The sequence below is a fragment of the Babylonia areolata genome, chromosome 1, assembly GCF_041734735.1.
Source record: "Babylonia areolata isolate BAREFJ2019XMU chromosome 1, ASM4173473v1, whole genome shotgun sequence".
NCBI lineage: Eukaryota > Metazoa > Mollusca > Gastropoda > Neogastropoda > Buccinidae > Babylonia > Babylonia areolata.
The window spans coordinates 66,817,912-66,886,808 of NC_134876.1; the positions used below are offsets into that span (position 1 = coordinate 66,817,912).

A 68,897-nucleotide genomic window follows, 5' to 3' on the forward strand; every position below is an offset into this window, starting at 1 on the left:
ATTAAAATCACACACACACACACACACACACACACAAATCGCATAAGCAGAATAACGCTAGCTGTGAGGTATGTGACTGGTCATAAGATAAGCAAGGCACAAACTGCCCGGCCAAGCAGCCAGTTCGTACTGGCACACACTCAGTCGTAATTCTGATGTGGTGCCCACTCATGTGGCAGAATGATGAGTACTGTTGTGCTATTTTACATCCTGTCTTCACACTGAAGAGGGTCTGCATGGCACAGGCAGCTAATAAAAGTCAAGGGCATAGACATGCCAGGAATGAAGACACCAGAACATATAAAAACACCAGAACATATAACAGTCATGCTGTTGGAGAGACAGGCACAGACAGTCTGTCGGACAAACTGACTGAGAGTGAGATATAACGGCTAGTCAACAGACGATACAAGAGACAGAAGTGCACATGAAATGAAAAAAATGCAGTAAATGCTAAAGTATTCACTGGGACGAAAGGGGAGACAGACAGAATGGCACAAACACTGACCCGAAAACGTCACATCAGCGGACATGAATATACAAGGGAAGTAATTTCTTAAAATATTCCTCATCAATTTCCTGATTTATATCCTTATCTCCCTTTGAACCAGACGCTCTGGTGGTATTATTGTTTTCGTTGTCCGTGCGCGTGTGTGCGTTAGTGCATGCGTGTGTGTGTGTGTGTGTGGTGTGTGTGTGTGTGTGTGTGTGGTTTCCGACATGCCCCTCTATTCTGAATCTCTTGAGTAATATATGAATAGTGAGTAATGCAAAGAATCGAAGCCACGGTCAGTATGAAATAATGTGCATCCACACGGCCATGTTGATTAATACTCTCCTCAATACATGTCTTTCTTTTTATAACATGAAATCAGCCGCATGCTTGGTTTCTCTGATTTTAACAAAAAAGGTGGTAAATTATGCAGAAATTATTTTGAATGGCTTTTAACACACACACACACACATTTTCAAGGGAAGTGAGAAGATACACACACATACACACACATATATATATATATAATTGCACTTCGAAAGTGTGAGGAGTGGTGAGAGGAGGGCAGGGAAGGGTCCTGGATTCGCCAAGGTCGCTGACGTCATCATCTACAGCAGCTGGATCTGTTAATTTATTTTCCAGTGAGACATTCGCGCTCATGAGCTATTTTAAGCAACATTGACTGTCCTTTTCTCATTGGCCAGAGACACTGCAGAAGCGGGTTCGCCTCGGTTCCTATTTTGAGGATTTCCGGTGTCTGCTCCTCAACGGTATCTCGCAAGCCCACTTCTAGTGTGTGTGTGTGTGTGTGTGTGTGTGTGTGTGACAATACAAGACAAGACAAGGCAAGACAAGAGAAATTCTTTATTTCGAGGATAATAGATAAGCACTGGTGTGCTTTTTTACGAACAGTCCCCGCCCTGAATGGGCTCTTCAATACACAGTACTAAATATAATGAAAGCATGGTGTCAGTAGAGATACATAACAGAGGGAAAAAATATATATCAATCAAAAACAAAACAACAACCACACACACACACACACACACACGCACACACACACACACACACAGGGCATACAGGCACTAGCATGGTGTTAGTAAAATGCATAGGAAAAAAATGAACGAACACACACACAACACACACCGCACGACAGATTAGAGGGCGAGGAAGGTTCTCAGGAGAGAGAGAGAGAGAGAGAGAGAGAGAGTTTCTTAGTTTTGTACAAATAATTATGTATGCGCAGTATTGACCTGCATACAAACCATGTTTAGCCCTCAGTTCTGCACACACAGAAAAGGGGTTGCCTGGATTTGATAACAGATGGAAAGGGGGTCAAGGCCAGCACAGCCAGCTTCCAGTTTGACCTTTGACCTGTTATCAAACCCACGCTCGCTATTTGTGGGAACAACTACCTCCCTCTTCCGCCACTTAACCCCCCTCCCCTTCCCCCGCCCCTTTCTCCCCTCTTCTCCCCTCTACTCCCACCATGAAAGGGGTGCTTCAGCGAATGAATGAACGAAATGTCCTTGAAGCGGTTCCGGCATGTGAGCTGCTTGACAGCTTTCAATCAGGATACTACTACTATACGTTACATATTAGTACTTCCACATGAGGCCCACTGCCGGTTTGGTATGTGCTGGCAGCAGCAGTCAGTAGCAGCGATACCATCTCCAGCACAAAGAACAGCAACAACAGCGACAAAGTAGTAGTGATATTAGTCAAAGTCGGTAGTTGTAGTACGTAGTAGTAGTAGTAGTAGTAGTAGTAGTGGCGGTGGTGGTGGTGGAAGTGGTAGTTTAGTTCAGTTCAGTTCAGTCCGTTACTCAAAGAGGCGACACAGCGTTCGGACAAATCCGTATACGCTACACCAGATCTGCTGAGCAGTGGCGACGTCAAACGACTGGTTGAATGTGTTCTCTTAACCTATCAAGGGAAAAACATCTTTGTATGGTTATATTAATATTTAATCTGTCGTAAATCGTTCATCATTCAGATGCTTATGGAGCCCACATTGTCATCTAACAAATATATAGCTGCTGCAGCAAAAACAAACAAGAACGAACTGTAGCAGCAGCAGCAGCAGCAGCAGTAGTAGTAGTAGTAGTAGTAGCAGTTGTCAGCCGGTTTTTGTTGCTGTTATGGGAGTCATAACTGAGGTTTACTACTACTTTTGACGGAGTGTCAAAGGTTAAGCACATTACTTAATCCCATCACCAGTCCAGGATGACCTTGGTATTTTTCAATCTTTGCATGCAATGAAACCAATTTGTGCATTGGTCACTTAGTGGCAGCGTGAGGCTTGAAAATCCTTTTCGGAGTCCTCTTTAATATATATTTTTGTTTTCTCTATCTTCTTCGAGTCTTGAGGCATTTCCTTTCGTGAGCTGAAAAAAAAAACAACAAAAAAAACAAACAAAAAAACTACTGAAAAAAATGCAGTGAGTTGTGCAAAAAAAGAAAATAACTCGAAAGAAAGACAGAAAACTAAACAAACAAAAACAAACAAACAACAACAACAACATACACGTTCGCATTGTTTAAGCACGTACACTGCCGTGTTATCGTCAGTCGCCCTGCACATCATCATTATCACTTTAAATTGCTGCCTACCTGAACTGATGCGGAGCTGGGGAATGGCTAGGTGTCAGTGTGTGTTGGATACAATTTCCGACCTCTTCACTGCCAAGTTTTTTTCTGGCACTGAATTTATCTCTGTCGGCTATTTCGATCATCTGTGAACGACTTCTTCCTATCTTGTTTTGCCCCATCATTTGGTGTATCGTACACTGTGTTCACAAAGTGATGAGCACGAATGCTGGATTGACAAGCACGAGCTTTTCCTAGTGAGTCTCCACCAAAGACTTTTGCTCAGTTCAGACAGATTCAGGATACCGGCTTTTCATCGGGGATTGATGTGAAGTTCTTCATCTGTCTTTGATTAGAACCGGCCTAGTTTACGAAGATTATTTGACATAGTGACCTAAGTCGGCAGCCAGTTGGGTATACATTGATTCATAAACGTGGAACGACACTTGTGTGTGTGTGTGTGTGTGTGTGTGTGTGTGTGTTTGTGTTCAGTTACTACACGATTCGTTCCCTTCAAGGTCAGTGAGAAAAGGTTATATAGTTAACTGATAGTAACACACAGTGCATACTTTCCCCTCTCAGTCCACTCCCAGAAAACAAAACAAAACAAACATCAACGTCAAGAGCAACAACAAAAACTCCTCTTTCACATCTCCGCGGGTCCAGCCTTCTTTCTCGTTGACGCAATTTCCTTTCACAATGTTCCGGTCCATCTCTCTCACACACACACACACATGCGCACACAACAACAACACACACGTGTACACACATGTGCCAAATGGGTAAACGTGGCAGCTGAATGCTGGACTGACAATGTTTTCCTTGAATGTCATTCGTCTTCTTTGGTTGAAACCTTATCTGCGCCTGTTGTCGGTCGTGAGCAGGCTTCGCCGTTTCTTTGTTTCTAACTTGCCATTATGATGTGAAGCATAAGTGAATCAGACGTGCACGTTGCCGTTGTAAATTTATCAATGAAGTGAACTAATAAATATTCATGTGAACGTCATTTTCGCGCGAAATTGTAAGGAGCATGCGCAGTGAGTACATTAGTTCCCGCGGAAATGATCACATGACAGGTCACGGGAGAAATCACTGGCGATTGATTGGTTAAAATCTGCGTGTCATCAGAGAAACGCGGTGCGAACAAACGTCTGCTTCTGTTTACATCAAAGTTCTCCAAAAAGTTTTCGGAGACCAAAACAGCTGATTGCTGACCAAAACAGTCGACACAATGGATACCGAAAGTCATCCAAGACCACGAAGAGCTCGTCATGATTCTTCCAAACTCTATGATAGGGAGAGAAAGGACCTGGAATTGGCCGAAGTGCTGGATGTACTGCAGCGTTATGTGGATTATGGAGGTGGAATCAACTGCTGCGTGTGTGGTGAGCGAACTTATTTTCCGAACTCGTGCTTTGCTTGAGAGTTACCATGATACTGTAGCAATATTCTTGACAGGCTATAGGATTCCTTTCATGAACAGATTTTTGGTAGTCTGTATATATTTTGATAATATGCCTACAGCTGCAAAACTACAGCTTATCATCTCTGAATCCTCTTGCCTCGACAGCGGGCACACTCGCACAGTTATACGCACACATGTCTGATGCAGGGTTTACCGTTGATTTCCAGACCATTGAGTCCGGTGATGTTGTTGTAACCGTTTTATATGGCACACTTTGTTTCAGACATGTTATTAACTGTCCGAACTGTTTTCACAATGTTTTCAAAACCGGGACCAGGTAAGATAAATCCATCCTTGGCATTGACTTTGTGATCAACAGGTTGCTGAATTTTCATGTCACGTGGTGGAGTCAGCCGTAGCTTTTACCATTTTGTCCGTATCTCACCAACCGTTCCCATCCTCAGTCCGACTCAGAGCCCGTGAGAGCGTCTTTCTATTTTGGCTGATTTGATTGAATGATTATTATTTAGATAAAAACCAAGTAATGAAGATGATTGTCAGACTTGTTCATTTAGCTTTTATTTGTAGATTCGGAAGCCAAGCGTGTTACTGCAGGATTATGAAATTGTTTTGATTGGTTCATTTTTCATACATTGTTCCTTTGTTGTCGTGGATGCTGCCGCTGGAATGAAAATTTATTGAAATAATGATTGCAGGAAAATGGTCATGTAATGACCTGTTGGAAGGATGTTGTTTTTACAAGTTTGCACAGTTTGATACAAACTTATTTATTTAAAAAAAAAAAAAAAGTAAACAAAGTTGATTAACACAATAACAGAGTGTAATATTGGCTTATTTATTCTTCATCATTTTTAGATTTAGGGTCTTAATTCAAAAGTTATTGTTGTGCACAGTTAAAATTACTCACATCTTTTATTGAATGGGAAAATAAAACATAAAAGCTAAGCCCATTTAATCAGAAGTTTTTTTTCTTTTGATCGTGACCCCAAACCCTTTTCTCTCTCTCTCTCTCTCTCTCTCTCTCTCTCTCTCTCTCTGCCACCAATCCTTCATAAATTCAAAATGATTATGACTGAATAGTGTTTTGAAGATCATGCACTACATTTGCGTGCAGTGTAACTAGTGTATATATTTGATCGTGACCCCAAACCCTTTTCTCTCTCTCTCTCTGCCACCAATCCTTCATAAATTCTATATGATTATGACTGAATAGTGTTTTGAAGATCATGCACAACATTTGCGTACAGTGTAACTAGTGTATATATTTGTTTCGGGCGGTCAATGCTTGTTTGCTTTTCTGTTAAAACTGACCTGTGTTAAACTATAAGTATTGTGATTCCCAAAAGTATTTATCATTACATGTGTGTGTGTGTGTATGTATGTGTATATATATATATGTATATATACATATATATATATATATATAAGTCTATGTGTGTGTGTGTACACATCAGTCATTATCATTAGATTATTTAGGTACAGGTCAGTATGTCTTGATTTGCTTGCATGAGATATCTGTGTGCAAGAAAAATATTTGTATCAAAACCCGATTTCTTTTTCACTTGATTGGCTGACAGAGACTCTCTGTCTAAGTGTGTGACAGAAGTTTTTGCTTTAAATGTAAGAAATTAAGAATAGTAAACTATATTTAGTATAAAGCAGTACTCCCAATATTATGAAACTATTATATATTTTGATTATATTCAGTATTGATGATTCGATTCTATGCATTTATTGATTTTGAAATGGACAGTAAGCAAAAGTTTGGAAGAGCATGCAGATTATAACTTATGTCTTTCTGTTGATTTCTTTGACAACCTGATATTAGTAATCAAATTGTGAAGGACACACAAGTTGGCCAGCTTTGTGTCTGACACCGGTGAAAGTAGTCACAACACTGCCCAGTTTTAAAATATTTTAAACCATGGCATGACCAGTAATCATGTATTACAAATTTAACTATTTGTTCTCCCTACAGGGCCATTCAGTCAAGAGATATCAGTTGTAGCATAAATCATGTAGTCTCTTAATTGAAAAGGTTTGTGGTTGTTTTGTTTGTTTCAGGAAAGCTGTACAAGAGTCGTGTGTGTTTCATCAAACACCTTTGGGAGCACACCATCTACTGGGACCTCTTTGCTGGAGACAAGAATCATATGCGAGTGCTGTCCATTCAGGCAGCTTTGATCCTGTATGCAACCTGCCAGCAGCCATTCCATCACATTCCTGTTGACAACCTGCTGGTTACAAGTCCACACACCACAGACAGTGGCAATGACACTAAGCCACCAGTTCATTCTGCAGACCTGTCCTCACCCACAATGACAGATGTGGCTTCTGAAGGTTTAGAGAAAGGACCTTGCCCATTGTTCAGGCAGCCTGTGGGTATTTCGACTGCTTGTGATACCAGCAAACTGCTGCCAACCACACCAGTCAAGCAGAATACCTCCCCTAGAATTCCCAGCACACCAAAGAAAAAAATGAGAGGGAACATCAATGCTTCAGTGAAGAGGAGGCCCCCCCCAAAGTTGGAGCTGAAAATGCCAGAAAAGAGGAAAGTTCCTGTTGCTCCACAGTCCTCTGCACAAGGTGACACCAGTCCCAACACACTGTTCCACCCGGACTCCATCTTCCGCACCCCAGTAAAGCAGAGAATTCCACTTCTTGTGCCCAGTGCTCCACAGAAGAGCAAGAAGTTTGCAGAGTCAAAAGCTCGTCAGAATCGTCAAGTCAGACGTTGTCTTCTGCCAACTGCTGATGATCCTGACCTTCATCACTGGAAAGATACAGACTCATCTGCTTGTAAGAGAAAGAGATCAGAATGAATAAAACTGCAGTGTTGCATCTGTTGAAATATCCCGAGTGAACATATAAACAACAATAAAAGCTTTTAAAAGATTTTGATGGTTAGCTCTGTGTCTGTCATGTGGACAGAAAACTTTACAGACATACTTTTATGTTTTAAAAATGAAAAAAAAAAAAGGCAGATCTGATTGAATTTGAAACGCTGTATATAGACAAAGTGACTTGTGGGGGAAATGGACATGTATTTGACCGAGTACAAATGAACTGTCTTAATGGGGAGGGGGGAGTGCCAGGTTGCAGACAGGTCAACAGATGCCTCACTCCAGAGACATCATCTGACAATAAAAAAAAAAAAAAAAATTCACATGATTTAGTTTCTGTGTTTTTATTATATATGAAAAAGAAGCAATGATGATGCATACACTGCTGTCAGTTGAATAGAAAATGATATAGTTTTAAACAAAGGATTAAAAAAAGCCCAAACTTTTCAAACAAAATATGAATATTTGCATCAAGACACTTAAGTTGGAAGTTCTTCATTGATATAAGCAGGTAGATTTAAGTCATGACTTAAGCAACATCAGCAAATTATATGATTGAAACTAAAGAGAATTTTAAAGCTAGGTTACCAAAAATATCAAGGTAATAAGACCTTTATATTGGCCAAAAGACTGGTCAGTAAATCTTAAGTTTATAGCTACTTCCATTGAATGATTGAATGGCTCAGTCAAATTATTCACTTTAGTTAAATCATAAATGTTGTAATTTGAACTTCACTTTTCTCCACTTCAGTTGCGCCTTACGGAAATCCTGTGATACTTGTGGTTTGTTCAGTTATTGCAAATAATATGTTTATGTTTTTGATGAATTTTAATTTCTTTGTTTCCTGTTCAGCATGATCCCTTTTCAGCTTTTGTTACGTTAGTTCATAAGCATTGACCATAATAAGAACTAAGATGACAGGTGGAGGGGGTGTGTGTGAGAAGGGGATGGGTTGGGGTCTGCCATTGAATCTGTATTCATAGGCTTGAAACTATCTGCCATTGATTATTTTGCCATACACTGATAAGTGATTATTGGATATATATACATGTATACTGCTTTCTGCAAGGCGCAGTGTCTTCGGAATTGTTTCTCACTTTCTGCTCAGTCCTTTTAATTTCTATGATTATAGTACTAGTACTAATGAGAAAGAAACAAAAGGACAAGCAGCCAGTATAATCCCCAAAAGGGAAGACATTTTAAAGTTTTTAAAACAATGATAATAAATAAAGTAGCATTACAAAGCAGGACTGCTGTGAAAAGAGCAGCCTAAAATTTTTAGTAATTTTACCCATTAACTCTTGTGTTGGGTGTTCTTAGTGTGTGTGCAGTTTGCAAAGCAACTGGTCACCCTAAGAAACACGCAACAGAAGCACATTTTTAGGAGGTGCTATGGCAGAATCGGTTAGGGTTTGGACTTCTGATCTAGTGTTCACCAGTGATCAGGGTTTGAGGCCCCGTTTTGGCATGGTGTTGTGTCCTTGGGAAAGGCACTTTACTCTGATTTTCCTCTCTCCACTCAGATGTAAGTGTTAAACGATGGAAGGATAGGACTGGGGCCTGCCTTCCTATGCTGATCTTTAGACACAGTGGATATGATTTCACTGCCCTGATGGCCATAAAAAGCTATGGGACTTTTAACCTTAATTTTTAGAAGTTATTCAAAGCCAACTTTTAGAAGTTATCCAAGCCTTTTAGTGATTTTAATCCTGTCTTTGAGAATGATCATTGGGTTTAAATTGTTCTGTCTTTATCGCTCATTTGCTGTCACTGATGTTTGAAGATGACATATTCAGTGTTGATGTTATCTCACTCTCAGTACCACTTTGGTACATAAATCAGCCGACATGATGAGAAAGTGAGACTTGGCCTCAGTTTGAGGTATTATGTGATGGAGATTATCTGGAAGAGGACGGACTGTGATTGACATAATTGTTTTGACTGTAATAAGTGTATACATATTTGAATAACCTTTGTAAATATTGTAAATATTCTGTCATCAGATTTTGTGTATGATAAATGAAAGAAAAACTTATTATGAACCAGTCATAGTAAATCCAAATTAGAGCCTCAAAGGTCACACTGTGTATCTGAAAATATTGTTGGAAAAAGCATCAACAGTAACAGTAAATGCTTTTATGCAAGAATACACAAATTCAGACATTCATTTGTTACAATAACAAAATGGAACCTCCTGGATGAGAAACTACTGAAGCATCAGCTAGGGCAGATTATTCTGATTGCAGGTCAGTTCACTCACTCACTTGCAGCTTCATGTGCACTCCCCTTGTCAGTTTGACAAAAACCTAAAATTAAAATGATAACGTAACATAAAAATATTGATCCAGATGATTTTTACAAAAGTTTGTTTTTTTGTTCTAAAGATAGGGATCAAGTTGATAAAAGTTGTACTAAAAGTTGTACTGATAATATTGATTCAACAGAATAACAAATAACGTTAATGATTGTGGGGTTGGAGTTACACAAATTGTGAAATAGCAAAGATGCAATCAGGTATTATCATTTTTATGTTTCCTTCATGCTTTGACAATAGATCAGTTCATCTTCTCTTTGTAGCAGTTGTAGACAGTAGATACACAGATCTTAACATGTGAAATTTTTTGTTTGAAATGGTATCTAGACTAGTAGTAGTACAAATAGTTGTGGGAAATGGGTGAACAAAGAAGAAGTTTTGGAAAAGGTATTTAATACAAATATTAGTGGGACAGAGGTCAACTTTGTACTAAATTCTTCAAAGACAAGAAGGGGTGAGTATAGCACTAAGATCTGTTGAGTTGTTTTTTGTTGAAGAAAGCTTCTTCTGTTATCATGCAAGTATGTTACATCAGTTGCTCTGTTTATATCGGAGAATGAGAGGACATAAACTTGCGCTTTCACGGTTACAGTTGGCGAACAGCAAAGTGAGACCTTTATCAGTTTATGATCAGTGGTTTCTCCACTGCAGTGGGATGAGAATTCTTTTGGAGCTGAGTCTTGTGAAGGACTATGTGGCTGTGACTATCAAACTGGGAGGCAAGATTGCACTGGTTTTTAGTGCTGCAGCCTTAAAGGCTAGTTGGCCTTTGGGGATCATCCCAACACCAACTGACTTAAAGCGCTCTTGGCTGAGATAGTGGAGATGAAACTTGGGCAAGACACTCTCCGCTATTATAATCAAATTCTAGCTGAGAGAGTTTCGACAGCAGTTGCCTTCTCTGCTGTTTTGATCGTAATAGTCAGACATGACTATCATACATGAATGTGTGTGTGTGTTTGGGATTAAAGTCTGCAACATTTCTTTCTGTAACTTGAATAAGCATTATGCAAAAAATGCATAACCCCGGTTTGGTGCAGGAATCAAACCTGGTACACTTGGTTCTTAGGTGTTCCACCACCAGGCCTCTGGCATCAGATGAAACTGAGGTTGCTAAAACACTACCACCAGGAACTAAACTGAGCATGAACTGCAGCATGGTAGGGCAATATATGAAGAACCTTTTTTTTTTTTTCTTTTTTGTTGTTAAAAGAAAAATCATAAACCCTCTTGACACTTTTTCAGTAACATTATTTGGTAGAAAATGATATTGGATTTATTTTTATTTATGTAGAAAAAAAGGGGGGCGGGGGTGTTGGGAATAGTCTGGATAAGAGATTTTAACTGGGTTTTACATTTAAATATTGTTGTTTACTTTTGCTAAAGGTATATTACGATATGAGATTTTTATTCTAAGAGGTGTGTTGAAACTCTTGATTTTGATTCATGTGAAATCTAAGAAAATAAGCAGTTTAATTTCCGTAACAATGTTCACTTTAAAACTTGTCATGTACTGCTGATATGTCTTCACCGAATGATTTAAATAAAAAAGAACAACATATACGTTAACATTTTTACTTATGAATTATGTGCTTTTTTTCTCTCCTGTTAAATCTCTCTCTCTCTCTGTATCTGTCAGTGCATATGTGCATTAAAATTATGAATACTTGAGATTATTTTAGAGTGGCATTTGTCAGTCTACTCTTGTCATTGTTTCAGGGTTCAGGTAGTGTATGTGTGCTTGCTTTCTCATGAGATGAAGAACACTAAAAAGGTGCTTTTAAAGTTTTTTGTTCTTTGTGTGGATCATTCAGTTTTTTTCTGATGCAGAGACCAAATCATGTTGTCCATATATAGCTGTAAAAATTTGTTGTGTTAGACCACGTGGATGCATCTGTTGAAACGAAATAGTGTTTTTCAATTTTTTTGTTATGATTGAACATGAAGTATGTTCAAATGGTGGTTTTATATATATAACTGTTTCCATGAATGTTTACAAACATTGCCATATATATATGTATAGAATAATTATGTTCAAATACAGAAAGTGCTATATTGTTAATTTGTTTGTGATGAATTGATGAATATTTTGTTCCCTGAAAACTTGTTCATTTGTTGTATACTTTTTTAAAACTACAAAAACTGATAAAAATCCGAATGAAAAAAAAAAGTTTCATTCACATTTGTAGCTAGCTTCAGATGATATTCTGGTCAAATCAGTATGTCATATTACAAAAAACAACAATTTTTCATTTTGACTTTGAGGATTCATGTCAAGTGTTAGGAATCTTGAACAGAACTGACTTGTTCTTGTGTGTCAGCCAGAGCCAAAATGATGGTAATGGAGATCTGATCAGTTCCAATGGGCTAATGAAGTTCTGAATTGGGCATGCTATATGCATTATGTCCATGTTGAGAGTTTAAAAAGAATCAATGTGTAAATGAGTAAACAAATAGTATTACTAATAGTTTGTTCTGTCAGTTTCAGTGCACCACATTTTGTGTTCATGAATGATACAATTTGTGTTCAAGAATAAGCATGTGTTCAACTTTTACACTGAATTTATTTCGTAGGTTACAGGTTGATTACACAGTTTATTTTATGAAATGTAGGTTGATGTATTCAGTCTAATCATTTTCAAATGTTTATTCAACCATGAGATGTGTTCTGAATGATCTGTGTTCAAAAGGTTTTTTCATGTTCAAACATGCAAGATGTGTGTTACTTAAAGTCTCTCTCTCTCTCTCTCTCTCTCTCTCTTCCACCTGTCCATCCTTCTGCTCTGACATGCTACTTTTTTCTGTGTCTCTCAAATTCAAGAAAGTCCTTTCTGAATTATTCCTCTCTTTCTTTCTTATCTCTTCCCATGTTTTATTTTCTGATATTTGTGATGTCAGAATTTAATTTTTCAAGTTTTGTTTGATTTTGATGTGCTTAAGTGTACCAACATGACCTTAATTGTTTGGCCTGTGAAATACATATCTGGTGATTTCCTTCTCCTACCCTTGAAAATGTGTGTATTGCCAACTTGTATTTAGCACCACAATGTTTCATCTTGTTTAAAGACTGTAAATGAGTGGCATGTATATCATTACATATATACCATTCACAATGATAATACAAATTCAAGTTCAATGTAGAAGCTGAGCTGCATAGCCTTTCAAGTTCTAAAATTGAATCCCTTTTTAGAATGATCTGCTTCAGTGCTTCATATCAGCACTGTTCCCCCATGCACATGTGGGGATGCTGGGTGTCTTTCAGTATAAATAGCATCCCCACCTCCTGGAAATTCTGTGCTAGAAATTTCCTATTTTCTGTTGTTCTCTTTATTTGGGCTTTTTTGTGTCTGTTTCTTCCTTTTCTGTTTGCTTTTTTGCCTTCCAGTCCATTCCCCTTTCTTTTTTTGAACAAGCCTTGACACTTTTTTAATTTATTTATTTTTTTTTAATCTTTTCCGCAGTCCATGATGTACTATATGTGCTGTTATGCTCTGGCTATTAGGTAGTGACATTGTAAACACTGGAATAGGCATTGGCTGTCCATTCTGCTGTGTTATTTGCATATATGGTCTTTTTATGTATTTTTATTTTGCATAGTAGTATTGTCTTTTTACAGTTTTTTTGTAATCAGGGGATGATAAATTAAGTGGAAGGGCTGATGTTCGCAGCACGGCCTAGTTTTATTTGTCCTGAGGAGCTAAATGGTTAGGATAATGTGTCATGAAGTGTATGTTGTGGCTTTGTCTTGGTTTATTTTGTAGATGTGACAGTTCCGTGTTGATGTGGTTGAGCATTTGTGTGGTTTGAAGGTCCTGATATGGCCCTGAGCAGTCAGCTGGACTGTAAGCAAGAATAAACATTAAACAATGCTGCACTGCCTTTCTGAAGTCATCATGGAAGAGCTGCATTTAATTTCCACAAAGTTGAGTGCTTAACACTGCATTTGAATAGATAGTTATTCTCGAGGTAATGATGGATGCAACACTTTGATTTTTTTTTTAATCAATCACAATTGGATGGAGTAAGATGGTTTGTCTAATTGATTTTGCTACAGAATCTGAATGAAAATTTTTAAAGTTCAGATCTAATGAGTTCATTAGAAAGCAAGCTCTGATCTAATGAGCTTATTAGAAAGCAAACAAACAAAAATAGTGCCACCCCCCATAATCAGTGCTGTTCCAAGAACATAAGAGCTCTCATTATATTCTGACTTGGAACTGAATTGAAGGAGAGTTAAAGGTGAAAATCTTGGATTTTCAATGTCTTTCTATGATAGAAAATTATGAACATCCCACCCAGCACTGTTAGGAATACGATCAGAAACTGGCTCTTAGTTCCCAGCTCTACAGTTTGTGAATGTGCCATGTACAAATGAGAATAAAATGCATCATCATGCTGAACATTTCAGCTAATGGTATTGTAAAATCATGTCAAATCGATAATTCTAATTTTATCTTTTAATAATGAGTATTTTGTGTAGACTAGAATAGTGCATTTTGTTGTTGAACTGTTATCATCTTCTGGATGTTTTCATTTATCATTAAGTTAGTGTTGTGTATTGATTAAAAAAAAAAAATCAATATTCCTCATTTTTTGGATTTTGTGCTGCTGTTTCTTTTGTGCATGTTAGCTTCAAGGAAATCCTTGTGAGCATGGAAAGCAAAATATGTTGTTACGCCTGCATAACAGGTTAGTTAATGAGGTTGGAAGATACCAGAATAAGTGCTTATTTCCCCAGTCTTTTCTGTCCAGGTAAGGGCAAAAAAAAAAAAAAAGAAGGTAGTTTTGATTCCAGTCTTACAGAATGGCTTGAAGATAAATTTGTGATACAGCCAGACTTTTTTTGTTTTGTTAGAGTGTGTTCTGCTGTTGATTGTTCATTTATAGCTATTTGTGCAGCTGCAAGACAAGTAACTTGCAATAAACTTGATTTTGGACAAGAATATGCTTTGTGCCACAAATGGTCTGGATGATGTATGAAGTGATACAATGAACACATATGCATATTACATTAAACCTACCCAAACACACTTGAATGTGTATGTGCACATACAAACAACCAACCTCTGTCACGCTACAATGTCATTTTGATAATGGCAGATTCTGAGTGAATGGCAGCGAATTCTGGCTTATGAAATGCTGAAAGAGCATGTCTGAGACACAAGATTATTTTAGCATTATTGAATTGCAGGATGTTATGTTGTATCTGTCTCTGTTTTGAGCAAAGCAACAAAAAGCAAACCAAGACTGTTCTATCCTGAAACTTGGCAACATCTGCAACTAACATATGCAGGCAAGCAAGTTGGCCACTGTGATGTGACCCTGAAAGAGTGCATGAAAATTCTAAGAAGAGCATGAAAAATGTGGAGACTTTGTGGACAATGTGAGCAGTGATGAAGAAGCATGAAAATAATATGACCAATGTCATATGACTGGCTATGAAATCATATGCCCCATCCCAGTTGGATGAAAGAAAAGAACAGCATTTGAGCCATCAGATCCTACCTGCTAACCTAGTGGTGACTTTATTTTCTGTCTGTTGTTCTTAAAAATGCATTTTGCAAAATGCCTGGTTGGGAAAGCCATTTGTGTAGACCAAGGCTTCTGACCTACAAGTTACAACAGACCTGAAGTAATCTGGAGAACAGTTGTGTGCCGCACCAGTAACTTCACAGAGCTAATGGAGAAGAAAAAAAAAAGCTTATTTTGACCCACCACTTAGGGCCCACCTCTCATGATCATTCTCCACTTTTTGTGGAACAACATGATGGCTAGCCTTCATTTGACATCCATTTCTCTGTTTACACTCTGTTTACAGTCTTCACACACACAATCTCAGTCATCAGATTATTCTGGTATTATCTCTGGGTCTTTGAAAAACAACAAATAAACAACAAAACAAAAATATATATAAATAAGATATAAAGATGTGGGACTCTTTCTAAGGCATGTGGAATGTCCAAGTTGTTTTGTCACTGAACAGTTTTTACCTGCAGTTTGTTTCAAGGAGGTATCAAAGCATGCAGATACACCAAACCACTTACTCTCTTTTTTGCTTATGGCAGATTGCCTCACTTCATAAATGATAAAATCTCAGCATGATAAGTCTAGCCTTCAGTGCCAGCTCAAGACTCTCAATAAGAGGTAATATTTTGTTGGTGAATGTAACTTCTGAGTTACCTGCGAATGTCACCTTGTGTGTCATTTGTAGTGTTGCTCAGTTAAAGAATTCTGCAAACAACAAATGATACAAAGCAAAATTAATGGATATGTTGGTATTTCATCTTCCATCAGAGACTTCATATATCTGTATAAATATATATGAAATAAAGCAGTCATTATTAGATCAGCTGTGATAGAACCAAAACACAGAAACACACACACGTAAGGCCTGTGTCTGAGCCCCAAGTCTGGATCACACACATTCACACATGCATAGATTGGAGAAGAGAGAGAGAGAGAAGTCAGGACATATTTTATGTGGATGAAAGCAATTAGATTATTGAAAACATTGGAAACTTATATGTGACCGGGGGTGGAGGTAGGGGGAGGTTGTATACAAAAAAGCCTGTGGATGGAGTTGCCATGGCAGAGTTGTTAGGCATTGGACTTCTGGTCCAGAGTTGAGTTTGAGGCCCATCATGTTATGTCCTTGCTAAAGACATTCCTCCAAATTTCCTCACCCTACCCTGATTGGGGAAAGTTAAGAGTTGTTGGAGGAGAGGACTGCCTCACATTCCAATGCTGAGCCCTGTGCAAAGTGAATATGAATTCAAGGCTATGATAAGCTGTATCTTTCATCTTGCCCCCCCTTACCCTCCCCAGTTTTAGGTGCCAGTATAATCTATTTGTATGATTATGTGCCCTCAACAACAAAGATGAATGTCAGTCTTCATGAATCTTGTGATATTGGAGATTTTGGCATGACTTCATTACAGATGTGGAAGAAAACTGGAAGCTTAGGTCACCATGATATGAAAGGCCACAGATAGTGAATGGATGCTGCCGCTGTGGGATCACACTGGTTTGTAACTGTGCAACGAGGCTGCATTCTACAATTTAACTTTCATAATATACTGCAGCGTCAAGCAGCAATGTGTGACAAGACATTTGCAGGGTTAACCAAGAATTCGAGCAACAAGCCCAAAAACGTATCCGTGAAGTGGATGACACTGGACAAAGTTTGTGTTCGCATTGAAAAGGTACAAAGGAGAGCAACTTTGAAGGTCAAGAAGTGTAGCGATAACGAAAGGTATACCCAGAAAGATTGAGAAGGCCTTGTGACTGTGTGAAATTAAAACTGCTCGGTGTTATAGAAGACACTTCAGTCAGGTTCTGAGACAGACATTAATTGATATCTGGAATTCTTGTGTTTATGTTCCGAGACAATATAAGGTTACCGACAGTATTTAGACTATCCACAAACTGAAATAATAAAGGAGAAAGAAATCATTCGGATGGGGTATTTAACCCGCGAGACACATCAGACCCTCTCCCAATGCAATGAACTTCTTATCCGAAACATTGCCCATCTGGAGAATCTTAGTTCCGGAACCAAATTGTTTAAGCTTACCTCCCTTTATTGATGGCGGACGCAAGTTCGCGCGAAAGATAACTTGGGTTTGGAATCTGGTTGCGGTGATCGTTGAAAATTAACAGTAAAAAATGGATGAGGATCCGTTTGATTTAGAGTATGCCGATGAACTCGAGGCAATGGAAGACTTCGGTAAGTCAAAAGTTAGATGTATCGGCAGTAGTTCTCTCTCTCTCTCTCTCTCTCTCTCTCTCGTCTGTCTGTCTGAGTCTCTCTTTGCACGTAACAACCGTCTTCGGCAAATACCATCCAAGAGATGTGACACGCATTCATACTGACCACAAGACACACACGCACACACACACATAGACACACACGCACACACACACACACACACACACACACACACACACACACAACCCCCCCACACAATCCCCCCCCCACACACACACAACCCCCCCCCCCCAACCCCCCTAATATACATTAGGGAATATAAATAACACAATTTCCTAAATGTTTGTACACTTTCCAAGTTTATATCACTCTTTGAATCTCACAGTCTCTGATAGTGTGAATTTGTTTTTGTTTTGTACTCGTCTTTATTATTTGTGTATTGTATATAATATATGCTGACACTGTAACAGTTACACAAATAACATTGTAACTGATGTATGAATGAACGGACACACACACACACACACACACACACACACACTGACACAGATCTATGCACATGTTATATACTCATAAACATACACTGCACACTCCCACTTACTCCAGTTATGGTAAATAGATCAAAGAATTTATTCATCATCACACATACTATCACTGTCAATATGAGTATGTCATGTTTCTCAAGTTGTCTTTTCATTGAGGCATTTAATTTTAAGCAAAAGACCTTGGATGTTGCAAACCAGGCCGTAGCTGTGTTATTTATTATATATATATATCCATGTAACTGTCAGCATAGAATTTTGAACTTTGATTTTGTGAAATGAGACGGTTGAATAGCATGTGACCTTGGTTGAGCTCAACAGCATAAGCACGATTGAGAAAAGTAGCAGAGTCAATGTTATAAATCTTCCTTTTTCTTTTGAGAAATCAACATCCACTTCCAGAAATGGATGGAGGGTTCCAGAGGTCATACACATATCTTAAAACTGCATCCAGGAAGGGATTAAGGGCTAGAGGTCATTCAAATGTTTTAATGCCACATCATCATGAAATAAAAAAAAAGAGAAATTATCGTTCTAGAAATGGATGAGGGGCCAGAGGTCATCTAGATTTTTAAAAGCCATATCGTGTAATAATTCCAAGAATCTATATTCCAGAAATGGATGAGGGGCTAGAGATCATTCAAATCTTATTGAACAATAACATTTATAATTATGAGAAATTATCTTCTAGGAATGGATGAAGGGCCAGAGGTCATTCTTATCTTTTAAAACAGCATCATACGATAAAACCAATATGAGAAATTATCCTTCAGGAAAGTAGAGGGACCAGAGATGATTCAAATATTAAAAAAACAACAACAAATGAACAAACAAAAAACCAATGTTGTGCAATAAGATAATCATGAGAAATTATCTTTCAGGAATGGATGAGGGGCCAGAGGTAGTTCCAAAGTCCAGACGGAGCTTGCAGTTCACAACTCCCAAATCCAAGACAAACGAAAGCGTCGCCAGCAGGCAGGACAAACTTCCCCTTGAGGAGCAGGACCTGAACGTCAGCTCTCTGTCGGGAGCACTGAACGCGTCTCCAGAAGGCCTGAACAACACCATCCTGTCCGATGATGAGGTGGATGGACTGGCAGAGGAAGCTGACCACATTGTTCTGGGCACCAACAACAGTGTCAAGGATAGACAGACACAGAAGAAAAGACCTGTTCCTGAGACAGATCTGTTGGACACTGAAGTTGACGACTTTTTTGACAGTCTCCCTGACTTGGGTAAGACTAAGAATGTGTGCCCTGGTGAAATGATTGTCATATACATGTAGCACTTGAAAATAGCGGCAGTTGTGTTTAATTGGGTGGAATATAACGTAACCTACGTGCATGTGATATTATATTTCAGATCTTTCAAATGCCAGAGTTCGGCTGAGATGATATCTTTCAGTTCATGTCGGATTTACAATCAATGAATCAATCACTTTATTGTCTGAGACACAGTGTGCTGAAATTTGCCCTGAGTCATAAGAAAAGCAAAGTTAAAACTTATTCTAGGTGCACACAGTTTGCTGGAGTATGTGTACATGGATTTTGACAGTCTGCCCCAATGTCACACAGTTAGATTAATAATTTTTTGCCACAGTTAAATTCATTATTTAATTGATTTTTCAGAACCAGTTCCAAAGAGGGCACGGCATGCTGACCAAAGGGAAACAACTTGGGGATCACACAGTCATTCAGGTGGGCCAGCATCAGTCTGTGGATGACAGCTAAGCCAGACTTTTTTGATCTTGGCAGGGGGTGTTGTTTTGGCTACAGCTGCAATTGAATTCTTTAACATTGATCATTATCCATGTGTGTGTGTGTATGTGTGTGTGCTTATTTATCATTGTTTTTGCATGAGTGTGTGTGAATGTTCATATGTGTCTACTTTTATGATACTAGGTTATTTACCATTATGATTATTAAGCATACTATCTGGAACAGATCGTGTACTTAGCAATCATAATGGTGAATAACCTAGTAAACACATTGCAACTGTGAAGGTTTGGATTTCCAAAGAGGAAAATGCTTTCCTAAAAGTAAAACAAAAACTATTGCAAAAGACAGTGACATTGTAGATCTCATGTTTTCCAGTTGTACTGTTTTCCTTGTGTTTCTACTTTTTCTCTTTGTATTAACTGAATGATAATGTGAACATTGATTTACTATCCAGAGCAGTCTAGCATAAAAAAATTGTCAGTTCAGTAATGACTCTGTTGTATTTTCCATGTTGATCATAACACAGCAAACATTAGCAAATAGTCTCTCTCTCACACACACATATATACCATTTCACACTCTGACAAGTGTGATGGACAGAATACAAATTCAATTATAAATTTGGGGGATTTAGAATGACTGATGCCAAGTGATGGGGATGCCAGGGGTGGGAATAAGGGCTTGTTTTTCCTGACTTATGAATTTTTATAATGACCTACTGATTTTGTGGTGAACCAGTCAAATGACCCATGGTGTCCTGAACCAAACCTGAACTCTGCTATCTCTCTCTCTATCTATCTATATCTGTCGATTTATCTATCAGTCTGTAGATATATAGCTAGATATTATAAGTCTGAATATTCATTTAGAATTTGTCCCAGTGTTTTTTGTAAGTTGACATAATTTGGTTTTCTTTCCATTGTAAACAATGGTTTTGTTATTCCGTGTTTTATCTTTCTTTCAGAAAAAGTTGAGTGATGGCCTGAGGGATAGTGTATGTAGTTTGAATGAAGTTGTAACCATGTTCGAACAATTAGTGATATCATTGAAGAGCACCTATGTTGACAATAGAAGTAAAGAAAAAGATTGAAAGACAGGATTTTAGTTGAATCACTTTAATATTAGTTTTTAAAAAAGTGTTCACTTTTTATTTATTATCTATTGTTACCAGCTTATCATCATTCTTAATCTTGATGGTTGAGGGTATTGTTGTTTTTTTGTCCTCTTTTTTCCCCTTACTGTTTAACAAGATGACAAGTCAACAACTGTGAACCGTAGGAATGGAATGTCAGTCAATTTGTAGAACTGGACAGATGAACAATACTGCTGAGCATCCACTCCAGTGTCAATGACAGCACTGCACCGCTGCTTTCTGTCGTTGTTGCAGAAAGAGACGCAGACAGGAGACGTGTGTTCCGTTCGTTGCCTGGGGGGGACTTTGTGCCGGCCACAAGTTCTGACGGTCAGCGGGTCTACCTGAAGCTGAGAGACAAGAGTGATGTGGAGCAAGAGGTAGTAACAGGCTCAAAATACAAGTTGTTAAAGTGTTTGGCTTTCAGTCTCAGGGTCTTGGGGTGGGTTGCATGAGCGAACTTAGCAGCACTAAGTTTTCTTATTGCAAAGAATGTTCCTAGCTCCATGGTAAATTCCATAAATTTAGGAACATTTTTAACACTAAGCAAACTTTGCTCTGCAAAGATCGTCTCATGCAACCCGGCCCTTGGTTCAAATCCCAGTGTGTGTTGCTTGGTGGGTTAATGGTGGAGATTTTCCGGATTTCCTAGGTCAACACGTGTGCAGACCTGCTATTGCCAGAACCCTATTTGCATTGAAATTTTTGCTAGCAGCGGAAGTGGAGGAGGTGGCGGGTTGGCGTTGTTGAGAGGGCCAGGAGTAGAGGGCCCAGATTGTCAGCGAATCGATTGCGATCGCACCTTAATTTTAGCGCGATCGCCCAATCGAGCTACATAATTATGTGACCTGGTTGGAAACATAATTTGACAAAAAACAAGAACGCCAGAGAATCGACAGACAGACAGAAAATACGAAAAAACTTAGCCGTATGGAGAGCACAGGAACAGGAGTCATGATGGCTGCCGGAAAAAGAGGGCGCTAGCCAGCGGGACAAAGGGGAGGTTACCTACTTCCGGGAGGTTATCGGCCGTAGTTGCTTTCATTTTCTCCGCATAGGTGGATAGTAGTTTGCACAGGACAGGAATGTCAGACCCCTGCCGGAGTCTGCACTAGTTGGGTCACGGTAAGTAAACGTAATTTTAGATAGAAAATTTCCTGTTGCATTGAAATTTTTGCTTCAGAAATGGCGTTTCCTCTCTAATTTTATGCTTGTTTGTATTGTCCAAGAAGTGGGATGGGCGATTATTTGTTGACTGTATGAGGTGATGATCATAAATGTCTACTTGTATTGTCCAAGAAATGGGATGGACCTGTTTGTTTAATGTATGTGGTGGCGTTTATAGCTGTGTATGTCCTAGAGAGGAGCGGCCTGCTCAGCATTGAAAGCCTGCTGATCCAGTGCCAGCTATGCTGGACTGGACACGTCCACATGACAGACAGCAGGATCCCAGAGATGCTTTTGTATGGCCAGCTGAAGGAAGGCCACCGCGAACTTGGAAGACCCTGCAAGCACTTCAAGGACACCTTGAAGACAAACCTCAAAGCCTGTGACATAGACATTGCTTCCTGAGAAACTGATGCCCTTGACTGCTTTTGTTGGAGGATGCTGTGCTCTAGTGGCATAAAGACATTTGAAAACAAGAGAACGCTGGCCATTAAGGAGAAGTGGGAGCGAAGGAAGCAGGGCTCAACTTCTGGAGACGTTTTTCCTTGCAACACCTGTGGGAAGTGCTGTGCATCCAGAACTGGCCTCTTCTCCCACATGTGGACACACACCGACAGATAAGCCTGCCTGCCTACTCATCCGTCGGTCCGATGGGAGACTCCATCATCACGTGGTGTACATGTTGCAGATGTGTTGACTGTATTGGTTGGTGTTTTTAACAGTGTGTTGGGGGTGTACATCTTGCAGATTGACAACATCAGTCTTATGTTGTCCAAGAAATGGGATGGACGTGTTTGTTGAATATATGGGGTGGTGTTTATACTATAACATTGCGTGGGTTGTACATGCTGCAGACTGACAACATCAGTCTAGTATTATCCAAGAAATGGGATGGACGTGTTTGTTGACTTCATGGGGTGGTGTTTTTAGCAGTGTATGGAGTGTACATGTTGCATGTGTTTACTGTGTTGTATGGGGTGGGGTTTGTAATATTGTATGGGGTGGTGTTTTTAACAAGGTGTGGGAGGTGTACATGTTGCAAATAAACAACATCGGTCTTGTATTGTCTAAGAAATGAGATGGATGTGTTTGTTGACTGAAGGGTGGTGTTTACAGTTTATAGCAGTATGTGGGGTGTACATGTTGCATGTGTTGACTGTATTTTATGGGGTGGTGTTTTTAACAGTGTGTTGGGAGTTGTATATGTTGCAAATTAGACAACATCAGTCTTGTATTGTCCACGAAATGGGATGGACGTGTTTGTTGACTGTATGGGGTGGTGTTTATAGCAGTGTGTGGGTGCATGTGTTGCAGATAGACAACATCAGTCACCATGTGCGCAGTGTGTCCAGCCTTCTCCCCATCCCCATCGGCGTGATGAGAGAGCAGCTGGAGGATGAGGTCTGTGCCCTACCCAGATACTTTCTTGTTTGTCTGAAGGAAGGTGGCAGAATGGTTAAGACACAACTTATAAATTACCGTAAAGTTCGGTCTATTGAGCGCACTGGTATATAAGCCGCACCCACTAAATTTTGGAAAAAATTGAACTTTATACATACATAAGCCGCACTGGCTTATAAGCTGCACTTATTTCCGGTACCGGAACACATACTGATACTACAGAAAAACTGTCAATACTGTAGGTTATGAAATAAACACAAGCGGAAACAACACAAAGAAAAGCAAGCGAAAATACTGCTAGTGCCACAAAAAAATAATAAATAAACACAATGAAAAGCAAGCGAAAATACTGCTAGTGCCACAAAAAAATAATAAATAAACACAACGAAAATAAGATTCATAATTTAGGGATAGTCACATTTATTCAACGTCATCCTGCTCACTGAATCCACTGAAATCTTCGTCTTCAGTGTCTGAGTTGAAGAGAACCAGCACAGCTTCCTCCGCCATCTTGTCACTGACTTCAGCCTTGCTTTCACTTCATGAACATGAAGGTGGAGGTCACTGCTGGTTCGTTGCTTGCACTGTCGTCTGCTAGGTTAATCGCCTTCAATTTGAAGGCTGCATCATAGGCATGACGTCGCGTTTTCGGCATGATGAGGGTGTACGCTTGAGCAGAGTAGAACTGAATGCTGATCTGAAGGCTTTAATGTGTGCGGATTTGATTTATAAAACGTGAACAGTTAGCACACTATCCTGAAGCTCATCCAAAAATTCATGGACAGAAATCATGATTTTGGTGAGTTGAAGGGCAGCTAAGAATAGACGAGAACGTGACACTCCCGGGATCGTTAAAATCCTCAAATAAGCCGCATCATTGTATAAGCCGCAGAGGTTGAAGCTGGAGTAAAAAGTCGCGGCTTATAGACCAAACTTTACGGTACATGTCAGCGCAGTCTCCGTGAGGGTCTGGGTTTGAATCCTGGTCAAGCCCAGTCTCCCAATTTTAACTGGAAACTTTAACTCATTCGGATGAGATGATAAACCAAGGTCCTGTGTGCAGCATGCACTTGGCACACTGAAAAAGAACCCATGCCAACACAAGTGTTGTCCTTTGGCAAAATTTTGTGGAAAAAAATCCACCCTGATACAGTGATAGGCACTTAGATATATCTGGATACACTCAAGGCCTGAATGTGTTGGGTCATGTTGCTGGTCAGGCATCTGCCCAGCAGATGTGCATATGTGTATGTGGGTCAGACACAAAGCTCTGCAGACGAACAACATTGTTTTGTGAACTGTTGATTGAACATCTATAACATAAAGTATAACAATAGAATAAACGATATATACATGTCTTGTCAGAAAGATAAACAGCTCACAGCTGCAGATTAACAACATTGTTTTGTAAACTGTTGCTTGTGTATCTATGACTTATGTTATAACTTATAATAATTGAGTATGAGAGAAAGCTCACAGTTGCAGACTATTAACATTAACATGCAGACTATTGTTTTGTAAACTGATGCTTGTGTATGTGTTATAACATGAAATACAATAATAGAATAAAAAGATATCTTGAGTGAAAGAGAAATTCCATTACATTTTTCCCCCTTTAGAGCATGTTTGATGTATCTCCTGACAGAGGCCTCGACTTCTTGTGTTTGGGGCTTAGTCAAAGGGAGACAATCATTCCTGGGACACACAAGATGTTTTCTTTCTTCTTTTGTTTTTTCCACTTGAACTACAATGATTTTGTTTATGTTGTTCCTTGGTTGTTGTTTTCAGTAAAAAAAAAAAAAAGTCTTACTGATTGTATGGTGCTGGTAGTATTCACTAGGCATGAACACCTCTTTCTGTTGCAGAGGCATCAGCAGTTGATGGAAGAGGCCAAGGAACTGTCCCAGCGAGTTCAGAGGTACACACTGCTTCCTGTTTCTTGTGTTTCAGTGTTGTGTGTGTGTGTGTGTGTGTGTTGTGTTTTTTTGTTTGTTTTTTGAGCTTTTTTTATTATTTTTTTTTCAATTCAGTATATGATATTGTCTACTTCTAACATAACAATTGTACAGAAAATTTTCTTTTGGCTCATTCAGATGCTCATTAACGATTATCATAGTGAAGTGAAATGACAGAATTTTTGTTGTTTTGTATTGTGCACTGTATTGTAATTTGCTGTGTTTTAATGTTAGTTGCCTTTTGTGTGTGTGTGTGTGTGTGTGTGTTGAAATCGTTCATTATTTTGTTTTTGTTGCAGTATCAATATATATGTAATTCTTGTAAGGTATTTTTTGTGTTCGTTTTATAATCCTTTGGTGAAAATCATGGCAGATGACCCTCACCAGAAGCATCTGTGTCATTGTGCTTCATTTTGTTCTGCATATATGTTCCAAATCCATGTGCTTGTGAATGTAAGTGTTTGTGCATTTTGCACCTTGTGTGTGTGTACTTGTGCTCATTTGTATATATATATATATCATGCATGTGTGTATGTATACCTGAACTATAATTATTAACGATAATAGCTTATTTATAGTGCTTTCAAACCTCTTAAAGCAACAGGTCAGTCAGTCAAAGCACACAATAACATGCACCCCCCCCCCCCACACACACACACACACAAGCATGCATAAACACAGACACATGCATGCACTCAAGTGGAAGAAATAAATATGGATCCATAGAATACCAGGGATGGGATGCAGTCTTTTAGATATGTAGAGACCACTTAAAAAAAACCATGTGTTTTTACTAATTTTGGATTTGTTTTAAAAGATGTGAGTTTAGGGACTGTGACGGGCTGAAAAGGGCAGGTTAGATTTGTACAGCCAAAGAACTAAGAGCTCTCCACTGTGCTTCTGTCTGTTGACTTTGTCAGACTGCATGAGGAAGAGCAGGAGGACCAGGGGGTTGGGGACGTGGAGGTCACAGGACAGCGACAGTGGGGAGACCCTTCACCCACAGGTCCTCTGGGTGGAGCAGTATGCACCCCGCCGCTACACAGACCTCCTCAGTGAAGAGGTGTCCTCGGTTTTTCTGTTTAATTGAGACTTTTCTGCTCTGATGCATTTTTTTAACTGTTCTGCTCTGATGCATTTTTTAACTGATCTGCAAAGATGCATTTTTAAAAACTGATATGCCATAGTGTGTTTTTTGTAGCCAACCTTCTCAGTTGAAGAGGTGTTGTACATATTTTGTTTAATTATAACTGATGTGCCGGAATATGGTTTTCTCACTAACACTCTCAGTGAAAAGATGTGGTACAGTTTTTATTTGAAACTGTTGTGCACAGATATTCTGTTTTTTCGCAAGGACTTTTTTGGTGACGAGGTGTCACATGTTTTTCATTATGTTCTGCTCTAATCTGTATTTCTAACTATGTTTAGAATGTGGATATGTGCACAATGCGCCCATTTCCATGAGTTGTTTTCATTCAGTTGTTTTCTGCTTTTAACATGGATTGGAATGTGACTTTTTGTTCCAGTTTTATAAGAAAATATGAGAAAAAATAAGCGTAGTTAAAATATAATAGTTTATATTTACAGAATAAAGATAACAATATGACATTTTAAAAAAGAACAACAGCAAAAAAAACAACAATGTACCAGGACTACATTCTGATATCTGATTTTTTTTTTTGTTTTTTTAGGGAAAAGCAGAATAGGTGTTTGAAAATTGTAGAACAAAAAAGACAAAAAGACTGAATGAATTATAACTGGTAGGTGAGGAATAACGTATGAAGGCTGAGAAGAAGACTGTTTTCTTTCTTTTCTGTATTTAACAGTCAGGGACCTCTTTCTTCTTCTTATTATTATCCCTTGTTTTTCCCATGTGTTTCAGGCCATCAACCGCATGCTGCTGCACTGGCTGAAGCAGTGGGACTACGTGGTGTTTGACAAGGACCTGCCCCTGGTGAAGAACAAGCAGAAGGGCAACAAGGCCAAGGAGGCAGCCAACAACACCAAGTGGAAGAAGTTTCAGCCTGAGGTGTCCATGGAGCTGGATGACTTCAAGCGACCTGTGCAGAAGGTGGGCGTTTTATGGTGACTGCAGAAGTCTCTGCAACAACTTGTGATGCAAGTTGAGAAAAGACATCAGTGATGAACCTATTTAGTTCCTTAACCCTTTGGTCGCTTTAGTCGCTGTTCATTGTTGAACCAACTCTCGTGTGGTTTGGAGCGATTTTCAGCGGCTTTTAAAACTTAGTTTGAACGATGGCGAGTTCTTCAATCAACCAGTTCAGATTGTAACCAGCAGTCTTGTCTTAGACCACGATATACGGGACAGCAAGCTGCAAGTCTAATTTAAAGTTAGTCGGTGGAAAATGATCTTGCTGCTGACAGTGACAGTGGAAAAGAGTTTGTGCCACATGGCAGTGAACTGGTGAGTGACACTGACAGCTGGATTTCAGCTGTACTGTACAGCTGACTTAGCTGGCCAGCAGCTGTTAGCAGCTTGAATATAGCTGGCGATGTTAGGGTTAACCCCATCACTGCTGCTGATGAGTGGGCTCATCAGTGAAGGGTTGTCACCTCACTGAGATGAGGTTGAGCTATCAGCTCAGGATGTGAGTCACCTTTCTTTATTCAAACTTCATCTTTTTTTTTTTGGATTGCATTACTTTTGATCAGCAAGACCTGTGACACCGTGCAAACAGTATACAAAGTGCACTGATTGCACTACAGATTCATGCCACACTGATCTCAGTTTACCACAGTTTAACAGCCAAGGGGTTAAGCTTTTCAGCTGTAAACCCCAACTTGAAACAGCTTCATTGAAAACATTGTTTCCCGAGGAAAGAAGCAGCAGAAGTGATTTTTGAAGAGAAGTAATTGTATTTTGAATGATACCTTGTGTAGGAAGTATGGGGAGGAGAGTTCACACCCTAGTCCAAAGTCAGTGTACCCTGTCACATCCATTGGAAACAGACAGCATTTATAAAGCAATCAGTTGCCAGTGTTTACTTGCTGCCATCTGTCATTCAAGTGTCTGTAGTCAGCCTGTTCACTATCTGCTTCTTCTCTGATTTCATATTTTTTGTTTTAGAAATTATGATGATAGTACTTATGCAAACTCCCCATACAATGAGCTCTAAGCGCCTCACAAGCAATACATATACATTAGTGCATAAAAACATATCTCTGCACATGAAAAAAAAAGCAACAACAAATATAATTATATGTGTTCTCCCCCTCTCCCATTTTGAACTTTGTTTTGTTATTGTTACTTCTTTTCTTTTTATAAATATTCTTTTCATTCTTTATTTTCTCATTATTGTTACGCTTTTTGTTTGTGTGGTCAGGTGGCTTTGCTGTGTGGTCCACCTGGTCTGGGGAAGACAACTCTTGCTCACATTGTGGCCAAACACGCAGGCTACAATGTCGTGGAAATGAACGCCAGGTAATTTCCTTTTGGGTTGTTTGAAAACGTGCCCCCAGGATCTGCTTTAAATCTCTTTGTCCGAATCCCTTTTTTTATATGTTGTTCCAACTCTTCTCCCTGTTCACTCAGTCCCCAGGGATCTGGTTGAACTCTCTTTATCCAGATCCTTTTTTTGTGTGTGTTGTTCCAACTCTTCTTCCTGTTCACTCAATCCCCAGGGATCTGGTTGAACTCTCTTTATCCAGATCCTTTCTTTTGTGTGTTGTTCCAACTCTTCTCCCTGTTCACTCAATCCCCAGGGATCTGGTTGAACTCTCTTTATCCAGATCCTTTCTTTTGTGTGTTGTTCCAACTCTTCTCCCTGTTCACTCAATCCCCAGGGATCTGGTTGAACTCTCTTCATGCAGATCCTTTTTTTGTGTGTGTTGTTCCAAATCTTCTCCCTGTTTCCCTTTTTTGCCAGTGGACTGAGTGTGGTGATGCCAGCTGTCCTGATTTTGTTCTGTTTTGTTATGACCTTGGGGAGAGCAGCCTGGATTTCATGCAGAGAAATCTTGTGATGAAATACAATACAATGTATTGCGGTGCAGTACAGTGCCGTGCCATGCCGTGCCATGCCGTGCCGTGCCGTACCGTGCCGTGCCGTGCCATGCCATGCCATGCCATATCATACCATACAGTGTGATGCAGTGCAATACAATACAGAGCAATGCAACGCAATGCAACACAACACAAAGCAACATAACACAACACAACACAATCCAATCCAGTCCAGTCTATGCAATGCAGTGCAATGCAATGCAATACAAGACAAGACAATACAATGTGATGGTGGTGTTGGCAGTGACGACCGCAGTGTGGAGGCGTTCACCAACAAAATCGAGGCGGCCACACAGATGAGGGCGGTGATGGGCGCTGACCCCCGACCCAACTGTCTGGTCATTGATGAGATTGATGGGGCTCCGCAGGTCTGTAGGTTTTTTTGTTTTTTTTGTATTAGTTACTGTACTGCCACACTACACAGCACTACCACACTACAGTGCCTCTCCGCCACATCATACCGCACTACACCACAACACCACCACCACGCCATACTGCACTAAAGCACACCACTACCACCACATCATACCGCACTATGCCAGAACACCACACCAGATAACTACACTATACTGCACTACACCACAACACCACACACCACCACCACACCATACCACACTACAGCACCACACCTTTCCATACTACAGCACAACACCATACTACAACACCACATCACACCACACCACAACACCACACTACAACACAGCACCATACCACACTACACCACAACACCACAATACAACACCACATCACACCACACCACAACACCACACTACAACACCACATCACACCACACCACAACACCACACTACAACACAGCACCATACCACACTACACCACAACACCATACCACACTACACCACAACACCATACCACACTACACCACAACACCATACCACCCACCATACCACACTACAACACCACACCACACTACACTACAACACCACACCATGCCACACGACACTGCTATGACACTGTGACCACACCACCACACCTCACCACAACTTTTGTTGTTGTTGTACCGTTTGTGTGTTTCTTGCAACTTCAAAGTCATAACGATTGAATTTTACAGATCACACCACTACACCACACCACACCTACCACACAAAACCATTCAACCACCACACCACTACCACTACATCACAACATACCACTCAAAACTGCACCACCACTACTACATCATACCACATCACACCACACAAAACACACCACCACTACCACACCACACCACACCTTATCACACCCCACACAAAACCACACCACCGCTACCACATCACACCATACCACACCTACTGTACCACACCAAACCATACCACTACCACACCACACCACTCAAAACTGCACCACCACTACTACATCATACCACACCACACCACACCTTATCACACCCCACACAAAACCACACCACCACTACCACATCACACCATACCACACCTACTGTACCACACCAAACCATACCACTACCACACCACACCACTTCCATATGATAGTCAGTCATGTCCGACTGTGGCCATCAGAACAGCAGAGAAGGCAACTTTTTGGGTTAGAATTTGATTATAGTGGAGAGTGTCTTGCCCAAGTTACACCCCCACTCTCTCGGCCAAGAGGGTTTTAGGACAGTTGGCGTTTGGATGGTTCCCAAAGGCCAACTAGCCCACAAGGCTGCAGCACTAAGAGCCAGTGCAGTTTTGCCTCCTAGTTTGAGAGTCATAGTCCTTCACAAAAGACTAAGCTGGAAAGACATTGACTGGAGAAACCATTATTGACTGGAGAAACCATTGATAATACAGCTCTCACCATGCTTTTGGCCCAAATGTAAAACACACACCACACAAAACCACACTACCACACCACACCTTATTACACCCCACACAAAACCACACCACCACTAGCACACCTCACCAAACCACATCACACCACAACCACACAACCCAAAACCAAACCACCACTATCACACCGTGTCACAAGCAGTACACTGCAGTGTGTGATGATGGGATGTGCTGTTGCAGGCGGCAGTCAACGTGTTGCTGAACATCCTGAAGAGACCGGAGGGTGGGGGTGGGGGTGGTGGCGGCAGAAAGAAGAAGAAAGAGGGGGACATGCTGCTCAGACCTGTCATCTGTATCTGCAACGACCTGTCAGTACACACTGCTGTCTTCCATGGGCATCAGTTATGCTTTTTAACCCCTTGAGTGCCCCAGGAGGGAAATTTCTGTCCACTTTTGGTGTGCAAAAAAAAGTGCCACAGGGCGGAAATTTCTGTCCGCTTCCAGTATGCAGAAAAGTGCCTAAGGAAGGAAATTTCCATCTCTGTCATTGTAAGAATTTTCCTATAAAAAAAATCGGTACATTCATGTGAAATTGTCATAACTGGATAGTGTATTCATTTTTCTTCAGAAAAAAATACAGGTAATGCGTACTTTCTTGTAGTAGTTTGCAAGCAAGGTAGAAAAAAGAAAACAACTATTACCCTCCGTAAGCAAAGCATTCCATGGCAAATAGTTGTCACACAGCGTAAAATAGGCTTGACACTGAAAGGGTTAATTGATCTTTTTGAATCAGTTGTGTTCTGCCTGTGTGTGAGTGACTGGTGTGAAAGCGCTTTGATTTGTTTCTTCGCAAGATTCAGCACTATATCGATACTTTTGTTAATGTCATTATTATATTATTATCATTATGTGATATCATTTTTAAAAAAGTTTGTGATGTTAGTGCCTGTATGCCATATCATAACTGTCAGTGTTTGTGTACAGTGAGTGTGTGTGTGTGTTTTGTAAAGAGAAAGAGTGTGTGTGTGTGCATGTGTATGTGAGAGATGTGTGAGTGTGAGTGTATGTGTGGTGTTTGTGGGTGTGTATGTGAGTGTGTGTGTGTGTGTGTGTGCGTGCGCTTGTGTGTGTGTGTGTGTGTGTGCACATGTATGCGTGCACCATTGTGGGTGTGTGTGTATGTGTGTTCGTTCTTTAGTTTAATGTCTTTTCACTGTAAGTGATATTAGACTAGTGTGTGTGTGTGTGTGTGTGTGTGTGTGTGTTTTAAATATTTTAAGAATACCTTCATTTCAAGGTGGAAATCAGTTTATAACACTGTGTGTGTGTTTTTTTTGTGTTATATTTATATTTATATGTTTCAATGCGATTTTATATAAATTTGTATGTGCATATCTTTCTGCACTTTCTCCCTCTTACCCCTTTATGGGTTGAGGGGAAACATGTCAGCATTCAGGAAATTCAGCAGATGTTGCTAGATATATAAATAGCAATACCTCAACAATTATGCTTGAACTTAAGGCATCTCTTATTCATTGGCCAGAGATTTATGACTTTGGTGTATGTACATTCTGACACATCATTGATAACAATATAAAGGTGATTCGTTGTCATTGTAACAATAAAAATGTTGATAACAAGGTTGTTGATGTTGGTGATGATGCCTGCTACAGATATGCCCCGGCTTTACGACAGCTACGACAGCAAGCCCTGGTCATGACCTTCCCACCCACTGAACCCAGCCGCCTGGCTTCTCGACTGTCAGAGGTCAGGTTCAAGGACATCCGTCTTCACTGTTTGGAAGCATACACAGTTCCTCCACCCCCCCTCTCTGTGCATCTCTTTTGGATTTAAGCTTTGTCAGCTTATCAGTCATGAAGTGATAGTAGGTGACAGTACTGATTGATGATGATGATGATGATGACGCAGACAATGAAGATAGATGACAGTGTTGAGTGATGATGATGATAATGATGTTGATGATGACAGCAGACAATGAAGACAGGTGACAGTGTTGAGTGATGATGATGATGATGATGATGATAGCAGCAGATAATGAAGACAGGTGACAGTGTTGAGTGATGATGATGATGATGATGATGATGATGATAGCAGCAGATAATGAAGACAGGTGACAGTGTTGAGTGATGATGATGATGATGACAGTAGACAATGAAGACAGGTGACAGTGTTGAGTGATGATGATGAAGATGATGATAGCAGCAGATAATGAAGACAGGTGACAGTGTTGAGTGATGATGATGATGATGATGATGACAGTAGACAATGAAGACAGGTGACAGTGTTGAGTGATGATGATGATGATGATGATGATAGCAGCAGATAATGAAGACAGGTGACAGTGTTGAGTGATGATGATGATGATGACAGTAGACAATGAAGACAGGTGACAGTGTTGAGTGATGATGATGATGATGACAGTAGACAATGAAGACAGGTGACAGTGTTTAGTGATGATGATGATGACAGTAGACAATGAAGACAGGTGACAGTGTTGAGTGATGTTGATGATGATGATGACATCAGATAATGAAGACAGGTGACAGTGTTGAGTGATGGTGATGATGATGATGATGACAGCAGATAATGAAGACAGGTGACAGTGTTGAGTGATGATGATGATGATGACAGTAGACAATGAAGACAGGTGACAGTGTTGAGTGATGATGATGATGATGATGATGATGATGACAACAGACAATGAAGACAGGTGACTGTGTTGATTGATGATGATGATGATGATGATGATGATGACAGCAGACAATGAAGACAGGTGACAGTGTTGAGTGATGGTGATGATGATGATGATGATGATGACAGTAGACAATGAAGATGACAATGAAGATAGTTGACAATGTTGATTGATGGTGGTGATGATGATGATGTCAGTAGACAATGAAGATGACAATGAAGCTAGTTGACAGTGTTGATTGATGATGATGATGATGATGGTGATGATGACAGCAGACGATGATGTTTTTGTTGTGCAGGTGGTGAGACAGGAACAGCTGAAGGCAGACCTGAACACACTGCTGGCACTGTGTGAACGTACAGACAATGACATCCGTTCCTGTTTGAACACACTGCAGGTAGGGTGTGTGTATTGTGGACAACATGTTGTTACCTGTACAAACAATGACAACCGTTCCTGTCTGAACACACTGCAGGTAGGGTATATGTATTGTGGACAAAATGTTGTTACCTGTACAGACAACGACATCCGTTCCTGTTTGAACACATTGAAGGTAGGGTATATGTATTGTGGACAAAATGTTGTCACCTGTACAGAAAATGACATATGTTCCTGTCTGAACACACTGCAGGTGGGTTGTGTGTATTGTGGACAACATGTTACCTGTACAGACAACAACATCCGTTCCTGTTTGAACACACTGCAGGTAGGTTGTGTGTATTGTGGACAACATGTTGTTACCTGAACAGACAACGACATCCATTCCTGTTTGAACATACTGCAGGTAGGGTGTGTGTATTGTGGACAACATGTTACCTGCACAGACAACATCTGTTCCTGTTTGAACACACTGAAGGTAGGGTGTATGTATTGTGGACAACATGTTACCTGTACAGACAATGACATCCATTCCTGTCTGAACACACTGCAGGTAGGGTGTATGTATTGTGGACATGTTACCTGTACAGACAACGACATATGTTCCTGTTTGAACACACTGCAGGTAGGGTGTATGTATTGTGGACAACATGTTACCTGCACAGACAACATCTGTTCCTGTTTGAACACACTGCAGGTAGGGTGTATGTATTGTAGACAACATGTTACCTGCACAGACAACATCTGTTCCTGTCTGAACACACTGCAGGTAGGGTGTATGTATTGTGGACAACATGTTACCTGCACAGACAACATCTGTTCCTGTCTGAACACACTGCAGGTAGGGTGTATGTATTTTGGACAACATGTTACCTGTACAATGACATCCTTTCCTGTTTGAATACACTGCAAGTAGTTTGTGTGATTTTGTATGATGAACAGCATGTTGTCAGTGTGTCTGCATGAGAAAAACAACATGAAAATGTATTGTTCCAACAGATGGAAATTGTGTGTTTTGTTACAGTGATAGTTTGTTACAATGATAGTATGGTGTGGTTTACCACCTGATCGCCTGCAGAGAAGTAATTGTTGGCTTGTAAGTGTGTGAGTGTGTCTTTAAATGTAATGTGTTTTCATCTTACCTCCCTTCACCCCCTAAAAAAAGCAATCAACATTTGACTTACATGAGTACACATGCAAGAAACAACAAGAGCTGCTGATCATAAGGGCCAAGACAGACAAAACACATCTTGGGAACTTCACTGGCTTCCAGTCCAGGAAAACATCTGTCACAAGCTGCTCTCCATTACATTCAAATCTGTGACAGAAAATATCCCTCAATATATCTCCAAGCTTCTTGTTTTGATCCCAACCCTTGACTGCTGATTTCTGCTTCAAGATGTTTCTACCCTGGTTTTCAGATACTACTGATATGATGCTTGTAATTTAGGAAAAAATATCTTTCCCTACATCTTGTAAAAAGACATACTGCTTTCAAAGTTAGGCAGAGTAATACATTTAAGTGTATGTGTGCATGTGAGTTTGTGTGTGTTAGTTTTGCCCTTGTTCAGGAGTTTGATGGTTTCCGTTGTTGTTTTTTTATTTATTTTTTATTTTTTTAACTATGTTTATATGCTGGTGGTGGTGTGAGCACAAAAACTGTTGTGTGGAAAATTGTATGCACCCTTGTACAATGTAAACTGAGTCTGTTTGAAATTCAGTTCTTATCTTCATTGAAGACACAGACTAATGCAAACTGGCTGACATGAAGAAATCTGGGCCTAATGTTGTGTCCAGGGCTGGACTGCATAGTTGATCTAAACAGTACTTTGTTGTTTTTTTTTTTAGAATTTTCCTAAATCTACACAAATTCCATAGACTGACGAAAATTTGCAATATTGAGGAAACTTAGCACTACGAAGATGACAAAAGCAGCCCAGCCCTGGCCTCCTGACACTCCCTGTGTTCTTAGCTTCCTGTCGCTGGCTGGCAGCAGCGGTGTCGAACCCCTGACCCACGGTGTGCTGTGTGTTGTGTTGCAGTTCATCCGTCAGCGGCAGAAGGAGCTGTCGCTTCGCATGGTACAGACCATGAGCATTGGACAGAAAGACAGCCACAAAAGTCTCTTCTCCGTGTGGAGAGAGATCTTCACCATGCCCAGGCCAAAGAGGTTGGAGCACTGTCTGTTGAATGTTGAGTTTGTCCTCTGCCTCTTGTTCTCTGCTGGTCTGTGTCTGCTCACTGTCCTGTGTATCAGAATGTGTAATAATGAAGTTGTCAGTTTTTGTATGCAAAGTTTTTAGCATGAGAGCAGAGCTTCTGAAATCAGACATGAATGGATGAGTTTAGGTTTGCACTTTTGTTTCACTATGGTGTGTCAGTCAACAGGTTTGGTGAATTCGCGCGGTTTGTGAATTTGGAAGTTTTTACAGCTTGTCAGCGTCAATTTTTGCATTTCATTTAATCCAGACGCATATGTGTGTCGCATGGCCTGTGTGTTAAGCACATGAGTGTGTATGTGGATGTGGGTGTGGGTCTGCGCAAGTACATGTGTGTGAGGGAGGGGAGAGGAGGGAGAGAGAGAGAATGTGGGTTTTTTGTTTGTGTGTGTGTGTGTGTGTGTGAGAGAGAGAGAGAGAGAGAGCTTGTAAGTCATGTGTGCATTGTTATGTTGTTCACACTATTTGATTTATTATCTAATATTTTTGTTCGTGGCCCACTCCTTTGTTATGGGCTGGAGGCCTAACTAATAAACCATTGTCTTGTCTTGTCTTGTCTTGTCTTGTCTTGTCTTGTTTCTCATCACTGGAGTCTGTTCAGTTTCTAGGAGGCTTCAGAGTGAGTGGAGAGATCCATATGCACTATACTACTTCTGCTGGCAAATAAAGAAAATGAAAATGCAGATTGACACACTCAACTTCCCAGAGAGGGAGCTCATGGCATTTACAATATAACTTATTCATACATAAATAATTACTCTAGTATGAATACCATACACAAACAATCATGTGCACTCGCAAACAAATACACACACACTTGTACCTGCATAGACGGCAGAAGTTCAGGAAGCATATTGTCAATAAGATGGTTGTCAGAATGGAAGAGGTGTGTTTTGAAAGACCTGTAAAGTCCATGTAACAGATTGAGAAGGGCAGTTTGTTCCATACTACTAGGCAGAGATAATAAAAACAGCTTTGAACTTGGGTCAACTAGACTCTTTCATCACCACAGTTTTGGGTAAGATGATTAGTAAGTAGTGTGGAACAGCCATCTTAGTGGTCTGCTGTCTTTAGATTTACTCCTTGACTGCCATAGGATGTAGTGCTTACATCCCCAGTGATGTCACTGATTGTATCTTAAGAAGTGAAATAATTTTTGAAGGCTGAAAATTGACACATTTGATCCAGAGTGGTATGTCTCCTGTCCATGTTCTCAGTTTTCAGCTGATTGTTCTGGACATTGATTTGTGTCTTGAAACACCACTTTCTACTGGTTTATATATATATTTTTTATACTTTTGAAAAATAATTTAATTTATTTTTTAGACTAAGGTGGCATCCTTCTGGTTCTTTTCAGAGACAGAGAAGAAAATGTTGGATTGTGAATGGCATGTGGATCTATAATGTATATGTTTGCTTTGATCTTATTAAGGGTCTTGAGTTCCGTTATATGGACTGGGGTTTTGGTTTGTGTCAGTGTACAATGCTCCTTCTCTGTGTGAAAGTGTTTGTGCAAGTGTTTAGGGAATAAAGTAATGAAATGTGGGACTGATTTCAGGAATCGCTTTATCAGCATCTACGACCTGACTGAGGGGAAAGCTGACAGTCTGCAGCTGAATGCTTCGTCCCCAACAGCCAGGTGTGTACAGACAGGTACATGACAGCCACCATACTACACTACAACACACACACACACACACACACACACACACATACTCACCCCCCTGCAAACACATGTACACATATCCTTTCTTCTTCTTCATTCGTGGGCTATGACTCCCACATTCACTCAAATACACGAGTGGGCTTTTGCGTTTATGACTGTTTTTACCCTGCCATGTAGGCAGCCATACTCTGTTTTTTTGGGGGTGCATGCCAGCTATGTTCTTGTTTCCATAACTTCTCAAACGCTGACATAGATTAGGGGATCTTTTGTGTGCATATTTGATCTTCTGCATGGGTATACACATGAAGGGAGTTCAGGCACTGGCAGGTATGCACACTGACCTGGGAGATCGGAAAAATCTCCACCCTTTAACTACCAGGTGCTGTGACCGGGATTCAAACCTGGGACCCTTAGATTGAAAGTCCAGTTTAACCACTCAGCTGTTGCACCTGTCACACACTTACCCAGAAGCGGACAGTCTCCGGGTGAATGCTTCATCCCCTACAGCCAGGTGTGGACAAAGAGTGGCTGGGCTATGGCACCAGTGGGCTGTCTGGAAATTTGTTCATTGTTGTTCTGTTTATTCTTTTTTTTCCCTTTTTTGGAAGAAAAGTGAACTGGCAAAGAGAAAATTGAAGATGATTTAGATTAACCCATAATAAACGCACATACAAATGCACAGATACACATATGCACACACACACCGCACCACATCGTACACACCACACCACATGACACACACCACAAACAACACACACACACGCTCTCACACACTCCATGCATCCACTACACACACACACACACACACTTAATTCATGTCAGTAAGATTAGTAAGAGTGATGCAGGCCAGTGTATGTATCTAGAAATTGAGGTAAAAAAAAAAAAAGAGACACCTTTGGAAGTATGGCGCCATGTGTTTCCCTGTGTATGGGGGTGTGCAGGTTCCAGCACATCCTGAGCCTGGCCCAGGCCACTGGGGAGTACGAGCGTGTGATACAGGGGCTGTATGAAAACTACCTGCAGGCCAAGGCCAAGGACCCCCATCTGAAAGGGGTGAGACATGATAGCTAAAGAGGAAAGGGAGTTCAGTGAAAGGTCTTCCTTTTTTTTTTTTTAATGTCATTCTTTTTTTTTTAATGTTATCATTTTGATAATTTTACTTCATGTATTTATTCATTTCATTTATTTATTTGTTGTCTATTGATTTATTTGTCTATTCACTTATTTATTATTATTTTTTTAAAATCTGTTTATTTATTGTCCATTTATTTTTTCATTTATCTAATTTTTAAAATGTTATTTATTGATTATTTTGATTTATTTTCATTCCAAATTGCTGCCTGTAATAGTGTAACTGATATGTAATGGTGATTATTGATTATTATGTTTTGGTGATTACTGTGATGTCTTTTTTTTTTTTTTTAAGGATGAGTATTTCGAGGGTTGCCTGCAAAAAACAAAACAAAACAAACGAACAAAAAAAGAACAACTGGAAAAGAGAGCAATGGGGCATTCCTGTAGGTTGTGTACACCCATAGAAACAGAGCTTAAAAAAGGGCCACAAGGTCCTGTTCTTAAATATTGAGGAAAAGAACAACTAGTTTGGTTCTAGATTTGGGTAACAACTTTCTCACAGTATCTAGCTTTGTCACTGAATCAGTACTTGGGTAATGCGAGGGAGATAACTCAGAACAAGTCTGCCACTTTCAGTGAAGGTTTTGTGTACTGAATGTGTCTGATGAGATCACATTTCTGTGTGGAAAATATATGGGTCTGTTCATAGGAATAGTACATCATGATTGTCCACCATTTTTGTTTTCTGCCTGCTGGTGTGTGTGTGTGTGTGTGTGTGTGTGTATTTTTATTGTTGTTGTTTGCTTGTTTTTTTTGTTTGTTTTGTGTTTGTTTTTTTGTCAGTGAACTTTATCCCGCAGAATTTTGCACTGGAACTTGGTTTATTGTGATTTCTAACAGACTGTGGTGGTGAAGAATCCTTCTACCTGTACATGTATACTTGTCGAAGTCTCGAAATATGATGTTATATTTTACTGTCATGCACAGTTATGTAAGTCTCTTGAGACGTTCAGCAGGTTTTCTTGCTTCTTGATTTGGGTTTTCTTTCATTCTTTTTTTGTTGTTGTTCTTGTTGTTGTTTGTTTACAACCTGTTCATTATCACTGTTGATGCTGCATATGATTTGTCTTCTGTTAAGATAACTGACTTAATCAGCAAAGTTTGTTGTTGTTTCAGTTTGTTGACAGCTCAGTTGGTTTAAACATTACAACAGCATTTTATTGGAAAGAAAAAACAAAAGTCACAATGCAAGTGCAGTAAATCTGACAGCTTGGCTTGTCATGACTGTTTCATGCTGTGGCAGTCCATATTGATCATGGCTGGTTTTTACTGTATTATTATTATTGTTTTTGGTCACAACACGTTTCTCTGTCTTTTTGCATTTGTTTTACTATCAAAATAGAGTTTTCCACAGAATAGTGGCAGGGACACCTCTCTTGCTACTGAGAGTTCTTTTAAGTGCGCTAAGTGCATGCTACACACGGTACCTTGGTTTATCATCTCATCGGATTGACTCGTGTCCAGATTCTGCTGACTGGGGTTTAATCCTGCTTGCTCAGATTCTCTGGCTCCTGAGGTTGACACATTACCACTGGACCTTCACTCTTTGTTTTATGTTGTGACAGCTGAATTTATTGGCTTTGTGTAACTGTGTTTCATATTGTTGACAGCTCAGTTAAACTCACTCGGGACGACAAGTTTTCTCCCTTGCTTTTCCCCACAGACGGCCCATTTGTAAGGGTTTGGAAAAAAATTACAAAAAATACAAAATACTGTGTAAGAAAATGAAACTTTCAGAACTGGTTTATTACGTGTTGAGCTATTACATATAAAAAAAATCAAATTTCTCATCTTATTTTTACAGTTTTGCCATATGTAGAAAATACTGCCAATTTTTCACCCTGAATCACCATACCCATGCTCGCTTTCTGCATTAAATTCGCTTTCTTCTTCGTCATCATCCACCTCTGCAATCTCCGACCCTTCAGTTTGTAGCATTTCAAGTACTTCGGCAACCCAAAAACATTTCCATCACTGCCTTGTTCGCATCACAACATTTTGAGAAGAGCCCGCTTTGCTGACAGGCTGGCACGCGAGCAGACGACTGGTCAGTGACTTTGTCAGCGTGTGTGCGAGACAGGCCACACATCATAGACTAACCAATCGTACTGTTCGATTGTGGAGTGACCCAGAATAGCGCACTCTGCTTGGCTAATCACAAAATCACGTGTACAGCGCATGATGGAATTTTACTTTCGGAGAATGCTATTCCATTCCTTCGTCCGAAACCGAATACGTTTTGTGAAGGAATGCGTGAGCATTCCTTCGTCCGGAAAGAGTTAACTTAGCTGTTTCAGGCTGTAGTAGTTCAGATCATTATTAGCTGTTTTTATGTTATGACAGATGAACTAATCGGTGGAGTGGCTGTCTTTCATATTGTTGACAGCTCAGTTGATCATGACTGTTTCAGGCTGTGGTGGTTCAATCCTCTTAACTCACTCCGGACGATGGGCAGTTTTCAACTGTTTCAGAGGAGCTCGATCAGGGCTTTAGAAAATTAGAGTGGCACCTAATTTCCATAATGATGTTATAAGCTAAGAATATCTTAACTGACCTTTCCACTCTCCACTGTGACCAATAAATGTAGAGTGTGTTCCTGATCTTGCAAGCAGGAGAGTTTTATTTTTTAGGTGACTGGTTCACATGAACAGTGCGTGTCAACAATAGTGTCTGACCCAGTTTCTTCTCAGTCACAAGGCAGACAACTGAATTAGACGAAGAGGCCCTGTCAGGGCTGTATAACATTTTGAATTCAATCTGTTCCAAGCCATGTGTGCTTTCCTGTATTCGTTTATAAGTCATCTATGTGTGCAAATTTCGAACAAAAAATATGGATACTTTCATCATCTCACTGGGTGATAGCATAGGAAGGGAGGAAGTTTTATATTTTGTCCCTGGCTAAATATTACATTACTGATCAGTTTGGAACTTTTCACTTCATAAATTCTAAGATTTTATTTTATTATTATTATTATTATTTTTTTTTTTATTTCTTACCCATACGAATGGGTCATCTGTGGGTGAAAGTTAGGGGAGCTAACTAGCAGTCCTGAGTTAATGGCTGGTGTTTCTTCATGTTGTGACAGCTGAACCTGTCTACGGAGTGGCTGTGCTTTGTGGACGGGATCTCACAGCACACGCTGCACAGGCAGGACTACAGCCTGATGAAGTACGTGCCCTTCCTGCCCGTCGTCTTCCACCTGGTCTACGCCGCCTTCGTGCCCCCCCGCATCACCTTCCCTCACATCCAGTTTGAGGTGGGCTGGGACTGCTGCTAGTTTCAGTTTTCCTTTCTTTCTTTTGTTTCTTTCTTATTCTTACTTTTCTTTCTTTCTTTCTCTGTTTTTTTTTTTTTTTTTTGTAAGTTATTTTGTGTGTGTGTGTGTATGTGCGCGTGCGCGCGTGTTTTATGTTTATTGTAAAGTGATTTGAACTCCTTTTCAGGGAGGAAAGCACTCAACAAGTATCCATTATTATTATTATTATTATTTATTTCTTTCCTTTCTTTTCGCTTTCTTTCTTTCTTTCATGTTTTGCTAATCATTGCTATATGTTTTTATACCCCCCTCCACAGCATCCCCACCTGATATCGGCAGATTGGCCTTGTCATAAAAAAATTCAGGGTTCTTTCTTTCTTTCTTTCTTTTTTTTTCTTCTTCAGATTAGTCGTCTTAGTTTGTTGTGTTTATCAGTCGTGTTAAATGACTTTTGTTTAATTGTTGTTCAGTATGACTTGTGTTTATTAGTTGTCTCATAGTTATATGACTTGTCACACAGTTATGATTATTTGTTGTCTTTAATGACTTGTGTTTATTATATTTTTTTCTTGAGATAAGTAGTGTTAAATGACTTGTGTTTATTGAAAGCAGTCTTAAACAACTTTTGTTTATTGGTTGTCTGAAATGACGTGTATTTATTGATTGTTTCAAATGGCTTGTTTTTATTCAAAATCTTAAATGACTTGTGATTATTAGTTTTTTTGTTTTTAATTTTTTTTCTTCAGGTCAGTAATCTTAAAATGACTCGGTTTTATCGATAGTAGTCATAAATGACTTGCATTTGTTAGTAGTCTTAATGTGATAACTTGTGTTTATTAGTAGTAGTCTTAAATGACTTGTTAGTAGTCTGAAAAAACTCTGTGTCATTTAAAGTAGTCTGAAATGACTTGTCTCTATTAGTAGTCTTGAATGAGACTTGTATTTATTAGTTGTCTCATATGACTTGTGTTTACTTGCACTGTTGAATGACTCATCACCCCTGAAAGCGGAGTATGGCTGCAAACATGGCGGGGTAAAAATGGTCATACATGTAAAAGCCCACTCGTGTACAATACAAGTGAACATGGGAGTTGCAGGCCACGAACGCGGAAGAAGAATGACTCATCAAATTTTAAATGATTTGTGTTTATTGACAGTAGTATTAAATGACTAGTCTTTACTAGTAGTCATAAATGACATGTGGTTCACTGATTGTTTTTGTTTTCTGCCCCCCCCCCCCCTTCCCCTCCCCCTTCCTTTCTATCATTAATTATCTCAGTAAAACATCCTGGGATAGTGACAACCAAAACTTGTATTGTGAAAGTGTTGCTTCTGTCATCACTTACTGTCATTGGTCACATGTCTCCACAGTCTCTTGCTCTTGGTATTCACTCCTAAGAAGACAAATGTAACCACATGAACTCTCCAATAATAAGACTGGTCAATATTGCTTCAGGTGCAGCAAACGTTGACCAAGGTCAGTAACCTGGTGACCTCTCTCCTGACTGACATGACCCCTGCTGTACGCAAATTTGTCAACATGCGAACCCTGACCCTTGACCTCTTGCCCCCACTGCTGGACATTCTGCAGCCTACATTGCGACCGGTCAGTGATGATTGTGTTTGTGGCTGTCATGTGATTGTGTTTGTGGCTGTCATGTGATTGTGTTTGTGGCTGTCATGTGATTGTGTTTTACGGCTGTCATATGCTGTCATGTGATTGTGTTTGTGGCTGTCATGTAATTGTGTTTGTGGCTGTCATATGCTGTCATGTGATTGTGTTTGTGGCTGTCATGTAATTGTGTTTGTGGCTGTCATATGCTGTCATGTGATTGTGTTTGTGGCTGTCATGTGATTGTGTTTGTGGCTGTCATGTGACTGTGTTTGTGGCTGTCATATGCTGTCATGTGATTGTGTTTGTGGCTGTCATGTGACTGTGTTTGTGGCTGTCATATGCTGTCATGTGATTGTGTTTGTGGCTGTCATGTGATTGTGTTTGTGGCTGTCATGTGACTGTGTTTGTGGCTGTCATGTGACTGTGTTTGTGGCTGTCATGTGATTGTGTTTGTGGCTGTCATGTGATTGTGTTTGTAGCTGTCATGTGACTGTGTTTGTGGCTGTCATGTGACTGTGTTTGTGGCTGTCATGTGACTGTGTTTGTGGCTGTTATGTGACTGTTTTTGGCTGTCATGTGTCCAGGGTAGTACCAGTTTGCAGGCATGGAACAGTGTTATTGTTCTCTAGGTCCTATGGTTTGTGTTCAGTGTATGAATATGTCTGTGAGTGTTGGTTGTTGGCTTGTTTTGTACACACACACATGTACACACACAAACACATGCACACGCAGGCACACACACACACACACACACACATACACGCGCATGCATGCACACACACACATGCACACACACGCATGCTCACAGGCGCGCAAGTGATTCCCCCCCAACACACACGAGTGTTATTCAGTTTAACATCTATTCACACTATGTGATTTTAGACACTCAAGATTACCTACAGTGCATGTGAGTCTGAGCATCCAAACCTTGTGCAACATTACTGCATGGAATCTGATGGTGGTGTCATTAATTTTTGCAACCTTCAGTTTTTTAAAATGATGATTCATATATAAGACATGAAACACTGCCACATAGAATCTGATGGCAATTTTTTTTTTTAACCATCAATTTTTTAAAATGATATTTTTCATAAGACTTTATGAAACACAACACAGCCACATGGAATCCGATGGCATTACTATTATTAATTTTTGTAACAATTATTTTGAAATGATATTTCATTTAACAGTGTGTGTCATAAAGATGTAGCAGTAGATGGTGGTGTACGACGATAGTTGTGTCCAACTAAAATCACTGGACAGCAGAGGAGGCAACTACTGTCCTGACTTTCTGGGACAGATTTTGATTACAGTGGAGAGTATCTTGTCCAAGTTACATTCCTGCTCTCTCTGTCAGGACATGGCCCTTAGAGGCTAATCAGCCCCCAAGGCTTCAGCACTAAGAGTGAGTGCAATCTTGCCTCCTGGTTCAAGAGTTATAGTCCTTTACAAAAGATGAAGCTGTAGATGAAATGTCATTGCACTGAACCATTGATCATACAGCTTTCACTTTGCTGTTGGCTGAACTGCAAGCTTATGTCAAGCTGGGCATTGAGATGTTGATGTGTGATGACAGGTGAACACCCAGCTGTACAGCAGCCGAGAGAAGGAAGAGTTGAATCACCTGGTGAGGGTCATGATTAACTACAACATGACCTACCGACAGGAACGCTCACCTGAAGGACAGTATGTCTACGTCCTGGACCCGTGAGTTTCTACCCTGTTAAAACTACGCTGATTTGCTCTTGTAACAGTATGTTGTGTGTGTGTGTGTGTTTGTGTGTGTGTGTGTGCTGGGTGCAGATTTGTGAGACGTCTAATGAGAGATATATTCAACATAATAGGAAGGAAGAATTTGTAAGCAAATGGACATTTCTTGGGAAACATGATGTTTGTGAAGTTGAAAACAGACACTTTTGCTTTTAAATGAAATTTATTCATTTATTTACTTGAGGTCAGAATTATCATAAACTGTCTTATATCTGTCTCTGCATGCCTCTCTTACATACTTACATCTGCGTTTTGATGTGAGGAAACCTGGTATTTGAAACAAAATGTGATAGAGTTTTTTGATGTCTTTATTTATGTATGGTACTGATCACAATTTTAGAAATTCAAAAATGAGGGATAATAAATATTTGACTAGGTTTTAGTGTGTGAAATGCAACATAGTTTTGACAAATTTTTGAAAAGTTTCCTGCAATAACAATAGTGAAGTGTGTGCTTGTATATGCATTTACATGTGTGTGTGTGTGTGTGTGTGTGTTAATGAGTGGGTCTAGTAGAGTCCAGTTCCCGTGCTCATTGTTGACTCTGTGTCCAGGAATGTGGAAGAGGTGGTTCGGTTCTCTGGCCTAAAGCAGCACAAACAGTTGACGTACGGCGCCAAACAACTGATTGCCAGAGAGGTCAGTACTGGAGTCATGCCTCCTGCTCATCCCTCTTCACTGTGATGTGTGGTCTGAAACTGAAGCTTTTAGTTATACATGAATACATGGCGTATTGCCTGTTTTTGTCAAGAATCAGAATGGTGCTCTGAAAACTGTTGGTTCTATGTTGTGTATGGTGTGTCGCCTCTTTTTGCCAGGAATCTTCTTCTTCGTTCGTGGGCTGCAAATCCCACGTTCACTCATATGTACACAAGTGGGCTTTTACGTGTATGACCGTTTTTACCCCGCCATGTAGGCAGCCATACTCCGTTTTCAGGGGTGTGCGTGCTGGGTATGTTCTTGTTCCAATAACCCACTGAACGCTGACATAGATTACAGGATCTTTAACGTGCGTATTTGATCTTCTGCTTGCGTATACATATGAAGGGGGTTCATGCACAAGCAGGTCTTCATGCATGTTGACCTGGGAGATCGGAAAATTCTCCACCCTTTACCCACCAGGCGATGTTACAGAGATTCGAACCTGGGACCCTCAGATTGAAAGTTGAATGCTTTAACTGCTCGGCTGTTGCACCCATCTACCAGGAATCTGAATGGTGGTCTGAAAGCTGTTAGCTCTATATGGATGCATGGTGTGTTGCCTGTTTTCAAGAATCAGAATGGTGGTTGAAAGCTGTTAGTTCTGTAAAGACGCATTACATAGCACCTGTTGTTTTGGATTTTTATTTTTTTATTTTTTTACCAAGAATCAGAATAGAGGTCTGAAGAAAGAGTGTGCTTTGTGTCATTTTTGATGGGTGAATATTCCCAGATGATCCATCACTGGTTAGAGAAAGGGAACATCCATTCTTGATTTACATTTTATGTATTGTCTCATCCTTTTAACAATTCTCTTTAAACTATTGTTTGTAGTGTTAGGTATTGATTGATAAGATTCAATAGGTATTGAGTGGTCGGATTTTAGACATGCGTCAGCTAATAGTCTGGTTTAAAGACACCCAAACTGCTGCATTATATTGTTTACTATTGTTTTAAAGATGATGGCATCTCTATTAATTACATTATTGTCATCATAACATATGTTTGCATGTATTGGGTAAAACATCAGATCGGGATACATTTTGTATGTGTGTATTTTTATTTTATTTTATTTATTACACTTTGTAGTATTGTTTCGTACATTTGATGTTGTTGTTTCTCTCTCTCGTTTGTCACATAGATTGAAGTGGAGAAGATGAGGAGGAACGAAGCGTCACATTTTCCAGTGTCGTGAGTATTGGATTATCCCCCCTGCCTTTCTCTTCATGCTCCATAATTATACAGTAATGACACGCTTAATTCTCTTGTTTTGGAGATGGTTGCGTCAGCATTTCAGGGAGACTGATCATTCCTTTAAATAGCTGCCTCAGAGACGCACAAAGCATGGAGATCAGTTTTTTGCCTGAGTTGTGTAAAATGAACTAAGATTAAGATGATGATACCTGTAATAGTGATAATTACATTGATTAGAATAATTTCAGTTAGTAGATTAAAAGACGGATTTGTGATTTATACCAGTCATCATACTTTATAGATTTATTGTTGGATGTCACCATAGGATTAACATATGATTTAATAAAGAAGAAAAAAAGAAATAAGAATTAGCAGAAATAACGTACAATCCTGCTGTGCACTTTGATGCATGTAATGTATGCAAAGGTGGTGGTCAGTATAATGTACTGATACCAGTGAATGTATGTATAGCAACATAATGCAGGTGTAGTTGGTGGTCAATACGATGTACAAGTATGATATACTGATACTGTGTGTGTATAACAACATGATAAAGGTGTAGTTGGTGGTCAGTATGATGTACTGATACCTGTGTGTGTATAACAACATAATGCAGGTGTAGTTGGTGGTCAGTATGATGTACTGATACCTGTGTGTGTATAACAACATAATGCAGGTGTAGTTGGTGGTCAGTATGATGTACTGATACCTGTGTGTGTATAACAACATGATACAGGTGTAGTTGGTGGTCAGTATGATGTACTGATACCTGTGTGTGTGTGTATAACAACATAATGCAGGCGTAGTTGGTGGTCAGTATGATGTACTGATACCTGTGTGTGTATAACAACATAATGCAAGTGTAACTGGTGGTCAGTATGATGTACTGATACCTGTGTATGTATGCATAACAACATGATGCAGGTGTAGTTGGTGGTCATTATGATGTACTGATACTGTGTGTGTATAACAACATAATGCAGGTGTGATTGGTGGTCAGTATGATATACTGATACCTGTGTGTGTATAACAACATGATACAGGTGTAGTTGGTGGTCAGTATGATGTACTGATAGCTGTGTGTGTATAACAACATAATGCAGGTGTAGTTGGTGGTCATTATGATGTACTGATACCTGTGTGTGTATAACAACATAATGCAGGTGTAGTTGGTGGTCAGTATGATGTACTGATACCTCTGTGTGTGTATAACAACATAATGCAGGTGTAGTTGGTGGTCAGTATGATGTACTGATACCTGTGTGTGTATAACAACATAATGCAGGTGTAGTTGGTGGTCAGTATGATGTACTGATACCTCTGTGTGTGTGTATAACAACATAATGCAAGTGTAATTGGTGGTCAGTATGATGTACTGATACCTCCTATGTGTGTATAACAACATAATGCAGGTGTAGTTGGTGGTCAGTATGATGTACTGATACCTGTGTGTGTATAACAACATAATGCAGGTGTAGTTGGTGATCAGTATGATGTACTGATACCTGTGTGTGTATAACAACATAATGCAGGTGTAGTTGGTGGTCAGTATGATGTACTGATACCTGTGTGTGTATAACAACATAATGCAGGTGTAATTGGTGGTCAGTATGATGTACTGATACCTGTGTGTGTATAACAACATAATGCAGGTGTAATTGGTGGTCAGTATGATGTACTGATACCTCTGTGTGTGTGTATAACAACATAATGCAGGTGTAGTTGGTGGTCAGTATGATGTACCGATACCTGTGTGTGTATAACAACATAATGCAAGTGTAATTGGTGGTCAGTATGATGTACTGATACCTCTGTGTGTGTGTATAACAACATAATGCAGGTGTAGTTGGTGGTCAGTATGATGTACTGATACCTGTGTGTGTATAACAACATAATGCAGGTGTAGTTGGTGGTCAGTATGATGTACTGATACCTCTGTGTGTGTATAACAACATAATGCAGGTGTAGTTGGTGGTCAGTATGATGTACTGATACCTGTGTGTATAACAACATAATGCAGGTGTAGTTGGTGGTCAGTATGATGTACTGATACCTCTGTGTGTGTGTATAACAACATAATGCAAGTGTAATTGGTGGTCAGTATGATGTACTAATACCTCCTATGTGTGTATAACAACATAATGCAGGTGTAGTTGGTGGTCAGTATGATGTACTGATACCTCTGTGTGTGTGTATAACAGCATAATGCAGGTGTAGTTGGTGGTCAGTATGATGTACTGATACCTGTGTGTGTATAACAACATGATACAGGTGTAGTTGGTGGTCAGTATGATGTACTGATACCTGTGTGTGTATAACAACATAATGCAAGTGTAATTGGTGGTCAGTATGATGTACTGATACCTCTGTGTGTGTGTATAACAACATGATATAGGTGTAGTTGGTGGTCAGTATGATGTACTGATACCTGTGTGTGTATAACAACATAATGCAAGTGTAATTGGTGATCAGTATGATGTACTAATACCTGTGTGTGTATAACAACATAATGCAGGTGTAGTTGGTGATCAGTATGATGTACTGATACCTATGTGTGTATAACAACATAATGCAGGTGTAGTTGGTGGTCAGTATGATGTACTGATACCTGTGTGTGTATAACAACATAATGCAGGTGTAGTTGGTGATCAGTATGATGTACTGATACCTGTGTGTGTATAACAACATAATGCAGGTGTAATTGGTGGTCAGTATGATGTACTGATACCTCTGTGTGTGTGTATAACAACATAATGCAGGTGTAGTTGGTGGTCAGTATGATGTACTGATACCTGTGTGTGTATAACAACATAATGCAGGTGTAGTTGGTGGTCAGTATGATGTACTGATACCTGTGTGTGTATAACAACATAATGCAGGTGTAGTTGGTGGTCAGTATGATGTACTGATACCTGTGTGTGTATAACAACATAATGCAGGCGTAGTTGGTGATCAGTATGATGTACTGATACCTGTGTGTGTATAACAACATAATGCAGGTGTAGTTGGTGGTCAGTATGATGTACTGATACTGTGTGTGTATAACAACATAATGCAGGCGTAGTTGGTGGTCAGTATGATGTACTGATACCTGTGTGTGTGTGTATAACAACATAATGCAGGCGTAGTTGGTGATCAGTATGATGTACTGATACTGTGTGTGTATAACAACATAATGCAGGCGTAGTTGGTGATTAGTATGATGTACTGATACCTGTGTGTGTATAACAACACGATACAGGTGTAGTTGGTGGTCAGTATGATGTACTGATACCTCTGTGTGTGTGTATAACAACATAATGCAGGTGTGATTGGTGGTCAGTATGATGTACTGATACCTGTGTGTGTATAACAACATAATGCAGGTGTAGTTGGTGGTTAGTATGATGTACTGATACCTGTGTGTGTGTATAACAACATAATGCAGGTGTAGTTGGTGGTCAGTATGATGTACTGATACCTGTGTGTGTATAACAACATAATGCAGGTGTAGTTGGTGGTCAGTATGATGTACTGATACCTGTGTGTGTATAACAACACGATACAGGTGTAGTTGGTGGTCAGTATGATGTACTGATACCTGTGTGTGTATAACAACATAATGCAGGTGTAGTTGGTGGTCAGTATGATGTACTGATACCTGTGTGTGTATAACAACATAATGCAGGTGTAATTGGTGGTCAGTATGATGTACTGATACCTGTGTGTGTATAACAACATAATGCAAGTGTAACTGGTGGTCAGTATGATGTACTGATACCTGTGTGTGTATAACAACATAATGCAGGTGTAGTTGGTGGTCAGTATGATGTACTGATACCTCTGTGTGTGTGTATAACAACATAATGCAGGTGTAGTTGGTGGTCAGTATGATGTACTGATACCTGTGTGTGTATAACAACATAATGCAGGTGTAGTTGGTGGTCAGTATGATGTACTGATACCTGTGTGTGTATAACAACATAATGCAGGTGTGATTGGTGGTCAGTATGATGTACTGATACTGTGTGTGTATAACAACATAATGCAGGTGTGATTGGTGGTCAGTATGATGTACTGATACCTGTGTGTGTATAACAACATAATGCAGGTGTGGTTGGTGGTCAGTATGATGTACTAATACCTGTGTGTGTGTGTGTGTATAACAACATAATGCAGGTGTAGTTGGTGGTCAGTATGATGTACTGATACCTGTGTGTGTATAACAACATAATGCAGGTGTAGTTGGTGGTCAGTATGATGTACTGATACCTGTGTGTGTATAACAACATAATGCAGGCGTAGTTGGTGATCAGTATGATGTACTGATACCTCTGTGTGTGTGTATAACAACATAATGCAGGCGTAGTTGGTAGTCAATATGATATACTGATACTGTGTGTGTATAACAACATAATGCAAGTGTAGTTGGTGGTCAGTATGATGTACTAATACCTGTGTGTGCATGCATAACATAATGCAGGTATAGTTGTGGAGGATGGTGGCAGAATACAGAGAGTCTGTGAGGGTCTGGGTTCAAATCCTGCTCTCGCCCTTGACTGGAAAATCAAACTGAGTGTATAGTCATGCAGATGAGACGATAAACCTGAGGTTCAGTGTGCAACGCGCACTTGGTGCACTGAAAAAGAACCCATGGCAATGAGAGTGTTGTCCTCTGGCAAAACTCTGTAGAAGAAATCCACTCTGATATGTACACAAATATGTATGCATGCTTTCAAGGCCAGATGTGGTGTAGAGTACATGGATTTGTCCAAATGCAGTGATGTTTTCTTGAAAAACTGAAACTGAAGTTGTTGATTGTTATGCTGTAGCAATACCTGTGTGTGTAGAACAACACAATGCAGGTATAACTAGTTGTGGTCAGTTTGCTGTACTGACACCTGTGTATGTATGTATAACGGCATAATGCAGGCATAACTGGTGGTAGTATGATGTACTGACGCACAACTGACACCTGTGTGTGTATGTATAACAGCATAATGCAGGCATAACTGGTGGTAGTATGATGTACTGACACACAACTGACACCTGTGTGTGTATGTATAACAGCATAATGCAGGCATAACTGGTGGTAGTATGATGTACTGACGCACAGCTGACACCTGTGTGTGTATGTATAACAGCATAATGCACGCGTAACTGGTAGTATGATGTACTGACACACAACTGACGCCTGTGTGTGTATGTATAACAGCATAATGCAGGCATAACTGGTGGTAGTATGATGTACTGACGCACAGCTGACACCTGTGTGTGTGTGTATAACCATGTGGCTGTGATGTGTATGTCAGGGCCCCGGCAGTGTCCAAGCCAGAAGGTCCGGCCATCCCCAACCACAAGCAGACCCTGGAGGCCCGGCCTGTCAAAGAGGACAAGGTGAGCTGCTTCCTGCACACATGTCAACCTTGCGTTTTTGGTTGCACTTGGTTCTGCTTGCCTAAAAAACAAAACAAAAAAATTAACAACCAACCAAAACAAAACAAAATCAATACAAAAAAACCCCCACATTTACACTTGCCAAAGTCGAAATTGGAAAAAATACTGTTTTGTTTTGGTTAAGTGCAAATAGGTGCATTGCCGCTGTGTGTATAGCCCGTGAAACAAGTTCCGGTTGGCAGTTTCTGACTTTACTTAAATGCCATCTTCTCAGAGTGTGTGTTGTTCACACATTGCCCTGAACCTGAAAAGAAGAAAAAGAGTGATCAGAAGTAGCAGCTGAAAAAATAAGTGGCTTTGTTTTTGGTACGATACCGAAAATATTCCTCTCAATTTTCTGTTATCCTTCTCTGTTGGTAGGAAATATTCTTCCCAACTGTGTTTAGGGGTTGGCAGGTCTGCACATTGAGCTGACAAGAAAGGACAGAACTGTAATCTGTAATTAATATCTTTATTTGATTGTCGTGTATCTGTGAGATCTGTGTGTGTTTCCCTTTTCCCCTGAGTGGAGTGGAAGCCTTGTTGTAGTGCATCCGCCTAGGAAGCAAAAACATCTGAGTGCACGGGATCGAATCCCATGCTCGCCAGCATGTTCTTCTTCTCCACCAGACCTTGAATGCTGGTCTAGACGCTAGTCATTCAGATGAAACTATCAACTGAGCTCCCGTGTATAGCATGCACTTAGCTCACATAAAAGGAACCCATGGCAACAAAAGGGTTGTCCCAGGCAAAATTCTGTAGAAAAATTCACTTTGAATGGAAAACAAATGCACCTGCAGGCAGAAAGAAAGATGGTGGTGCTGCACTGTGGAGACGCGCTCTCCCTGAGGAGAGCAGTATGAATTTCACACAGAGAAATTTGTTTTAAGGGGCAATGGGGAGGTTACCTACTTCCGGGAGGTTTTCGGCCGTAGCTACTTTCGTTTTCTCCGCATAGGCGGATAGTAGTTTGCACAGAACAGGAATGTCAGACCCCTGCCAGAGTCTGCACTAGTGGGTCACGGTAAGTATGTTACTTAAACATAACTTTAGGAAGAAAATTTCCTTTTAACTATAGAATAATGCAGTACAATACAATACAATTCTTTCTTTATTTCATTTTCTTATTCAGCTTGCTTTAGCGCTGGCAAAAATTGGCATTGCATGATTTATGTTTGATTAGGGTAAATGTATTAAGGGACATCACCTGAATACATACTATTCAGCCTGACCAGGGTAATTGTGTAAATGTACATCACCTGAATACATATTATTCAGCCTGACCAGGGTAATTGTGTAAATGTACATCACCTGAATACATACTATTCAGCCTGACCAGGGTAATTGTGTAAATGTACGTCACCTGAATACATACTATTCAGCCTGACCAGGGTAATTGTGTAAATGTACATCACCTGAATACATACTATTCAGCCTGACCAGGGTAATTGTGTAAATGTACATCACCTGAATACATACTATTCAGCCTGACCAGGGTAATTGTGTAAATGTACGTCACCTGAATACATACTATTCAGCCTGTCCAGGGTAATTGTGTAAAAAGATTTTCCTGATTACTTATTTTTCTTTTCCTCCTTTGATGCCGTATCTGTCTTTCATTTCTGTTTCACTTTTGTGTTTTATTTTGTTTGTTTGTTTTTTTTTAAGTGGTGACAGCAGAACTGAGGCCAATGAAGAACACCCTGAGCTGTGTGCTCCTTCGTGTTTGTTTACACAATGCATAAAAAGTGACACAAATCATTAATGTTGTACATGAAAAGAAAGATTTTTAGCCTGACCTTGCTATCTGTTTTCTTTGTTCAAAAGTGTGTTTCTTGAATGTGGTTTCAGCCTCGTACCAATTACTTTGCTGGCTTCACACGAACCAAACGTCAAAAAATCACTGTGAATGCTGAAAATGAAAAAGGTAAGTCTGTGCTTTTATTTCTTGTCGACAAAGATTGGTATGTTAGATACTTCTGCCTATATGACCATGGTTAATTCCTGTTAAAAAAGAAAAGAGAAACGTGCAACCTGGAATCCATTTTCAAGGTTCTGTATAGGAGGGAGAAAGTCCCAATCCTTACGAGCCTGAATTCTTACACTTGATTTTCAAGACGTGCACTTTTTCCATCAAGTCACTGCTTTGCACAGTGTACCTGAAGAGGATGCTGTCAGCAGATTTTTTTTTTTCTTTTTTGAACAGATTGTGTTCAAAACAAGGTTGTGCTCCATGGGAAGGGGAACTAGGATTAGAAGAGGTGGGGTGTGAGGAGCAAGAGAGAGATGTGATGATTGTCAGCTTCAACTGACTTGTTTGGATGTAATGTCTTGTGTGTGGACTACATATTTAATGACCTGAAAACTTAAAAAAAAAAAAATGTTCAAATGTCAAAGTCAAAATATTATTTCATGATGGAACATTGAATAAGCAGCAATTGCTGTTGTTTTTTTTTTTCTTACATCAAGTAAGCTGAAACAAAACAAAAAGAAAAAAGAAGAAGAAAACAGAAAGTAGATTTGAAAGGAAAAAAGAAATATGTACAAATATAAAAAAAATACCTACCTGCATTTCTCATTCACACAAAGAAATCCAAACCTACATTACTAGTACGATTACTTCACCCCCACCCCGTTTTACAAACATGTTACCCGGTTAATACAAGTACACAGCCTATGCAAGCATGCACAAAACATTATTCAATAATAAATGAAGCAGTAGACATGTCTGGTATGTAATGTTTGTTGTCTGTGCATATTCAGTGACCTGTAAACTTTATAATTATTTGGACATAATGCAGTATGTGTTGCTGTGCATTCGAGCAATGAATGGTGATAGGCAGCTCTCAGTTGGCTTTACCCAGATAGGCAGCCTGTTGTGAAAATGGCTCTGTGTTTATAAAGCTCTTAGAGCTTGGTCTGTAACCAAGGATATGCACTGTATAAATATTCGTCCATACTAGTAAGTCACCACCCATATCAGTGAATCAATACATACACAGTGACCTACAAATGATATATTTATAGGTTTAATAGGTGTGCTTTCAGTTTCATGTTTGTAATTGTCGTGATCAGGGAACAGAAATGAATAAAACCATAAAAACAATGTTCCACAGAGAAAGAAGAAGTTGTGGAAGTGAAGAACGTGCTGGACACAGTGATCTGGTTCCACTTCAAGGAAGGGTACTCCAACGCTGTTCGGCGCAACGTCAAAATGCAGGATGTCATGTGACCACATCAGGTGTATTCACCCGATATAGTTATGGAGTACTGATTTGTTTTAGTGTATTGTTTCAAACACATCGCAATTCCCTGACAGATATTTTAATCATGCAAGATACTGTGGAACTTTCAATGACTGCAGTTTACTAAAATCATGTAAAAATAATGTAAAGAGATCAGATGTGATGTGACCTACAAACAAAACCTGTGTTTATGTGTGTTTGTGTGTGTGTGTGTGTGTGTGTGTGTGTGAAGGACAGACAGACAGACCAAGATTATGATCTAATTGAGTGCATGGTTTTGTGTGTGTGTGGAAGTTCAGGTATGAGTTGGTGAAAGTGTTAATGCGCTAGAAAGCTGTGTAAAATGTGCAGATAAAAACGGCTAGAGGTATTGTGAGGTAATGAGAGAGAGGAGGAGAGAGAGTGTGTGTCTTTCTCAATTTAATGACTCAGAACTTTTCATTTAAACATCTTTAAATTATTATGAACTTGGACAGCTTCGTATGTGACCATGTACAGATCAGTTGAAAAACAAATAACATTTGTTGACATGGTAACATAGCTGTTGTAAAATGTGATAGAAATGAAACTTGCTGCTTGCATTGATGCTGCACTGGTGTGAACACAAAATGATGAATAAAATGCCTTGAAACTGGTGTACAAACTGATGGTGTGAACATCATATTATGCAATATGTGTGTGTGTATGTGGTGTGTGTGTGTGTGTGTGTTCACTGAGAGGAGAAGATGACATTGTTGCACATGTTTCCTCATACATTCTTCTTCATGGGGGCAGGGTTGCACAAAAGATATTAACAATGCTTTGTTTCCTTAGAACGAAGAATTTTCCAATGTCTGTAGAATTAGAGAAGACTTTTAAAAAAACCCATCTTAACTCTGAATATGAACTTTGTGCTGTTCAGATCACTTATATAACCCAGCCCTGGACTTTTTCGACAATGTTACTGCTGATGACACAGAAACAGTATCCTGATTCAGCAGTAATGGGACATAAGAAGAGAGAGAAAGACACAGACAAGGAGACAGAGTCTAGAACTCAGTGATGACTTCCCAGAAAGACGCTCTTTCTTCGAAAACAACCATTCCACTGTGCTGCACAAGAAAAATCTTGCCAGTGTCATTTTGTTTCATTCTGAAATGGAACAACATATATTGTTTCATTCTGAAAATAAACAACAGCTGGTGGCTTGACTATTTTTCTTTGTGCAGTTTCTTTTCTTTGGTTTCAGTTTCAAGGAAGAGTCAAAGCATACGGACTGATCCATGAATTATACAATCTGACAGGTTTGCTTAAAAACAAGAAGAAAAGGGGTGGGGAACAGGGCCAGAAGGGGCCAGACTTACACACAGACCCAACATGTATACTGAATGAAAATGAAAAGAATAAAAATGGGCTGCGTTCAGGGAACTTTTGTGCATCCCCCCACCCTACCCCCAACACACATATGAATGAAGCACATGCACAAATTTGTTGTCTCACAAATGCTCTGGCCCCACCCCCCACCAACACACATACGTACCCAAGCCACAGCCTCCACATACATACACACATCTACACACACACAAATCTCATTCAATAACATTCATTATGTATGTCTCACAGATAGGTATACATAAAGCATTACTTGGCAAAACATTCGCGCATACACACAAGAAATCTTACACACACACACACACACACACAGAGTTTTGCCACTGTGGTTGAAAACACTTCCATACACCTCATCTGGCTCATGAGCATACAAAACACGTTTCTTCAGTCTAGTGTTTCTGGGAAGGCCCAGAATGACTGACCCAAGTAGAAAAATGTTTGCGCATTGTTGGCTTGAAGACAAATTTCGTTGATTAGTAATGGTTCTAGCTCTAGTTAGATTTGCAGCTGTAGGAAGCAGTTTGTTTTATTTACACCACTAGCAAGTCTTATCAGCTCACTCAGTTCCCAACATGTCCACGGCAGTACATCCCTGTTTTGGCATCTTCATGTTGCACATTGCTTCATGCTACTCTGAGCCTCATCCCGCTTTCAACATACTGTAAGAGATTCGTCAGTAAGTCAGTATGATGATACGTTGATTTACAGGCGTCTGTGTGGATATCAGCTACTGAACAGCGTTCCAAGGAGTGTAGGAGTTGTGGTTACTGAAGATTAGTGGAGTGATGGCCTGGAGGTAACGTGTCCGCCTATGAAGCAAGAGAATCTGAGCGCACTGGTTCGAATCACACCGGCAGTCGCCAGTTTCTCTCCCTCCTCTAGACCTTGAGTGGTGGCCTGGACGCCAGTCATTCGGATGAGACGATAAACTGAGGTCCCGTGTGCAGCATGTATTTAACGCACGTAAAAGAACCAACGGCAACAAAAAGGTTGTTCCTGGCAAAATTCTGTAGAAAAATCCACGGAAAACAAATAAAACTGCAGGCAGAAAAAAGAAAGAAAAAAAGGGTGGCGCTCTCAGTGTAGCGACGTGCTCTCCCTCTGGACAGCTGCCCGAATTTCTCACAGGGAAATCTGTTGTGACAAAAATAGAAATTATGGAGCCAAGTGTTTGAAGCCGTCAAGAACTTCAGAATGGAACCGTTGTGACTGAGGTGGGCGCTCGCATGTTGGCATTCTGGCTCATGATCTCTGTATTACTTTCGCTGATGATCATGCCAAAATCTTTGCAGACCTTGGCAAATCTATCCATCAAGCAGTAAGAGGCAGACTAAGAGAATTTTGGTAAAAGTCGACTTACATGTGATAAAAAAAGACCACGTATCAAGCCACAGGCTCTTCTTCAGGCATGTGAAATAAATGACAGAGAGAAAGATACACAGAGAGCGAGTACAGTCAGGAAAGGAAAGGGATGAGAAGTGACGGGAGAGGACACAAGAAACAAGGAAGGCTGAGTAGAATTGTGAGGGAAAGAAGAGGCTCTGCATGGGAAAGGGGAGGGGGGAAGTGGGGGGTGGGAGGGCAGGGGGGAGGGGAGGGGTGGGAGAAACAACCGAACAAAGGATACATGAACAACCAAATGAAAATAAAATATTTTGATGTGTTGTTTGAATTTAAAAGAAAAAGAAATAAAAGAAATGAATTAAATTATCCATCTAGGGTTGTAGATCTTTCGTGCGGAGTGCAAGCGCGGAATCATCGGCAAACAGCAAATCTCTGAGGAGTACGCGACTGACTTAGATTTTTTAACGTAACCGAGCCAGATTGAAACGCCTGACGTCTTTTCTGGTGTTTTGAGCACGTGCAAAATATGCAGGGCAAAATTAGACGGAATATTAATTCTGAACACCGGGCCAAGACGCAGCCCTGCTTTGATCAGTTTACAGTGCTGAAGGAATTTGACGTCCCTGTCTTGGAGCAAACTACACGTGCCCCGTGTGTGGCAATGGAAGGAGACGATAAAACACAGATATTTTGGGATACGTTTTTTAAAGAGGCTTTTACGGTATACTGCTGACAATGAAGAAAACACCAACACCACCAAATTAAAGTTGAATAGCTTTCGAACGTTTTCCTGCATATTTTGATATACACTTTAACTTTTTTAATTTATTTATTTATTTATTTTTTTAAAGATATAAAAGAAAGGTATCTACAATAGATATAGATGATAACAACAGAATGACAGCCAAAGCAAAACATGAAGTGGTTTATTTCAAGAAATGTTTGAAATGAGAGGATTTTCAGATAAAAAAAAAAAAAAGTGTTCCAGCGCTGTGCGCTGTTGAAATGGCATTGAAGCCTGATCAGCGTGTTGGGTTTAGGCGAGGATCAGGCTTCTTCTTTTTTTTCCCAGCAGATGTGGTGTAGCGTATATGGATCAGTCTGCACGCTTTGACACCTGGAAACTGCAACTGAAAAGCATCACCCTTCCGCTGCTCATGAGGAAGGTGACAGAACGGTTAAGACGCCCAGCTGCCTATATAGAGTCCGAGAGGATGTGGGTTCGAATCGCGCTCTCATCCTTTCTCCCAAGTTTGACTGGAAAATCAAAATGAGCGTCTTGTCATTCGAACGAGACGATAGATCGAGGTCCCGTGTGCTGCACGCACTTGGCGCACTGAAAAAGAACCCATGGCAACGAGAGCGTTGTCCTCTGGCAAAATTCTATAGAATAAATCCATTCTGATAGGTACACAAATATATATAATGAGCATGCGCTCAAAGCTTGACCAAGCGCGTTGGGTCATGCTGCTGGGTTGCTGACGTTGGGTTATGCTGCTGGGTTGCTGACGTTGGGTTATGCTGCTGGGTTGCTGACATTGGGTTATGCTGCTGGGTTGCTGACGTTGGATCAGGCACCTGCCTAGCAGATGTGGTATAGCATATATAGACTTGTCCGAACGCAGTGACGCCTCCTTGAGAAACTGAAACTACAGCTCCTCACCCCGATCTCCTCACACACAGCCAGACCACTCTCTCTGTCTCAGTGTCCACAGGGAACTATCAATGTCAGGCCGGCCACCATGAGGGCACACATCACAGCAGACACACACTGCTGCTGAGTCATTTCAGTTTCAGAGGCGTCACTGCGTTCAGACAAATCCATATATGCGATACACCACATCTTCCAGGTAGAGGCCTGACCCAACGCGCTTTGGCTTTGAGTGCATGCATATATATATATTTGTGTACCTTTCAGAGTATATATACACACACACAGACACACACACACACACACACACACACACACGTATATCTAGAGAGTTTGAGATTGCGTAACGAATATGTATCAGTATGATAAGATTGTTTCTTCAGTTGTGCTATATCTCGGCGTTGTGTCAACCATGCAGACCCGAGACACGTGTTAGTCAAGAAAATTAATGTGATCAACATTCCCTGGCAATGACACACACACCCGTGGAGAAGATGATACCAGTCTTCCCACTGGAGCCCACAGCACACACCCAACAACGTGAAGTACTGACGAGCCGGTCAAGGGCGAAAGAGCCCACTATTTTTTGATGATATTCCTCTGACTGAGTTCAAACCCGGGGGTGACGTTGGGATGGTTCCCAAAGGCCAACTAGCCCCCAAGGCTGCAACAATAAGAGCCAGTGCAATTTTGCATCCTAGTTTGAGAGCCATAGTCCTTCACAAAAGACTAATATAAGCTGTTAACGATTTCCCATTGCAATGGTAAAACCATTGATAATACAGCTCTCACTTTGCTGTTGGCCCAACTGTAAACTTAGTCCGAGTCGTCAGTATGTGATGGTAAACAGGTCGCCATGGTGGCTGGGTATTGACTGATTGATTTAGTTAGTTATTTCACTTTTCTTTATATGCTTGTTTATACAGTTTGTTTCAAACACCGGAATAACTTAGTTCTGGCTGTGGTGCACGTGGGTAGTATATATGTCTTCCAGACATGCAGTGCCTGGTGGACATAACTTTAATTTTGTTGATCAAGTTCAGATTTAATGAGTGATGACTGGGTGAGTTCGATACTAAGGTCAGTTGAATAACAAATAAAACATCGTGACTATAGTAAAGTCAGTCCGGCGCGCAGTCACTGGGCATGTGCCGTGTGCCGCATCAGTCGTGCTTGCTCCATTTCTGTCTCATAATCATTGTTTGCTCGCCTGTTTTCTTCGTTGTCACTTGTGTGTTAGATTTACGAGAAGAAGAAGAAGAGAAACACACGTAAGAGAAAGTTTAGAAATCGAAAATATAGGGTCAGTAACAGTTGAACGATAGACACTAAGAAGGAATATCTAATTATGATCCTAAAAGTTTAAATGCACCCTTCTCCAAGTCTCTTTTTTCTTGCCCCTCCTCTCTCACCATCCCCCCTCTCTCTATTTCACTCCTTCATTCTTTCCCTAACACACACTGTGACCCTGGCTGAGCCATTTTCTTTACAGCGCGACCGTCCGCCTTCATCAATGTCGGAGATAGGACGGGCAAATTGGTTAAGATGGTGGTCTGGACATTTTTATCCCAATAAACATAGGAATACAGTCTTAATTCTGGCAATTTCCTTTGTTGGGGCCCTGGATATTGCCATAAAGGAAAGGAGGCCGGGCGCTGGGAAATCGAATTTGTCACTGCTTATTAATTTATGACGTTGAGCCTGGAGCCTCGCTTTGGCGCCCTCTGACAGCTCCGCGCTCCTCGTGGCCTCGTTCTGGCGACGTGTGGCCTCGTTGTGGCCGCTAAAACCCCCATCACGTGCCCTGCCCTCCGCGCGCCGGGGGTGACGGGGACAGCACGTGACAGCCTGCCCCCGGGGGGAGGGGCCGAGGCCCGCAGGGGGCCCGCCGTGCGGTGCAGAGTGGAGCGCAGTGCTGTCGGCTGGAAGAGAACCCGCCCCCCAGTGCCGCTGACGCCAAGGTGAATGTCAGTCCGGACTGCTTGTCACGGAGATCGTAGCACTGTGCCGCCCGATACTCTTGCCGCCCGTCGTTCTGGAACCACCACCATCCCCACCCCCCACCCCCCACGCCCCGCACACCATCCTCACTCCCATCCCTCCCTCCCTGTTCCCCATCATGTACCCCCCCTCACCCTACCCCCCCCCCCCCCCACACACACACACACCCCACACCCCCTTTTTTTCATTATTATTCCAGTGATTCACATTCTGCTGTGCAACCTTTAGAAACATCGTAATTGAAGACCCATCTCTTCCCTTCCACCCGTTACCCCCTCATCTCTTTCTCTCGCGGAGTATGCCGTGTGTCGGGGAGGGGGTGGGGTGGATGGCTGGGGTGGGTGTTTGTGAAATGCCAATGTCTGAAGCACCATATCACTTTATCTATTACCCCACCTTTCAAGAAGGCAAAGAGGTTGCGCGGTACGTAAAGATATACATGTAGAATTCAGGAGTCGAACCGGCATTGAGCATAATTGTTGTCAACAGTCGGAAAAACATAAAATTATGATGACGTCTTTCTGATGAGACGATAAACCGAGGTTCTGGGCGCAACGTACACTTAGCGCACGTGTAAGAACCCACGGCAACAAAGCGGTTTTTTCTGGAGAGTTTCTGTTGAAAAAAATAATGCACTTTGACAGAAATAAAAATATAAGAAAAGGTGGTGCCACACAGTGACGACACGATTTCCTCGGGGAGAGCAACACGAATTTCACACAGTGAAATCCATTGTGACCAAAAGTAATACAATACAATACAATATTCGACCAGTCACAACATTCTCCAAAGATGATTCTTGTTTTATTTGACCCTAACTTCTCCTTTCCCCTACCCACCGTCGCACCACTTCACTGACTTTAAAATCGAACTTCTGGCAGAAAACTAACAACAACACATCACTTCTTGCTGTTGATTTGCTAAACTCTGGAACTGATATCACCGTATTTCTCTGGAAGTGAATACAGTTCATCCTTATCCTCATTTGAAAAAAAGAAAAGAAAAAAAAAGGTTAAAAAATATAGAGGTAGATATACCTGTCCAAAAGATTTAATCATTATATTGTCATATTATAGTTAATTCGGTTAGAATTACCCGTTTTTTCCTCTTCGTATTCTGTTCTCTTTATTCAGAAATTAACGGTTATGTTGTTGGGCGTGTCATAGCCCCTCCCGTTCCCCGGCCTCCAGTTCTTTCTGTCTCTCATCAATGTGTGTGTGTGTGTGTGTGTGTGTGTGTGTGTGTGTGTGTGTGGAGGGGGGATGGGGGGTCTGTGTGTGTGTGTGTGTGTGTGTGGAGGGGGGGTGGGGGGTCTGTGTGTGTGCGTGTGTGTGTGTGTGTGTGTGTGTGTGTGTGTGTGTGTGTGTGTAAAAATGTAATCAGCGGCTGCGTTTTTTTCAAGCTGATTTGCTCCAGCATTACATAAGAAGGCTTCTGTGACGATGCTGCTGGTGAGGGCGTTTCTTTCGTTGTGTTGTTTGTCTGTTTGAAATATTGAATTGTGCTATCTTTAAAAGCGAATATAATTGCGAAAGAAATGTAATTCCCCTTTCACTTCCGACGCATGACCAGTGATATTACATCCCTGAACTTTTTGAAGATGGATGCCATGTTCCCAGTTCTTTTCCAAAAAATCCGAATAATACAGCCGCGAAGGGACATAATCTTGGACCAGTGATTAATCAGCACGGTAATTCACGTTGAAACTAGCGAGCCCGAGCACAACACATGTCTGTTTCTTCGTGCTTGTTCTGGTGTCATCTAATCTTACCTTCCAGGTTTTTGTGCCGAGGTTTTTTTTTTAGAATTCAGTTTATTCAACGCGCACGTTGTTCGTGCAAGCCTTGTTTGCGGAGACCCGATGATGAAAGGGAATGTGATCGTTACGCAGCAATTGTGAACAAAGATACAACGATGACTTCCATTGCCACTGTTTAGCCTGGAATGTGAGTGTTGATGGGGTTGGTTTGTTCTCTTTTAGGCCAAACTTCCGCATTAAAGGGAATGTGAACATTATAGAACAATTGTGAACAAAGACACAATACATTTTTTTTAAAACCCGGAAGCTGAAAGAAATCCACTGCTGTCTTGATGCTGTCTGTCACAGGGTCTTACCGTTCAGCACATCCTGTGGGTTTCCTTTTAATCAACAGAAGCGTGTCAGGGTAGCAAAGACACCATCAGCACTGCTATCAGGACTGAAACCTGTATGGAGGGACAACAACATCTCCATGATTTACAAGGTCAGGATCCTGCGTGCAGTGGTATATTCCACCTTCCTGTTTGCGTGCGAGACAGTGGATTTGGAAAGAAGAATCAGTAAGCCATGGCAATAGGATGATGTTATTGCAAGATATTAAATATCAGATACATTGACAATATCACCAATGCACAAGTTCAGCAAACCATCAATAAGCAAACTGGACCATATGAAGATCTGCTGACATCACTGAAGAAAAAGAAAACTTCTTTCGTATGGCCCTGAAAGAAGCTCAAATAGCCTTGCTAAAATAGTCTTCTACCGAACTGCTGAGAAAGGGAGACGGAGGGAAAAGCAGAAAAAAACAATCCAACCCAAAACAATGGACTGACAACATCGCAGCATGGACAGGAAAGCCATATGCATAGACCCAGGCTTTGACACACAATCAACAGAACATAGAGGAATCTGGTGAACATAATTATTTTCAGTGAGGCACACCAGTAACTCTCCACAGAGTTACGGGAGAAAAAAAAAGGAGAAGAAGAATAACAAAAAGATGGTGAAGATTCAGGAATTATCTGTGAGCACCTCCTATTATCTCTGCCTTCTGTTCTGACAATCGCTGTCAAAAGGCATCTGTGTGTCCTGCAGTTGTCCTCAAGGCAGAGTGCCACGGTAGCCGTCATCCCGTTCTGTCGTCAGCCTGATGTCAGTCAGAATTATAGCCCTCCCTGTCTCTGCTTTGTCGGTGTGCTGTGCTACAGGTCATCATCAACAGTGAAAACCAGTTTATTAATCAATTTATTCATTCATTTATTTACCTAGTTATATATTTATATATTTGTTTATTATATTTATTCATTTATTTATTTCGATACATTTCGGATCACCCTTATTGTTTCCTTGTATGTCTTGTTGGCTATGCTAAATGTCTGATTACTTGATTGGTGCAATGATGGATGGATCTTGTGGTGACTGAGTAAACGGATATTTGAATTGGTATTTTTCCAGGAATGCTACAGCATTGTGTATAGGATCACACACACACACACACACACACACACACACACACACACACACACACACACACACGCCCGCCCGCCCGCCCGCACACACACACACACACACACACACACACACACACGACCATACTGCGCCAGATCCCGTGAGTTTCTATGACGTTAAGTTCCTTCCCGCCACTTCCAGTCAGGATCAACATCCGATATCAGTTCCATGCCAACGAGGATGTTAACCCTCGTACTACGGTACGGACGTGACGCTCACATCGGCTGTTTATCTTACACAACTGCTAGGCGGCTTTAACTGATGCACGAAGTGCAGAGCACTCAGTGTGCCGTGTCTAGTTCCATGCATCGCCTGACCAGCACGTTGGTCTGGTGTCTGATCCAGTGTTTCGTTATCATATAATTATCTGATTTATTATGTTTGGTTTTTTGCTCCCCAGCAGTTGGGAGGTAGCGTATATATATATATATATATTTTTTTTTTAAAATTTAATTTTATTCTATTTTTAATTTTGTTGGTTTTTTTTGTATGTATATGGTATATATATATATATATATATATATATATATATATATATGAAAGCATGTGATCCCTCTTTCTTTTTATAATTTCTTTTTTTCCCACCAGATTTTGGGCAGGGTAGTCTATAACGATTATTTCGCACAACGTTGCTGACGGCTCCATGAACTTGAAACTGAAACTGAAACTGGTACCATCCCGATATGGTCCCCGTGGTTGGCTGGACCAGGAAGAGCATGAACTTCTCTGCCTGGTACACAAGTGGTGTGTGAATTTGGCACATATAACTCAAAAGTGATGCGCAATGTTTTTACATATTCGCGAAACAAACCTATAGTCTGCAGTTTTGATGCACATTCTCCTTCAACCTGAAAAGATAACTGCCATCAACAGAAACGTCGAATCTGCAATTAAAGAACTGATAACGCATGCGGGAGAACGTGAACTAGCTGGGAAGCAACTATTCTTGTGCTGGAATATTTTTCAAAGATATTTTTCAATATAAACAACACATCTCTATGTATATTTTTCGACGCCACAACAAAAAACCACAAATTTCTCGTATACATGTTCCCTTCCAAAGCTGCGGAGCAAGGACGCTTTCTGAGTATACACGTTCCCTGTCGCATAAACCGTCTCCCTGAACAGGCATACAGCCCGCAACGTGCCTGTGCTCTTACGCAGAAGCCCTCCTCCCGGCAAAAAGTAATCTAATAATGTGAAATTAATGGGACCTGACTAAATAAGAAGATAATCTTATTTCGTGCTACAGTTATGGCCGCCGATAACCATGTGAAAGATAAGAGGGATGGTTTGCATTCCCCCAAACAATGTCTGCCAAGAAAACCCTTCTCATTTGTATTTGTCAAAAACGATTGAGTAACACTGAAATCTTTCCCTATTAGCTTATTCATTGTGTTTGCAGGCATGGCCTTTTGCCCTTACTCAATCCTTTTGGCTGAAAATAAATATTCCGAAACACCGCGCACTGCGGGACAAAAAAGCTTTGTGCAGGCACTTCATGAAGACAAAAACACGCTTCAAATCCATAAGTAACAATATTATCCTCTTCATTACATTACGTCCTGTTTTGGGGTTTGTCTTTCAATTACCGGAGAGAAAACGCAATTTAGCGGATCATGCTTCGGATAGGAAACACGCCGTAACGTCATTTGCTGCGCAGACCTGTCCCGCAAGACCGGGCTGAAAAAAGACAGGTCTTTGCTAATTTGACCAAATTCCATTTCTAAGGAAAGCAGGCACAGTTTAGCGGGCGGCCGCCATTATCCTCATCATCATGATCTAATCAGATAAGAAAGTCGTCTGCATACCGCCTTCCCGCCCAATGCGATTAGGGCGCCATGTTTGAACGCCTTTTGGACAGGCGGGTGAAGGTGATGTATTTCCGGTCCCCGGGCTGCGCTGATTTAGATGGAGGAGGCAGTACCGCCTTCATGTTTTATTCAATACACTATATTATTCACGTGCTTCAACTCACCCCCCTCCCCACAACACTCTACCCCCTTCCCCCCCGCCCCCCCCCCCTCCTTCCACCCTGTACAGGCCGAGAATCAGAACGAACATTGAAGAACTCGGGACCCACGCAGGGGAGATAACTCCACTGAAAATGCCTCTGGGGTTTGAGAGAAAGACATGGACGATAAGTGGATATTTCTTTCTGGGAGAAAGAAACTGGAAAATGTGATACCGAAAAGTCTATATGTTAGTCTGGTTTTGAAGAAGCACATTGTGGGTACAGCGGGGTGTGGGGGTGGGATGAAACGATCAGAGTCAAATACAATTGTCAGACGGGGAAAGTCAGACATCTGATCATTCAGCAGATGTGGTGTAGAGTATATGGATTTGTCCGAAAGTTGTGATACCTCCTTCAGAAACTGAACTGAGCTGAACAGACAAGGAAAACAGTGACGAAGACTCCAAACAGTGCTCATGCATCTCCAAAATAAGGCACTAACATGCGCACAGTGATCGTACCATTTATGGTTTGCGACGACTGCACACCGGCTGTGCAAAATAAAACAGGAGAAATGGTTATGTGGAACACGCATTATCATAAATTGTTTTAATGTTGAATCCAAACAGATGAACTTGAACGAGAAGCAAGGCGGGCGCAATAGCCGAGTGGTTAAAGCGTTGGACTTTCAATCTGAGAGTTCGGGGTTCGAATCTCGGCAACGGCGCCTGGTGGGTAAAGGGTGGAGATTTTTTTTCCGATTTCCCAGGTTATATTATGTGCAGACCTGCTTGCGCCTGAACCCCCTTCGTGTGTATAATATGCAAGCAGAGGATCAAATACGCACGTTAAAGATCCTGTAATCCATGTCAGCGTTCTGTGGGTTATGGAAACAAGAACATACCCTGCATGCACACCCCCGAAA

The 68,897-nt window shown here is 40.6% G+C and overlaps 2 protein-coding genes across 2 annotated transcripts; both read left to right on the forward strand.

Moving 5' to 3' along the window:
* The first annotated feature begins 4,225 nt into the window (after positions 1–4,225).
* Positions 4,226–14,597, forward strand: LOC143286004 (uncharacterized). The gene is made up of 2 exons (XM_076593504.1): positions 4,226–4,467; positions 6,573–14,597. Exons 1-2 carry the CDS (start codon positions 4,314–4,316, stop codon positions 7,328–7,330), a joined length of 912 nt encoding a protein of 303 aa, XP_076449619.1. The 5' UTR covers positions 4,226–4,313; the 3' UTR covers positions 7,331–14,597.
* Positions 14,598–17,253: 2,656 nt separating this feature from the next.
* On the forward strand, positions 17,254–57,018 carry LOC143286028 (chromosome transmission fidelity protein 18 homolog). Its single transcript, XM_076593542.1, has 24 exons — positions 17,254–17,392; positions 18,798–19,151; positions 19,545–19,613; positions 21,022–21,146; positions 23,248–23,334; positions 25,200–25,285; positions 26,256–26,352; positions 27,172–27,360; positions 28,634–28,731; positions 29,558–29,681; positions 31,320–31,447; positions 32,753–32,846; positions 34,091–34,189; positions 36,213–36,340; positions 37,948–38,028; positions 38,997–39,108; positions 42,276–42,446; positions 43,903–44,052; positions 45,638–45,768; positions 46,385–46,469; positions 47,671–47,720; positions 53,015–53,099; positions 54,990–55,065; positions 56,255–57,018. The coding sequence occupies exons 1-24, from the start codon at positions 17,332–17,334 to the stop codon at positions 56,368–56,370; spliced, it is 2,796 nt and encodes a 931-aa protein (XP_076449657.1). The 5' UTR covers positions 17,254–17,331; the 3' UTR covers positions 56,371–57,018.
* Positions 57,019–68,897: the final 11,879 nt, after the last annotated feature.

Bases quoted from the DNA above. Each gene is read 5' to 3' on its own strand.
- LOC143286004 (XM_076593504.1), top strand. From the start codon at position 4,314: ATGGATACCGAAAGTCATCCAAGACCACGAAGAGCTCGTCATGATTCT. The intron at 4,468-6,572 runs GTGAGCGAACTT...TGTTTGTTTCAG, and splicing joins AATCAACTGCTGCGTGTGTG to GAAAGCTGTACAAGAGTCGT.
- LOC143286028 (XM_076593542.1), top strand. From the start codon at position 17,332: ATGGATGAGGATCCGTTTGATTTAGAGTATGCCGATGAACTCGAGGCA. The intron at 29,682-31,319 runs GTCTGTAGGTTT...GTGCTGTTGCAG, and splicing joins AGATTGATGGGGCTCCGCAG to GCGGCAGTCAACGTGTTGCT. The intron at 44,053-45,637 runs GTCAGTGATGAT...GTGTGATGACAG, and splicing joins TGCAGCCTACATTGCGACCG to GTGAACACCCAGCTGTACAG.